The sequence below is a fragment of the Salmo trutta genome, chromosome 36 (assembly GCF_901001165.1).
Source record: "Salmo trutta chromosome 36, fSalTru1.1, whole genome shotgun sequence".
Classification (NCBI taxonomy): domain Eukaryota; kingdom Metazoa; phylum Chordata; class Actinopteri; order Salmoniformes; family Salmonidae; genus Salmo; species Salmo trutta.
Window position 1 is genome coordinate 1,748,410 of NC_042992.1, and position 72,089 is coordinate 1,820,498.

The window sequence follows — 72,089 nt, forward strand, 5'->3', positions numbered from 1 at the left end:
ATGGAAGGAGAGAGAGAGAGAGAAGGATGGAGGGAGAGCGAGAGAAGAAGCCGTGGAGGGGTACTGATGATGAGTGTTAAAGCTAAATTGCCTGCCTGCATGCCAGCCAGCCAGCCAGCCATTTACCTCCACTGATGAACTTCAATTTGAACACATTTACACTGTTGTTTTGTTTCTGTCACATCTAGGTACAGTACATTACTGCATTGGTACATGACTGCATTGGTACATGACTGCATTGGTACATGCATGTATTGGTACATGCATGTATTGGTACATGACTGTATTGGTACATGACTGTATTGGTACATGGCTGTATTGGTACATGACTGTATTGGTACATGACTGTATTGGTACATGACTGTATTGGTACATGGCTGTATTGGTACATGACTGTATTGGTACATGACTATATTGGTACATGACTGTATTAATGTTGCATCGAACAAGACTTGTGCTTTGATCCCCTGTAACAGTGAAGTAACTGGTTTACATATAATGTCAATATGAGATCTCAGAGAGAACATTTATGTCTTCATTAAGGGTGTGTCCCAAATGGCATTCCCTATATAGTGCACTAAGCTCTGGTCAAAACTAGTGCACTATATAGGGAATAGGGTGCCATAGGGCTCTGGTCTAAAGTAGTGCACTATGTAAGGAATAGGGTTCCATAGGGCTCTGATCTAAAGTAGTGCACTATATATATAGGGAATAGGGTTCCATAGGACTCTGGTCTAAAGTAGTGCACTATATAGGGAATAGGGTGCTATAGGGCCCTGGTCTAAAGTAGTGCACTATATAGGGAATAGGGTGGCATAGGGCTCTGGTCTAAAGTAGTGCACTATATAGGGAATAGGGTTCCATAGGGCTCTGGTCTAAAGTAGTGCACTATATAGGGAATAGGGTGCCATAGGGCTCTGGTCTAAAGTAGTGCACTATATAGGGAATAGGGTGCCACAGGGCTCTGGTCTAAAGTAGTGCACTATATAGGGAATAGGGTGCCATAGGGCTCTGGTCTAAAGTAGTGAACTATATAGGGAATAGGGCGCCATTTGGAAAGTCATGTATTTTCACATTTACAAATACAGACCCGTGGGAAATATATAACTATATTAAATGACTCTGTGTGTATTTCAGTAAACGGTGGGGCCTTGTATCATATAACTGCTCATCAAGCAAATCCACTTAGTCCACTTCCAACTCCAAAAAGGGATGAGTTCAACTCAATATCAGGAAGGTGTCCTTAATGTTACAAAACATTAGGAACACCTTCCTAATATTGAGGACGCTTTTCTGCCCTCAGAACAGCCTCAGTTTTTTCGGGGCATTGACTCTACAAGGTGTCGATTGCGTTCCACAGGGATGCTGGCCCATGTTGACTCCAATGCTTCCCCACAGTTGTGTCAAGTTGGCTGGATGTCCTTTGGGTGATGGACCGTTCTTTATAAATACAGGAAACTGTTGAGCGTGAAAAACCCAGCAGCGTTGCAGTCCTTGATGTAACTGATGTGAAATGGCTAGTTAGTTAGCGGTGGTGCGCGCTAATAGCGTTTCAATCAGTGACGTCACTCGCTCTGAGACTTGAAGTAGGGTTGCCCCTTGCGTTGCAAGAGCCGCGGCTTTTGTGGCGCGATGGGTAACGATGCTTCGTGGGGTGTCAGTTGTTGATGTGTGCAGAGGGTCCCTGGTTCGAGCCCAGGTTGGAGCGAAGAGAGGGACGGAACCTACATTGACACAAACCGGTGCGCCTGGCACCTACTACCGTAACCCCGTTCTAAGGCAATTTAATATTTTATCTTTGTCCATTCACACTCTGAATGGCATACATACACAATCCATGTCTCAATTGTCTCAAGGCTTAAAAATCCTTCTTTAACCTGTCTCCTCCCTTTCATCTACACTGATTGAAGAGGATTTAAGTGGACATCAATAAGGATGTCATGGAAAGAGCACGTGTTCCTAATGTTTTGTACACTCAGTGTACATAAAAAATATATATACAGCAGGCCACCATTTAATAGCAGGTACATTTATGTAATTTTGATGTCACAGACACATCACTTGAAAAACCCTTTTAAACCCTTTTAAAACCCATTCAAATTACAGACCATATTTTTTTTATATTTTTTATCTGGCCTCCAGACCTTCTTTCACATACAGGAACAAGAACAAATTGGCCTCGCAGCATTGACAAATGTCACTTGGTTGTAACCTACAGTACTCCCATCTGAAGCGATGTCAAAGTGCTCCCTATTGATGTCAGGCACCACAGTAAGTAAAACATTACCCAGACACATTATACGGAGATCCATTAGTTACCGCTGTGCAGCATGGGTAATGGGCCACCCACTGGAGAGCAGGAAATCATTTGATTCTCCACCCCAAATGGCATCCTATTCTCTATATATAGTGCACTACTTATGACCGGGGCCCATATTGTATTTTATAGAATAGGGTGCCATTGGGACACAGTTTAGACTTCAATAAGTTCCAAGCAGTGGCAAACTCAGTCTCTGTAATCTACATGCAGCCCCCAGGCAGCAATAAGGACCAGATGCAATTCGAGGGTTATAACATTCAACACAGTAAACAAAGAGACATGTAAAAATGGCTGTTAAATCATGAAACAAAGAAGAACAGAAATATAGAGGGGATTTGTATTATCTGATGAGCACGTAGGCCTCCTGATATAACTCAGTAGCTCTATATGAATTACAATCATACCTGGATATTTTTATTTAATTCAGTAGTTAGTTATTGAGAAGATAGTTGTAATATTGTAATGACTAAGTAGGTTAATCCCCCCCAAAAACCGTGTAATATTCAAATATCTGAACCCTATTTTAAAACACTATTACCATATTTTAATGTATTTAACAGTTCATTTTATCTTTGAAAACCTAGTTAAATTGCACAGAATCAGATGTTATGTTGTCCTAATTAAACCACAGATAAAATCGGTCTCTTCCTTCAAGACAAGGTAAGGTAAGGAGAAGGAGGAGGAGGAGGAGGAGGAGGAGGAGAAGGAGAAGGAGGAGGAGGAGGAGGAGAAGGAGAAGGAGAAGGAGGGGTTGTTGGATGATCTATTGCCAGGAGACTGATCGTGCGACTGCAGTAGAAGAGTCTGGTAAGTGTGGAGAGGAGAGGCTCATATCAATACATTTATACAGAAACATGCACTACAGATAGCCTAAAACGAGTGATTCTGTGGTTAGTAATGTCCTGCTCACTATTTCTGAGTCTATAGCTTCTTACCGAGCCGTTCCCAGATCATTTAGTGATGAGTGGAAGCGCATGTCGATTGTTTTTTGTTTTTTTTGTCTGTAAGCCCCGCCTTCCAATCTACTATTGGTCAATTCCGCAAATACTCGTCTCTGATTAGAGGGCTAAATTGTCTATCATTAGTGGTGACGTGGAATACCAGGAAATGATAATTGGGGAAGTGGTGTGTTGGCATTTTAGGGAGAATTAGGTGCAAAATACAGCAAATCTGTCAATTATCTCTTACGTGTGTGTGTGGACTGCAGACAGGCAACCTGAGAATGCAGAAATTACTTGAATAAGCAACACTACTTACAGAGTAGGTAAGTGCACAAAATGTAGCATATGTATTTGGGTGTAGTCATTCGATATTGTGCACAGAAAGTGCAGCTAAATGATTGAGTTCAGCCTGTCTGTTGCAGTGGAGATGCATGTTGAAGAGTTGTACAACACAGTCACTGCATAGGGAAAATATACAACTATTACTACCAACATTTTGTCATAAATGGCTGCTGTGGATTTTGCGTTCCTCCTTGTCCAGGTTTACATTTATAGTGAATTAAAACAAGAGCATAGTGCTGTTTCCTAATCAACCAATCCCACCGTACTGGACATATGGTTTGTTTAAAAAATAATTTCCTCCTATTTCTTAGTATAGCTGGAGGTGCTAAGTGTTTTCTCTGTGACGCTCAAACCTTTTTGTTTACTCAGTCTTCAAAGCAAAGGGTTAGTCTACACACCTACAGGCTTCTTCAGACTAGGACCATATCTTTTATTTATTTCACCTTTATTTAACCAGGTAGGCTCGTTGAGAACAAGTTCTCATTTACATCTGCGACCTGGCCAAGATAAAGCAAAGCAGTGCAACACAAACAACAACACAGAGTTACACATGGAGTAAACAAAACATACAGTAGAAAAAGACTATATACAGTGTGTGCAAATGAGGTAGGATAAGGGAGTTAAGACAATAAATAGGCCATAGTGGCGAAGTAATTACAATTATAGCAATTAAACACTGGAATGGTAGATGTGCAGAAGATGAATGTGCAAGTAGAGATACTGGGGTGCAAAGGAGCAAGATTAATAAATAAATACAGTATGGGGATGAGGTAGTTGGATGGGCTGTTTACAGATGGGATATGTACAGGTGCAGTGATCTGTGAGCTGCTCTGACAGCTGGTGCTTTAAGCTAGTGAGGGAGATATGAGTCTCCAGCTTCAGTGATTTTTGCAGTTTGTTCCAGTCATTGGCAGCAGAGAACTGGAAGGAAAGGTGGCCAAAGGAGGAATTGGCTTTGGGGGTGACCAGTGAGATATACCTGCTGGAGCGCGTGCTACGAGTGGGTGCTACTATGGTGACCAGTGAGCAGAGATAAGGGGGGACTTTACCTAGCAGGGTCTTGTAGATGACCTGGAGCCAGTGGGTTTGGCGACGAGAGTGAAGCGAGGGCCAGCCAACGAGAGCGTACAGGTCGCAGTGGTGGGTAGTATATGGGGCTTTGGTGACAAAACGGATGGCACTGTGATAGACTGCATCCAGCTTGTTGGGGGAAATCTCAATTGCACACTCCTCGCATCCTCTCTTCTAATCTCCTTCTCAAATCCCATTGGATGAGAAAGTCGGAGGTCCTGCCCCTCTGACCTTTTACCCCAATGGGTTTTGAGAATGAGGAGAGAGGACACGAGGTTGTAATTGAGATCTTGTTGATATAAAAATCTAAATTGGCCAATTGTAACGTTGTGTCATTAGAATTGGGGTGGGGTCGGCAGACATTCTGGCAAAAAAGGTGACCCCAGAAAAAATAGGGTCCCTGCTGCAAAGGCCTTTAAACAGTAGTCCCATAGCTATGTCGTCTCTGCTTTGAGATGGGTTTAAACAGTAGTACCATAGCTATGTCTCTGCTTTGAGATGGGTTTAAACAGTAGTCCCATAGCTATGTCTCTGCTTTGAGATGGGTTTAAACAGTAGTCCCATAGCTATGTCTCTGCTTTGAGATGGGTTTAAACAGTAGTCCCATAGCTATGTCTCTGCTTTGAGATGGGTTTAAACAGTAGTCCCATAGCTATGTCTCTGCTTGAGATGGGTTTAAACAGTAGTCCCATAGCTATGTCTCTGCTTTGAGATGGGTTTAAACAGTAGTCCCATAGCTATGTCTCTGCTTTGAGATGGGTTTAAACAGTAGTACCATAGCTATGTCTCTGCTTTGAGATGGGTTTAAACCAGTAGTCCCATAGCTAGTCTCTGCTTTTGATAGATGGGTTTAAACAGTAGTCCCATGCTATGTCTCTGCTTTGAGATGGGTTTAAACAGTAGTCCCATAGCTATGTCTCTGCTTTGAGATGGGTTTAAACAGTAGTCCCATAGCTATGTCTCTGCTTTGAGATGGGTTTAAACAGTAGTACCATAGCTATGTCTCTGCTTTGAGATGGGTTTAAACAGTAGTACCATAGCTATGTCTCTGCTTTGAGATGGTTTTAAACAGTAGTCCCATAGCTATGTCTCTGCTTTGAGATGGGTTTAAACAGTAGTCCCATAGCTATGTCTCTGCTTTGAGATGGGTTTAAACAGTAGTACCATAGCTATGTCTCTGCTTTGAGATGGGTTTAAACAGTAGTCCCATAGCTATGTCTCTGCTTTGAGATGGGTTTAAACAGTAGTCCCATAGCTATGTCTCTGCTTTGAGATGGGTTTTAAACAGTAGTCCCATAGCTATGTCTCTGCTTTGAGATGGGTTTAAACAGTAGTCCCATAGCTATGTCTCTGCTTTGAGATGGTTTTAAACAGTAGTCCCATAGCTATGTCGTCTCTGCTTGAGATGGGTTTAAACAGTAGTCCCATAGCTATGTCTCTGCTTTGAGATGGGTTTTAAACAGTAGTCCCATAGCTATGTCTCTGCTTTGAGATGGGTTTAAACAGTAGTCCCATAGCTATGTCTCTGCTTTGAGATGGGTTTAAACAGTAGTCCCATAGCTATGTCTCTGCTTTGAGATGGGTTTAAACAGTAGTCCCTTAGCTATGCCTCTGCTTTGAGATGGGTTTAAACAGTAGTCCCATAGCTATGTCTCTGCTTTGAGATGGGTTTAAACAGTAGTCCCATAGCTATGTCTCTGCTTTGAGATGGGTTTAAACAGTAGTCCCATAGCTATGTCTCTGCTTTGAGATGGGTTTAAACGTAGTACCATAGCTATGTCTCTTGCTTTGAGATGGGTTGAAACAGTAGTACCATAGCTATGTCTCTGCTTTGAGATGGGTTTAAACAGTAAGTCCCATAGCTATGTCTCTGCTTTGAGATGGGTTTAAACAGTAGTCCCATAGCTATGTCTCTGCTTGAGATGGGTTTAAACAGTAGTACCATAGCTATGGTCCTCTGCTTTGGATGGTTTAAACAGTAGTACCATAGCTTGTCCTTCTGCTTTGAGATGGGTTTAAACAGTAGTAACCATAGCTATGTCTCCTGCTTGCGATGGGTTTAAACAGTAGTACCATAGCTATGTCGTCTCTGCTTTGAGATGGGTTTAAACAGTAGTCCCATAGCTATGTCTCTGCTTTGAGATGGATTTAAACAGTAGTCCCATAGCTATGTCGTCTCTGCTTTGAGATGGGTTTAAACAGTAGTACCATAGCTATGTCTCTGCTTGAGATGGGTTTAAACAGGTAGTTCCCATACTATGTCGTCTCTGATTTGAGATGGGTTTAAACAGTAGTACCATAGCTATGTCGTCTCTGCTTTGAGATGGGTTTAAACAGTAGTCCCATAGCTATGTCGTCTCTGATTTGAGATGGGTTTAAACAGTAGTCCCATAGCTATGTCGTCTCTGCTTTGAGATGGGTTTAAACAGTAGTACCATAGCTATGTCCTCTGCTTTGAGATGGTTGAACACCAAGTCCCATAGCTATGTCTCTGCTTTGAGATGGGTTTAAACAGTAGTCCCATAGCTATGTCTCTGCTTTGAGATGGGTTTAAACAGTAGTACCATAGCTATGTCTCTGCTTTGCGATGGGTTTAAACAGTAGTACCATAGCTATGTCTCTGCTTTGAGATGGGTTTAAACAGTAGTCCCATAGCTATGTCGTCTCTGCTTTGAGATGGGTTTAAACAGTAGTCCATAGCTATGTCGTCTCTGCTTTGAGATGGGTTTAAACAGTAGTCCATAGCTATGTCGTCTCTGCTTTGAGATGGGTTTAAACAGTAGTCCCATAGCTATGTCGTCTCTGCTTTGAGATGGGTTTTAAACAGTAGTCCCATAGCTATGTCGTCTCTGCTTTGAGATGGGTTTTAAACAGTAGTCCCATAGCTATGTCGTCTCTGCTTTGAGATGGGTTTTAAACAGTAGTCCCATAGCTATGTCTCTGCTTTGAGATGGGTTTAAACAGTAGTCCCATAGCTATGTCGTCTCTGCTTTGAGATGGGTTTAAACAGTAGTCCCATAGCTATGTCGTCTCTGCTTTGAGATGGGTTTAAACAGTAGTCCCAAAGCTATGTCTCTGCTTTGAGATGGGTTTAAACAGTAGTCCCATAGCTATGTCATCTCTGCTTTGAGATGGGTTTAAACAGTAGTCCCATAGCTATGTCTCTGCTTTGAGATGGGTTTAAACAGTAGTCCCATAGCTATGTCGTCTCTGCTTTGAGATGGGTTTAAACAGTAGTCCCATAGCTATGTCTCTGCTTTGAGATGGGTTTAAACAGTAGTCCCATAGCTCTGTCGTCTCTGCTTTGAGATGGGTTTTAAACAGTAGTCCCTATATAGTAGGTACTGAGTTTTAGGGTGCGTCCCAAAGTGCACTACAGAGGGGGTAGAGTGCCATAAGTAGGGAACAGGGTGCCATTTTGGATGCTCATTTAGACGCCTTTTTTCTCAGTGAGCACAGCAGCAGCTCTTCTTGAACACGCTAATTCAGCCTGAGGCCTATATGGCACCCTATTCCCTAGTGCATCATGGGGATCTGGATAGAAGTAGTGTACTATCTAAGGAGCCATTTGGGACACAAAGGGAGCCTCTTATTCCCTGAACACATCTATACTCTACCTCCACTCCTCCCAAAACAGAATAATTAAATAAAACTGTTTTAAATCATTTTTTTTGTCAGCATGTCACCTGTGCAGCTAGAGGAGACAACTCATAGATCACCTTTACTCAACACAGAAACCAATAGATCACCAACTCAAACAGGAAGTACCAGTGACTCGCTCAGTACGGAAGTGGTCAGATGAAGCAGATGCTAAACTACAGGACTGTTTCAGTAGCACAGACTGGAATATGTTCCGGGGATTCATCCAATGGCATTGAGGGGTTCACCACATCAGTCAGCAATGTTCCCTCTTAAACTGTGTTCGCCCTCAGTATCTCCGAGACTGCAGAGAGGAGGATGAGAATGAACTTCACTCAACTTTCTAGAGCAGTGGTCACCAACCGGTCGATCACGACTGGCATTCCTCGTCAAACACCAACCGGTCGATCACGACTGGCATTCCTCGTCAAACACCAACCGGTCGATCACGACTGGCATTCCTCGTCAAACATTTCTGTAAAAAAAACAACGATAAAGCGTGGTGTTGCTAATTTTTTTTGGTATTATTTTCGGGCTGTTGGCAGTAGGTGTACCCGATTCCCTGTGCGCCGGGTAGGCGAACTGTTGCCATTTTGAACACTCACGTGTTTGAAGGTACAAACTCTGCCTTCCCGGCGGGCCCAGAGAGCAAATCAAGTACACTATAGACCTACCGCTGGCCAATCGGATGTCTCAGATGACCGTGTCTGCAGTAACGTAGCAGGCATTAAAGAAAGCTACAGAGAAGTAGATACTGTGAGATTTTAAAACGTTTAAAACCATGACTAGATGGAGACTGGCAACAAATACAGCAAAGATATGTTGTTTTTGAGTAGGTTCATGTTTAAGTTCCTTCTCAGCACCGTCAACACTTTGTATTCAACACTTTTATAAGCCATAAAATGCACGTTCTTCCTATTTCCACTCAGCGCTACAACAAGCACTGCAGCAGTTATGAATGACTTTCTATAGACTTGCACTGTTAATATTAGAGGCTTGGGTCTTTTTTTAATATCGAGGAATATTTCACTTTCCCTGTTCATAGGAATAACAACATGAATTTGTGCATGAGGCAGAAATAATGTGGTGCGACTTGAGTTTCGCCATTAGCTGGAAGACTGTGTCTATGGCCAGTGTCAGTGGAGGAAAGGGAGGGATGTTGAGAGACTTACCCTCAGTCTGCTGCTCTCTCCCTCCTCTGAGACTGACCCCCTCAGTCTGCTGCTCTCTCCCTCCGTGGAGACTGACCCTCAGTCTGCTGCTCTCTCCTCCGCTGAGACTGACCCTCAGCCTCTGGCTCTCCTCCCTCCGCTGAGACTGACCCCCTCAGTCTGCTGCTCTCTCCCTCCGCTGAGACTGACCCCCTCAGTCTGCTGCTCTCTCCCTCTGCTGAGACTGACCCTCAGTCTGCTGCTCTCTCCCTCCGCTGAGACTGACCCCAGTCTGCTGCTCTCTCCCTCCGCTGAGACTGACCCTCAGTCTGCTGCTCTCTCCCCTCCGCTGAGACTGACCCTCAGTCTGCTGCTCTCTCCCTCAGCTGAGACGGACCCTCAGCCTGCTGCTACTCTCCCCTCAGCTGAGACAGACCCTCAGCCTGCTGCTCTCTCCCCTCAGCTGAGACGGACCCTCAGCCGCTGCTCTCTCCCTCCGCTGAGACGGACCCTCAGTCTGCTGCTCTCTCCCTCCGCTGAGGCTGCCCTCAGTCTGCTGCTCTCTCCCTCCGCTGAGGCTGACCCTCAGTCTGCTGCTCTCTCCCTCCGCTGAGACTGACCCTCAGCCTGCTGCTCTCTCCCTCAGCTGAGACTGACCCTCAGTCTGCTGCTCTCTCCCTCCGCTGAGACTGACCCTCAGCCTGCTGCTCTCTCCCTCAGCTGAGACTGACCCTCAGCCTGCTGCTCTCTCCCTCCGCTGAGACTGACCCTCAGCCTGCTGCTCTCTCCCTCCGCTGAGACTGACCCTCAGTCTGCTGCTCTCTCCCTCCACGGAGACTGACCCTCAGATGCAAGCAACATCAGCCCAGTAAAATTTTAAAAAGTATTTCCATGTTCAGATCCTTCGGAAAGTATTCAGACCCCTTGACTTTTTCCACATTTTGTCACGTTACAGCCTTATTCTAAAATTGATTAAATCACATTTTCCTCAGCAATCTACACACAATACCCTATAATGACAAAGCGAAAAGTTTTTTTTTTTAAGAATATTTTTGCAAATGTATTGAAAATAAAAACACCTTTTACATAAGTATTCAGACCCTTTGGTATGAGACTAGAAATTGAGCTCAGGTGCATCCTGTTTCCATGGATCATCCTTGAGATGTTTCTACAACTTGATTGGAGTTCAATTGATTGGACACATTTGGAAAGGCACACCTGTCTACACAGTGACTTGCGAAAGTATTCACCCCCCTATTTTGTTACCTTACAACCTGGAATTAAAATAGATGTTTTTTTGGGGGGGGGGTTGTATTTGATTTACACAACATGACTACCACTTTGAAGATACAATTTCTTTTTTTATTATTATTGTGAAACAAACAAGAAATAAGACAAAAAAAGCGGAACTTGAGCGTGCATAACTATTCACCCCTCCAAAGTGAATACTTTGTTGAGCCACCTTTTGCAGCAGTTACAGCTGCAAGTCTCTTGGGATATGTCTCTATAAGCTTGGCACATCTAGCCACAGGGATTTTTTTGCCTATTCTTCAAGGCAAAACTGCTCCAGCTCCTTCAAGTTGGATGGGTTCTGCTGGTGTACAGCAATCTATAAGTCATACCACAGATTCTCAATTGGATTGAGGTCTGTGCTTTGACTTGGCCATTCCAAGTCATTTAAATGTTAGCCCCTTAAACCACTAAACTACTTGAGTGTTGCTTTAGCAGTATGCTTAGGGTCATTGTCCTGCTGGAAGGTGAATCTCCGTCCCAGTCTCAAATCTCTGGAAGACTGAAACAGGTTTCCCTCAAGAACTTCCCTGTATTTAGCGCCATCCATCATTCCTTTGATTCTGACCAGTTTCCCAGTCCCTGCCAATGAAAAACATCCCCACAGCATGATTGATGCTGCCACCACCATGCTTCACTTTGGGGATATGGTTCTCGGGGTGATGGGAAGTGTTGGGTTTGGCCCAGACATAGCGCTTTCCTTGATGGCCAAAAAGCTCAATTTTAGTCTCATCTGACCAGAGTACCTTCTTCCATATGTTTGGGCAGTCTCCCACATGCCTTTTGGACACACAATGTGTTTGCTTATTTTTTTTCTTTAAGCAAGGCTTTTTTTTCTGGCCACTCTTCCGTAAAGCCCAGCTCTGTGGAGTGTACGGCTTAAAGTGGTCCTATGGACAGATACTCCAATCTCCACTGTGGAGCTTTGCAGCTCCTTCAGGGTTATCTTTGGTCTCTTTGTTGCCTCTCTGATTAATGCCCTCCTTGCCTGGTCTGTGAGTTTTTCTTGGTGGGCGGCCCTCTCTTGGTAGGTTTGTTGTGATGCCATATTCTTTCCATTTTTTTTATAACGGATTTAATGGTGCTCCATGGGATGTTCAAAGTGTCTGATTTTTTTTTTTATAACCCAACCCTGATCTGTACTTCACCACATCTTTGTCCCTGACCTGTTTGGAGAGCTCCTTGGTCTTTATGGTGCCGCTTGCTTGGTGGTGCCCCTTGCTTAGTGGTGTTGCAGACTCTGGGGCCTTTCAGAATGTGTGTGTTAGTTATTTTTATATATATATATATATATATATATAAAATTACATTACAGGTTTATATACACTTAGGTTGGAGTCATTAAAACTCGTTTTTCAACCACTCCACAAATTTCTTGTTAACAAACTATAGTTTTGGCATGTTGGTTAGGACATCTACTTTGTGCATGACACAAGTCATTTTTCCACCAATTGTTTACAGACAGATTATTTCACTTATAATTCACTGTATCACAATTCTAGTGGGTCAGAAGTTTACATACACTAAGTTGACTGTGCCTTTAAACAGGTTGGAAAATTCCAGAAAATAATGTCATGGCTTTAGAAACTTCTGATAGGCTAATTGACGTCAATTGGGGGTGTACCTGTGGATGTATTTCAAGGCCTACCTTCAAACTCAGTGCCTCTTTGATTGACATCATAGGAAAATCTAAAGAAATCAGGCAAGACCTCAGAAAAAAATTGTAGACCTTGATGAAACAAAAATAGAACTGTTTGGCCATAATGACCATCGTTATGTTTGGAGGAAAAAGGGGGATGCTTGCAAGCCGAAGAACACCATCCCAACCGTGAAGCACGGGGGTGGCAGCATCATTTTGTGGGGGTGCTTTGCTGCAGGAGGGACTTGCTTCGTGAGGTAGGAAAATTGTGGATGTATTGAAGCAACATCTCAAGACATCAGTCAGGAAGTTAAAGCTTGGTTGCAAATGGGTCTTCCAAATGGACAATGACCCCAAGCATACTTCCAAAGTTGTGGCAAATGGCTTAAGGACAACAAAGTCAAGGTATTGGAGTGGCCATCACAAAGCCCTGACCTCAATCCTATAGAAAATTTGTGGGCAAAACTGAAAAAGCGTGTGCGAGCAAGGAGGCCTACAAACCTGACTCAGTTACACCAGCTCTGTCAGGAGGAATGGGCCAAAATTCACCCAACTTATTGCGGGAAGCTTGTGGAAGGCTACCCGCAATAAGTTAAACAATTTTAAAGGCAACGCTACCAAATACTAATTGAGTATGTAAACTTCTGACCTGCTGTTTTTCTCCTAACTGTTTTTGCTTTATCATTATGGGGTATTGTGTGTAGATAGATTTGTTTTGCTTATCAATTTTAGAAAAGGCTAACATAACAAAATGTGGAAAACGTCAAGGGGTCGGAATACTTTCCCAATGCACTGTATCTACCTCAATTACCTCGTACCCCTGCACATTGATTCTGTACTGGTACTCCCTGTATATAGCCATGTTATTACCTGGTACTCCCTGTATATAGCCATGTTATTACCTGGTACTCCCTGTATATAGCCATGTTATTACCTGGTACCCCTGCACATTGACTCTGTACTGGTACCCCTTGTATATAGCCAAGTTATCCTTATTCATTGTGTATATATTTTTTTGATAGGCATTATTGGGAAGTAAATGGTAAATTTCACTATGTCTACACCTGTTGCTTACAAAGCATTAGTCAATGAACATTTTGTTTTAAAAAACATACTTTTTATTTAAATAAATTGTAATCATTCTTTTCTCTCTTCGCTGAGGATGTCTTCTGCTGCAGAACACTGAATGTTTGTCAAAGCGGTGGAGGATTTTTAAAGGTCCAATAGTTGGATTGTTTTCAGAGAGAATAGGTCAGAGGGGTTTTAGATGCCATCAGAAACACTCCTGCCCTTTGACTCGCACTGTCCCCCCCCCCCCCCCCCCCCCCAAATCTTAAACGGAGTAGGGCTGGGCGACATGGCCAAAATCTCATGTCCTGATTTATAGATCATTTCATATAATGATACATATCACAATATACACATTTTCTGTCAATTCAATTAATACATACTTTATTTAAAATGGCCACATGTAAAGGCCTATTTCTTATTTAATATTGAATTATACTCCACAATTTTTTTTCTTTTCGTTTGGTATCTTGGGTCGAGTGTCAGCACCAACTCACGAAACCCCCGTTTCTCGACCATATAAATTGGGGCCATGTGTTTGCAGATGTAAGTTGTAATGGCAGCTGTTATCTCCTTCCATCTTCGTGATTCTTTGCCATATGGTGTGCCGCTGGCAAAAGCCTCTTGCAACGTCTGAGTCTGGGGTTTGTTTTGAGCACTCGACTGTACTTTTTTGTGTCTCATCCGTAGTACTGTTTCACATGATTCTTGCATGGGTGGTAAAGGAGGTTAGTGGTGTTTGAGCCTTTTGTCGGGACCGGCCTGCAGCATATTTTGCAGAGGACGGTTTTCTGGTCCATGTCAGTCTTTTCATACCCAAACCACGTCCATGCGACCAAAGTAGCCCCTCTTTTAGGTACGGTCTCTGTGTCAAGTTCACTGTCCATGTTTGTTTGTTTGTTTTGCAAATTTCGTTCCACAAGACACGTGTGGAAGAACGCAAAGCGACGTCCAATTGACAAAAAAATATTGCCCGAAAGAGTGTGATTTGCAACACAATGAAATAAACGGTAGAGCATTATATGAAACGATAAAAAAACGTCTATCGTCACACTATATATCCCTAAAACAGTATTGTGTATAGGCCTAAGAGCTTTGATACAATACCACAGTTGATTTATTAAAGATTTTGTATTTAAGGAACATGTAATATTTAGCCGTAGGCCTATTTTCTGTCCTCAGAATGTTAACTCTTCTATTCTTCCTCCCAGGTGAGGATGGGGAGGAAGGATGCATGCTCTGCAATGGCCCCGGTCGATCAGTACCGCAAACAGATCGGTGAGTTTCTTCCCCCTGCACCGCCAATACACAACCAACACCTTCCAGGAGCCCTGCGTCCCAAATGACACTACACTGTCTGAGACGTACACTGTGTTTTACTATATACAGGTATTGATGTTATAGACCGGTTTGTGTTTTTACTTAATTATTTATTTTTTATTATACGGTATTTGACTGTTTGTTTGGTTTGTTTTAAATGTGATACGCTGTGTGTAACGTACATTTTTTTTTATAGTTTACTTCGCTACTTGAGTCATCTCCGATCTCTCTTGCCGCTTTCCACACAGACCTAGCCACGCCCACTGTCACTCAAGGAGCGCGTTTGTTGTTCCTCGACCAACTTCCTGGTCTCTGGTCAATGCAGCACATGGAACAATGTTGATGACAACGATGCTGTTTTCACTTTGCTTCTTAATATAAATCCACTAGTGTTCTATAATTACACTATTAGTTTGTTTCTTACATCTGCAAACAGCTAGTTTGTCTTTTATTAGCAAGTTGGGCCTAAATCTTGTTAGCTGCTAATGCTAATCGCTTACTAATACATGTATTGAGTCAGAGCAAATGTAACTAGCTATACAGCCTGATAATACCAGTGATGGTGTACACCTACGTTTGCATGTTTTTTTTTGTGTGCAACAGTATCTTCTAAATCGGAGGAATACACGAAGCAAGAATGTTGGCTACTTGAAGTAGCTAAGACAACGTTACATGTAGCCACAGATTATATAGGAAACACTTATCAACACTTTGGTTTCTACCTTGTCACAATGGCTCCTCCCTGGCATTTTCATTTATCTCAAGACACTGTATTCAAAGTGCCCACTATGATATTCTATAGACTTTAAAAAGTAATTCTATTTCAACAGTTCACTAAAGTGTTTTGCTCTAAATCACAAGTCAAATTGCAATTACAAAAATGTTGTTAACAATAAGGCCCATATTGTGCAGACCTACGTGACAGTGTGGAAATTAGTGCAGGAAATTGCAGAAACATATTTTGGGTTGAATTGAACAATATAAAACAAATCAGAATGGAGAAAGACCCATTTGAAATCACTTAATGTGTCACTACTATGGTTGCAAAGGGTCGGAAACTTTCCGGTAAATTTCCAGAATGTTTCCTGAAGTTTTCCATGGGAAGTTAAGCCTGGGAATTTTGCTTAAATTCATCAAAAAAGTTAACTTATAACAGTGAACCTTTTTTGTGGGATACACATAAGGCAATTCTAGGTGTTGTGGCATATTTTGGTTAAACTATCCCCAATTCAATGGAATTGCAACCCTCTGCATGCACAGTGCATTCTTCCATCACATGTACAGCTGATTCTCAAGATCTTGCACACTAATGAGATGCTATTGAGCCCACACTACTACACAGTCTGAGCCAAGGACTACATTCTTTCTGGTAAGTTTTGATTACAATACTGGGTGGGTTGAATATATTTTATATGGCATATACATTTTTTGTTAAATAGTATCCTACAGCGAAGTGTGTTTAAATAATTTCCAACTTGTTGACAATTTCTGCTTGTTTTTTGCTACAATGTGGGCTTTAGCTTGCTTGAGCCTGCTAACTGAGGAGTGTTAATTCACCAGTTTCCATACATGTTTAATTTTTAAAACATTTATCTTACAAAGAAGCAGTTAGATTAAACAACTCAACTATTTATCTGTAATTGTATTTTATTTGACTCTTTCTAATCTTTACAGGAAAATGCCACGGGCACTATCTGATGTGTGGAGACATTTCACTGCAGCTAATGTAGAAGGAAAAGCTGTGTACATTTGAAAATTCTGTGCCAAATCATATGTGAAGAATGCAACAAAGATGCAGAATCATCTGGCCAAGTGCATAAAGTTCCCTCAGCGCTCACAACAAGCAACCTCTGACAAAAGTCCCTCTACTTCTATTTGAGGTGAAAATGATGAATCAGACACCTTATCAATAGTAACAGCTCATGGTCCAAATGGAATCAGAAGTGTTTTTGACTCAATGGAGGAACGTAGTCAGAGAAATGCTGATGAATGTCTTGCTCGAGCTGTGTATGCAACTGGTTCACCTCTGATGCTCACAGGCAATGTGTACTGGAAGAGATTTCTGAATGTTCTTCGCCCAGCAGACACCCCTCCAACCAGACATGCTTTATCTACTCATTTGCTGGATGCAGAGTTCTAGGGAAGCTCTAGCAAGTCATAGAGAAAGCAGACTCTATTACAAACATCTGTGATGGGTGGTTGAACGTTTGTGGGCCAGGAATAATTAACTACATCATCTCCACCCCTCAACCAGTATTCTACAAGAGCACAGACACAAGGGACAACAGACACACCGGTCTCTATATTGCAGATGAGCTGAAGGCAGTCATCATTGACCTTGGACCACAGAAGGTATTTGCACTGGTGACAGACAATGCTGCGAACATGAAGGCTGCTTGGTCTAAAGTGGAGGAGTCCTACCCTCACATCACACCCATTGGCTGTGCTGCTCATGCATTGAATCTGCTCCTCAAGGACATCATGGCACTGAAAACAATGGATACACTCTACAAGAGAGCCAAGGAAATGGTTAGGTATGTGAAGGGTCATCAAGTTATAGCAGCAATCTACCTCATCAAGCAAAATGAGAAGAATAAGAGCACCACATTGAAGCTGCCCAGCAACACCCGTTGGGGTGGTGTTGTCATCATGTTTGACAGTCTCCTGGAGGGGAAGGAGTCTCTCCAAGAAATGGCCATATCACAGTCTGCCAATATGGACAGCCCCATCAAGAGGATCCTCCTGGATTATGTATTTTGGGAGAGAGTGGTAAGCAGCCTGAAACTCCTGAAACCTATAGCAGTAGCCATTGCATGGATTGAGGGCGACAATGCCATCCTGTCTGATGTTCAGACTCTGCTTGCAGATGTAAGAGAAGAAATCCGTACTGCCCTGCTCATTTCACTGTTGCTCCAAGCAGAGGAAACTTCAGTTCTGAAATACATAAAAAAGCGTGAAGACTTCTGCCTGAAGCCCATACACGCCGCAGCATACATGTTGGACCCCAAGTATGCTGGCAAGAGCATCCCGTCTGCTGCAGAGATCAACAAGGCCTATGGTGTCATCACTACCGTGTCTCGCCACCTCGGCCTGGATGAGGGCAAGGTTCTTCACAGTCTGGTGAAGTGCTCTTCCAAGCAAGGGCTTTGGGATGGAGATGAGATATGGCAGTCATGCCAACATATCTCATCAGCCACCTGGTGGAAGGGACTTTGTGGATCTGAGGCTCTTTCCCCTGTTGCCTCCATCATCCTCCAAATCCCACCAACATCAGCTGCCTCAGAGCGCAACTGGTCCTTGTTTGGGAACACACATACCAAAGCTCGCAACAGACTGACCAATACAAGGGTTGAAAAATTGGTGGCCATCTGGGCAAATTTGAGGCTTTTTGAGCCTGATAACGAGCCATCCTCAACAAGGTTGGAAAGTGACATTGAAGATGAGGCCTCAGAGTCTGATGTTCAGGAGGTGGACATTGAGGAGGTCCAGGGAGAAGACGTGGAAGCCTGAGAGGAAGACAACCAAAGCTTAAGTCTAGAAGCTATCATTTTACTGTCATTTTATCATCATGTTGAAAAAGTTTTTGGGAGATGTGATGGATCATTGGGGATCAAAATTCCCTTTTGTTGTTCAGTGAAATCATCCCTTCTGAAGAGTCAAATCATGTAATTTAAAGTTAAATTCGTAACTATATAATTTATTTTATTTATATTGGAAGTTTTTAATAATTTGCAATTGCCTACTGATAAGGTAAAATGTTTGTTCTTTTCTTATATGGTAAATGTATACAAATCAGAAAACATTTACATTTAAATGGTATTAATATTAATTTGCATATATTTTCGTTAATTCCCATATATTCCCACGGAAAATTCCCCAAGTGTGCAACCCTATTCACTACTCATAAAAAAAAAAACATGTTTTACTTAACAAAAAAACATAAAATACTGTCCAATATTTTAATTTAACTACAGTAGTATGATATTTTGACATATTACCCAGCCCTATGGCACTCCCATCTAGTGCTTTTCACCAAGGTCCACATTTTCCCACCAGAGACGTTTCCATCAAATGGACTTGTTGAGGGTAAAACACTGTCCGTGATGTAGTGCACATACAAATAACTAACTTTTGCAGTTAAATTCCCATGTACCGAATAAAATACTAGTAAAATGGGTTTCCATCCATTTTCAACTCTACTGATGGTTTTCTCCCAAAAAACTGTGTTTCTCTAGGGAGTGTTCCCTCTCTGGTACATGTTGTGGTATATAGGGAGTGTTCCCTCTCTGGTACATGTTGTGGTATATAGGGAGTGTTCCCTCTCTGGTACATGTTGTGGTATATAGGGAGTGTTCCCCCTCTGGTACATGTTGTGGTATATAGGGAGTGTTCCCTCTCTGGTACATGTTGTGGTATATAGGGAGTGTTCCCTCTCTGGTACATGTTGTGGTATATAGGGAGTGTTCCCTCTCTGGTACATGTTGTGGTATATAGGGAGTGTTCCCCCTCTGGTACATGTTGTGGTATATAGGGAGTGTCCCCTCTCTGGTACATGTTGTGGTATATAGGGAGTGTTCCTCTCTGGTACATGTTGTGGTATATAGGGAGTGTTCCCCCTCTGGTACATGTTGTGGTATATAGGGAGTGTTTCCCCCTCTGGTACATGTTGTGGTATATAGGGAGTGTTCCCCCTCTGGTACATGTTGTGGTATATAGGGAGTGTTCCCCCTCTGGTACATGTTGTGGTATATAGGGAGTGTTCCCTCTCTGGTACATGTTGTGGTATATAGGGAGTGTTCCCCCTCTGGTACATGTTGTGGTATATAGGGAGTGTTCCCTCTCTGGTACATGTTGTGGTATATAGGGAGTGTTCCCTCTCTGGTACATGTTGTGGTATATAGGGAGTGTTCCCTCTCTGGTACATGTTGTGGTATATAGGGAGTGTTCCCTCTCTGGTACATGTTGTGGTATATAGGGAGTGTTCCCCTCTGGTACATGTTGTGGTATATAGGGAGTGTTCCCTCTCTGGTACATGTTGTGGTATATAGGGAGTGTTCCCTCTCTGGTACATGTTGTGGTATATAGGGAGTGTCCCTCTCTGGTACATGTTGTGGTATATAGGGAGTGTTCCCCCTCTGGTACATGTTGTGGTATATAGGGAGTGTTCCCTCTCTGGACATGTTGTGGTATATAGGGGAGTGTTCCCTCTCTGGTACATGTTTTGGTATATAGGGGAGTGTTCCCTCTCTGGTACATGTTGTGGTATATAGGGAGTGTTCCCTCTCTGGTACATGTTGTGGTATATAGGGAGTGTTCCCCCTCTGGTACTTGTGGTATATAGGGAGTGTTCCCTCTCTGGTACATGTTGTGGTATATAGGGAGTGTCCCCTCTCTGGTACATGTTGTGGTATATAGGGAGTGTTCCCCCTCTGGTACATGTGGTATATAGGGAGTGTTCCCTCTCTGGTACATGTTGTGGTATATAGGGAGTGTCCCCTCTCTGGTACATGTTGTGGTATATAGGGAGTGTTCCCTCTCTGGTACATGTTGTGGTATATAGGGAGTGTTCCCTCTCTGGTCATGTTGTGGTATATAGGGAGTGTTCCCTCTCTGGTACATGTTGTGGTATATAGGGAGTGTTCCCTCTCTGGTACATGTTGTGGTATATAGGGAGTGTTCCCTCTCTGGTACATGTTGGTATATAGGGAGTGTTCCCCTCTCTGGTACATGTTGTGGTATATAGGGAGTGTTTCCCCTCTCTGGTCATGTTGTGGTATATAGGGAGTGTTCCCCCTCTCGTACATGTGTGGTATATCGGATTGTCCTCTTGGTACAGTTGGGTATATAGGGAGTGTTCCCTCTCTGGTACATGTTGTGGTGTATAGGGAGTGTTCCCTCTCTGGTACATGTTGGTATATAGGGAGTGTTCCCTCTCTGGTGCATGTTGTGGTATATAGGGAGTGTTCCCCCCTCTGGTACATGTTGTGGTATATAGGGAGTGTTCCCTCTCTGGTACATGTTGTGGTATATAGGGAGTGTTCCCTCTCTGGTACATGTTGTGGTATATAGGGAGTGTTCCCTCTCTGGTACATGTTGTGGTATATAGGGAGTGTTCCCTCTCTGGTACATGTTGTGGTATATAGGGAGTGTTCCCTCTCTGGTACATGTTGTGGTATATAGGGAGTGTTCCCTCTCTGGTACATGTTGTGGTATATAGGGAGTGTTCCCTCTCTGGTACATGTTGTGGTATATAGGGAGTGTTCCCCTCTGGTACATGTTGTGGTATATAGGGAGTGTTCCCCCTCTGGTACATGTGGTATATAGGGAGTGTTCCCTCTCTGGTACATGTTGTGGTATATAGGGAGTGTCCCCTCTCTGGTACATGTTGTGGTATATAGGGAGTGTTCCCCCTCTGGTACATGTTGTGGTATATAGGGAGTGTTCCCTCTCTGGTACATGTTGTGGTATATAGGGAGTGTTCCCCCTCTGGTACATGTGGTATATAGGGAGTGTTCCCTCTCTGGTACATGTTGTGGTATATAGGGAGTGTTCCCTCTCTGGTACATGTTGTGGTATATAGGGAGTGTTCCCTCTCTGGTACATGTTGTGGTATATAGGGAGTGTTCCCTCTCTGGTACATGTTGTGGTATATAGGGAGTGTTCCCCCTCTGGTACATGTGGTATATAGGGAGTGTTCCCTCTCTGGTACATGTTGTGGTATATAGGGAGTGTCCCCTCTCTGGTACATGTTGTGGTATATAGGGAGTGTTCCCCCTCTGGTACATGTTGTGGTATATAGGGAGTGTTCCCTCTCTGGTACATGTTGTGGTATATAGGGAGTGTTCCCCCTCTGGTACATGTGGTATATAGGGAGTGTTCCCTCTCTGGTACATGTTGTGGTATATAGGGAGTGTTCCCTCTCTGGTACATGTTGTGGTATATAGGGAGTGTTCCCTCTCTGGTACATGTTGTGGTATATAGGGAGTGTTCCCTCTCTGGTACATGTTGTGGTATATAGGGAGTGTTCCCTCTCTGGTACATGTTGTGGTATATAGGGAGTGTTCCCCCTCTGGTACATGTTGTGGTATATAGGGAGTGTTCCCCCTCTGGTACATGTTGTGGTATATAGGGGAGTGTTCCCCTCTGGTACATGTGGGTATTAGGGAGTGTTCCCTCTCTGGTACATGTTGTGGTATATAGGGAGTGTTCCCTCTCTGGTACATGTTGTGGTATATAGGGAGTGTCCCTCTCTGGTACATGTTGTGGTATATAGGGAGTGTTCCCTCTCTGGTACATGTTGTGGTATATAGGGAGTGTTCCCTCTCTGGTACATGTTGTGGTATATAGGGAGTGTTCCCTCTCTGGTACATGTTGTGGTATATAGGGAGTGTTCCCTCTCTGGTACATGTTGTGGTATATAGGAGTGTTCCCTCTCTGGTACATGTTGTGGTATATAGGGAGTGTTCCCCCCTCGGGTACATGTTGTGGTATATAGGGAGTGTTCCCCTCTGGGTACATGTTGTGGTATATAGGGAGTGTTCCCCCTCTGGTACATGTTGTGGTATATAGGGAGTGTTCCCCCCTCTGGTACATGTTGTGGTATATAGGGAGTGTTCCCCCTCTGGTACATGTTGTGGTATATAGGGAGTGTTCCCTCTCTGGTACATGTTGTGGTATATAGGGAGTGTCCCTCTCTGGTACATGTTGTGGTATATAGGAGTGTTCCCTCTCTGGTACATGTTGTGGTATATAGGGAGTGTTCCCCTCTCTGGTACATGTTGTGGTATATAGGGAGTGTTCCCTCTCTGGTACATGTTGTGGTATATAGGGAGTGTTCCCTCTCTGGTACATGTTGTGGTATATAGGGAGTGTTCCCCCTCTGGTACATGTTGTGGTATATAGGGAGTGTTCCCCCTCTGGTACATGTTGTGGTATATAGGGAGTGTTCCCCCTCTGGTACATGTTGTGGTATATAGGGAGTGTTCCCTCTCTGGTACATGTTGTGGTATATAGGGAGTGTTCCCTCTCTGGTACATGTTGTGGTATATAGGGAGTGTCCCCCCTCTGGTACATGTTGTGGTATATAGGGAGTGTTCCCTCTCTGGTACATGTTGTGGTATATAGGGAGTGTTCCCTCTCTGGTACATGTTGTGGTATATAGGGAGTCTTCCCTCTCTGGTACATGTTGTGGTATATAGGGAGTGTTCCCTCTCTGGTACATGTTGTGGTATATAGGGAGTGTTCCCTCTCTGGTACATGTTGTGGTATATAGGGAGTGTTCCCTCTCTGGTACATGTTGTGGTATATAGGGAGTGTTTCCCCCTCTGGTACATGTTGGGTATATAGGGAGTGTTCCCCTCTGGTACATGTGTGGTATATAGGGAGTGTTCCCTCTCTGGACATGTTGTGGTATATAGGGAGTGTTCCCCTCTGGTCAAATGTTGTGGTATATAGGGAGTGTTCCCCCTCTGGTACATGTTGTGGTATATAGGGAGTGTTCCCCCTCTGGTACATGTTGTGGTATATAGGGAAGTGTTCCCCCTCTGGTACATGTTTGTGGTATATAGGGAGTGTTTCCCCCTCTGGTACATGTTTGTGGTATATAGGGAGTGTTCCCCCTCTGGTACTGTTGTGGTATATAGGGAGTGTTCTCCGCCTCTGGTACATGTTGTGGTATATAGGGAGTGTTCCCCTCTTGTACATGTTGTGGTACTATAGGAGTGTTCCCCCTCTGGTACATGTTGTGGTATATAGGGAGTGTTCCCCCTCTGGTACATGTTGTGGTATATAGGGAGTGTTCCCCCTCTGGTACATGTTGTGGTTATATAGGGCGTGTTCCTCTTTGTACATGTGTCGGTGGTATATAGGGAGTGTTCCCCTCTCTGGTACATGTCTGTGGTATTATAGGTGTGTTCCCCCTTCGGTCAACCATGTTGTGGATATAGTGAGTGTTTCCCCTCTCTGGTACATGTGTGTTGCTCGTATATAGGGAGTGTTTCCCCCTTCTGGTTCAACATGTTGTGGTCGATATAGGAGGTGTTCCCCTCTTCTGGTACATGTTGTGGGTCTATAAGGAGTGTTCCCCTCTCTGGTACATGTTGTGCGTATATAGGGAGGTTTCCCCCTCTGGTTACATGTTGTGGTATTATATGGGAGTGTTCCCCCTTCTGGTACATGTTGTGGGATATTAGGGAGTGTTCCCCCTCTGGTAACATGTTGTGGGTATATAAGGAGTGTTTCCCCTCTCTGGTACATGTGTGTGGTATATAGGGAGTGGTCTCCCCTCTCTGGTACATTGTGTACGGCTATATAGGGCAGTGTTCCCTCTCTGGTACATGTTTGTGGTATATAGGAGTGTTCCCCTCTGGTACATGTTGTGGTATATACGGGAGTGTTCCCCCTCTGGTACATGTTGTGGTATATAGGGAGTGTTCCCCCTCTGGTACATGTTGTGGTATATAGGGAGTGTTCCCCCTCTGGTACATGTTGTGGTATATAAGGGAGTGTTCCCTCTCTGGTACATGTTGTGGTATATAGGGAGTGTTCCCCCTCTGGTACATGTTGTGGTATATAGGGAGTGTTCCCTCTCTGGTACATGTTGTGGTATATAGGGAGTGTTCCCCCTCTGGTACATGTTGTGGTATATAGGGAGTGTCCCTCTCTGGTACATGTTGTGGTATATAGGGAGTGTCCCTCTCTGGTACATGTTGTGGTATATAGGGAGTGTCCCTCTCTGGTACATGTTGTGGTATATAGGGAGTGTCCCTCTCTGGTACATGTTGTGGTATATAGGGAGTGTTCCCTCTCTGGTACATGTTGTGGTATATAGGGAGTGTTCCCCCTCTGGTACATGTTGTGGTATATAGGAGTGTTCCCCCTCTGGTACATGTTGTGGTATATAGGGAGTGTTCCCTCTCTGGTACATGTTGTGGTATATAGGGAGTGTTCCCTCTCTGGTACATGTGTGGTATATAGGGAGTGTTCCCTCTCTGGTACATGTTGTGGTATATAGGGAGTGTTCCCCCTCTGGTACATGTTGTGGTATATAGGGAGTGTTCCCCCTCTGGTACATGTTGTGGTATATAGGGAGTGTTCCCCCTCTGGTACATGTTGTGGTATATAGGGAGTGTTCCTCTCTGGTACATGTTGTGGTATATAGGGAGTGTTCCCTCTCTGGTACATGTTGTGGTATATAGGGAGTGTTCCCCCTCTGGTACATGTTGTGGTATATAGGGAGTGTTCCCCCTCTGGTACATGTTGTGGTATATAGGGAGTGTTCCCCCTCTGGTACATGTTGTGGTATATAGGGAGTGTTCCCCCTCTGGTACATGTTGTGATATATAGGGAGTGTTCCCCCTCTGGTACATGTTGTGGTATATAGGGAGTGTTCCCCCTCTGGTACATGTTGTGGTATATAGGGAGTGTTCCCCCTCTGGTACATGTTGTGGTATATAGGGAGTGTTCCCCCTCTGGTACATGTTGTGGTATATAGGGAGTGTTCCCTCTCTGGTACATGTTGTGGTATATAGGGAGTGTTCCCCCTCTGGTCAACATGTTGTGGTATATAGGGAGTGTTCCCCCTCTGGTACATGTTGTGGTATATAGGGAGTGTTCCCCCTCTGGTACATGTTGTGGTATATAGGGAGTGTTCCCCCTCTGGTACATGTTGTGGTATATAGGGAGTGTTCCCCCTCTGGTACATGTTGTGGTATATAGGGAGTGTCCCTCTCTGGTACATGTTGTGGTATATAGGGAGTGTTCCCTCTCTGGTACATGTTGTGGTATATAGGGAGTGTTCCCTCTCTGGTACATGTTGTGGTATATAGGGAGTGTCCCCTCTCTGGTACATGTTGTGGTATATAGGGAGTGTCCCCTCTCTGGTACATGTTGTGGTATATAGGGAGTGTTCCCTCTCTGGTACATGTTGTGGTATATAGGGAGTGTTCCCCCTCTGGTACATGTTGTGGTATATAGGGAGTGTTCCCCTCTGGTACATGTTGTGGTATATAGGGAGTGTCCCTCTCTGGTACATGTTGTGGTATATAGGGAGTGTCCCTCTCTGGTACATGTTGTGGTATATAGGGAGTGTCCCCCCTCTGGTACATGTTGTGGTATATAGGGAGTGTTCCCTCTCTGGTACATTTTGTGGTATATAGGGAGTGTTCCCCCTCTGGTACATGTTGTGGTATATAGGGAGTGTTCCCCCTCTGGTACATGTTGTGGTATATAGGGAGTGTTCCCCCTCTGGTACATGTTGTGGTATATAGGGAGTGTTCCCCCTCTGGTACATGTTGTGGTATATAGGGAGTGTTCCCCTCTGGTACATGTTGTGGTATATAGGGAGTGTTCCCCCTCTGGTATTGGTACATGTTGCCTTTCCACCGCCGTTTCTCACATAATGAATTTTACCGACACAAAACGATCCCACCGTGTCTAGCGTGTTTTGTCGACATTTTAGAAATTTCACCAACAAATGTTCTGTTTCCATCAGTTTCGTATCGTCTTCTGACTAGGGCTGGTCCAATTTCAACGGCTTCTATCTCAGTCTTTGATATCAACCTCCATCCCAAATGGCAGGGCCCAAAGGACTCTGGTCAAAGGTAGTGCACTCTGTAGGGAATAGTGTTCCATAGGGCTCTGGTCTAAAGTAGTGCACTATATAGGGAATAGTGTTCCATTGGGCTCTGGTCTAAAGTAGTGCACTATATAGGGAATAGGGTGCCATAGGGCTCTGGTCTAAAGTAGTGCACTATGTAGGGAATAGGGTTCCATAGGGCTCTGGTCTAAAGTAGTGCACTATATAGGGAATAGGGTTCCATAGGGCTTTGGGCTAAAGTAGTGTACTATATATATATATATATATATATATAGGGAATAGTGTTCCATAGGTCTCTGGTCTAAAGTAGTGTACTATATAGGGAATAGGGTGCCATAGGGCCCTGGTCTAAAGTAGTGTACTATATAGGGAATAGGGTGCCATAGGGCTCTGGTCTAAAGTAGTGCACTAAATAGGGAATAGCGTGCCATAGGGCTCTGGTCTAAAGTAGTGCACTATATAGGGAATAGGGTTCCATAGGGCTCTGGTCTAAAGTAGTGCACTAAATAGGGAATATGGTTTCATTTGGGACTAGCCATCTTGTCAGAAGTTGTTTTTGTCAAACTTTAATACTATTAAAGGTTGGTATTTTATTATTTCTTCCCCTAACATGTCAATGTCCTACCAAGACAACATGCTCCGTATCAATCATGAGTTCAGGCCTTCAGTATGCCAGCTGTCTTCCCTAACATGTCAATGTCCTACCAAGACAACATGCTCCGTATCAATCATGAGTTCAGGCCTTCAGTATGCCAGCTGTCTTCCCTAGCTGGAGCACCAATGAGAGAGAGTTTTATTCCCTGGAGCACCAATGAGAGAGGCTTTTGTTCCCTGGAGCACCAATGAGAGAGGCTTTTGTTCCCTGGAGCACCAATGAGAGAGAGTTTTATTCCCTGGAGCACCAATGAGAGAGAGTTTTATTCCCTGGAGCACCAATGAGAGAGAGTTTTATTCCCTGGAGCACCAATGAGAGAGAGTTTTATTCCCTGGAGCACCAATGAGAGAGAGTTTTATTCCCTGGAGCACCAATGAGAGAGAGTTTTATTCCCTGGAGCACCAATGAGAGAGAGTTTTGTTCCCTGGAGCACCAATGAGAGAGTGGTTTTGTTCCCTGGAGCACCAATGAGAGAGTGTTTTGTTCCCTGGAGCACCAATGAGAGAGGGTTTTATTCCCTTTGTTTCTGAGGAAATGACAGCGTTGGAAAATTGCACTGTTGTGTAGTACACATAAACCAAGGTTGTCCATGTACTGGCCTTCCATCTTGTGTAACCCAGTTTATTGGTACATATATGGTCTATCCTCTTCAAACTCAACTCTGGACCTCCAAGCCAGTTCCACTGTATTATTTATTTATTTTTATATATTTTTATATATATATCTCATTGTTCCCCTCTAATCAGGGAGTGATTTTAGACCTGGGTCACCAGATGGTGCAGTTGATTATCAGGTAGAACAGTGAACCAGCAGGCTCCAGACCTCATAGTGTAAGAGTTGAATATCTCTGGTCTTGCCTATACTCCCCAAAGAATGTTACATTCCAGATAAAATGTTATTTGTTACATGTTACATTTGTTACATGTTACACACTCCGACTATATATACAAACCATATATACACACTCACTCACTGACAGTCAGTGCAGATAGAGTGGATACCATTTTAATTGACTATTTAGTAGTCTTATGGCTTGGGGGTTTAGCTGCCTCGGAGCCTGTACGCTCCGGTAATGTTTGCTGGATGGCATCAGTGAACAGTCTATGGCTTGGATGGCTGGAGGTCTTTGGTCCTTCCTCTTAGATCATTCACAACTAACGTTACTAAATATCTCTAAATCTAGCATATAGGACCTGTTTCAAATGATCACTTTTTTTTACGCTCCGCCACTTCAGATCATCACACAAGGATCCTTTCTATTTTATTTAGCTAAGTTCAAGTATTTTCTTTTTACTATCAATTAATGGCACTGGACTTATCAGCATATCTAGTCTGATAAATGAACAAGTCTACAGTCTATATCATAGCCAGATAACATACAGTGTCTAGTCTGATAAATGAACAAGTCTATATCATAGCCAGATAACATACAGTATCTAGTCTGATAAATGAACAAGTCTACAGTCTATATCATAGCCAGATAACATACAGTATCTAGTCTGATAAATGAACAAGTCTACAGTCTATATCATAGCCAGATAACATACAGTAGGCCAACTCATATTCTGTTCTTCTGAAATACATTTTCTTCATATAATGTTTCTTTGGACCTGACTAAAATAACTTAATGGATTTATTGGGATGCTGAATATTAAAATGATTTATCACTGTTTTTTTGTTTTATGTAGATGTTACAGGAAAACATCAGTGGCTCGTATGCTTGCAGGCCTGGAGATGCTAAACGTGTTTCTGTTTATTGAGGGTAAATAACTGTTTAGACCGGCAGGTTTTTGCATGACAATAACCAGCTGACACCATTTGATGACCGCCACAGTCTTTCATAACACGAGACATAACTGCTGTAATCTCTAGGTTATGATAGTGCTGTATGAACACACAGGACAGTACATAACAAACCCGCTGTATCCCCTTTTTCAATGGAGCTGAAGCCCAAACCATACCCTGTTCCCTATACGGTGGTCCATAGAGCTCCGGTTAAAGGGAGCAGGGTGCCGTTTGGGACGTAGGGTTGTCTTCGGCGACGTTTGCTCGCCGTTCTCCTACTCATCAATTCAAAGATGTAACCGCAGGTCACAGACAGTTAAATCCTCCCTTTTTATTTCCCTATGAAAAGAACAGCTATCAAGTAGTTTTAGAGAACTGCTGGTTAACAACAAAAAGAGTATTAAAAAAAAAAAAAGAGAATCTTTTTCAGAATAGTACGAGGCAATTTTAGTTTATTTTGAGAGACCTGAAAGGGAACGCCACATGGTCTTTGGTAATGACGCTAAGGTAATTCATAGGCTGCCACTAATCTGGCGCTTTTATGAAGAGCGAGGCTTCTGTGATGTCAGCCACTGTCAAAAAGAACACTGCTGACTCTGGGTTTAAATACTATTATTATGGGATGGTAATTGACTAGTCAGCTGTCATCCACCCGCCTGCCTGGCAGAGAGTATGGGAGATGAGGAGAGGATTGGACAGGAGAGGAGAGTACAGTACAGGAGAGGAGATGAGAGTACAGGAGGGGAGAGGACAGGAGGGGAGAGGACAGGAGGGGAGAGGACAGGAGGAGAGAGGACAGGAGGGGAGAAGAGGATGGGACGGGAGGGGAGGGGAGGGGAGAGGAGATGAGAGGACAGGAGTAGGGGTCTGAGGGAACACAGTGTGTTATAGATATGTGGTAGTGGTGGAGTAGGGGCCTGAGGGAACACAGTGTGTTGTAGTGGTGGAGTAGGGGCCTGAGGGAACACAGTGTGTTATAGATATGTGGTAGTAGAGTAGGGGCCTGAGGGAACACTGTGTATTGTAGATATGTGGTAGGGGCCTGAGGGAACACAGTGTATTGTAGATATGTGGTAGTAGAGTAGGGGCCTGAGGGAACACAGTGTATTGTAGATATGTGGTAGTAGAGTAGGGGCCTGAGGGAACACAGTGTATTGTAGATATGTGGTAGTAGAGTAGGGGGTCTGAGGGAACACAGTGTATTGTAGATATGTGGTAGTAGAGTAGGGGCCTGAGGGAACACAGTGTATTGTAGATATGTGGTAGTAGAGTAGGGGCCTGAGGGAACACAGTGTATTGTAGATATGTGGTAGGGGCCTGAGGGAACACAGTGAATGTGTTATGAAATGTAATGTATGTAACTGTATTAATGTTGCTGGACCCCAGGAATAGTAATGGGGATCATTTTATCTAAATGACCAAAGCATTCCAGGTGCAGGTTGGTAATGCTTTAACAAGCTAATAAAGCTAGCTAACCTAGGCCCAGTCATATGGTGTTTACACTATAACAGGTGAAATTTAGAAGCCACTCAAGCTAGTATTACATTGGTTATTAAGTGGAACTGTTTTGTGCTCTTGAGTATCATGTACCATTTTCTTCAATTCTTAATGAAATAGTTGTGAATCGCAAAGGTTTACCACCAGACTTTCTGTTTGACGTTCTGTCTGCTAATGGAGTTCCCCCCCCTAGTCTGTTCCACCCTGATTGACCATATATATGCACGCACAGTGCTGGAGTAGTGTCAGAGAGAGAGAGAGAGAGAGAGGCAGACTCTGCCTCATCCATCTCTATGTGGGAGGCCAAGGCCTATTTGTTCCAGAGTGATTGTCTAGGAGTGTGTCTGTAAACTGGCCCTGTGTGTTGACAGCACTCAGCCAGACCTCACCCTGGGCATTTTGCTATAGTCACCAAGGACACTTCTCTCTACCTCTCTCCTCTACACCGTTCCTTTCCTCCCCTCCACCCTCCTCCCCTCCACCCTACCTGGTGGCCAGTTTGTCCGCTGGCTTCACCTGAAAGAACAGCTGTTTAGAAGCCAAACTGAACCACACACACAAATATATCACTTTGTGTGTGTGCAGTTAATTAAATCAAATTACCACAGTCCTCATTCTCATTCATTGTATTTTTTTTTTGTCATATATTTCTTTCAATTCAGGTAAACAAGACTACAAGAAGACCAAGTCAGCTCTGAAGATGACGAGGTTGAAGGCTGAGGCGAAGAAGAGTGGTCCTGGAATAAGGGTCTGTATGTCTCCCTCCTTCATTACCAACCTCTCCTCTCTCTCACTAGGCTACCTGCCCCCCCACCCTAACCACTAGGCTACCTGCCCCCCCCACCCTAACCACTAGGCTACCTGCCCCCCCACCCTAACCACTAGGCTACCTGCCCCCCCACCCTAACCACTAGGCTACCTGCCCCCCCCACCCTAACCACTAGGCTACCTGCTCCCCCACCCTAACCACTAGGCTACCTGCTCCCCCACCCTAACCACTAGGCTACCTGCTCCCCACCCTAACCACTAGGCTACCTGCCCCCCCCCCCCTAACCACTAGGCTACCTGCCCCCCCCACCCTAACCACTAGGCTACCTGCCCCCCCACCCTAACCACTAGGCTACTGCCCCCCACCCTAACCACTAGGCTACCTGCCCCCCCACCCTAACCACTAGGCTACCTGCCCCCCCACCCTAACACACTAGGCTACCTGCCCCCCCACCCTAACCACTAGGCTACCTGCCCCCCCACCCTAACCACTAGGCTACCTGCCCCCCCACCCTAACACTAGGCTACCTGCCCCCCCCCCCCTAACCACTAGGCTACCTGCCCCCCCACCCTAACCACTAGGCTACCTGCCCCCCCCCCTAACCACTAGGCTACTGCTCCCCCACCCTAACACTAGGCTACCTGCCCCCCCACCCTAACCACTAGGCTACCTGCTCCCCCACCCTAACCACTAGGCTACCTGCCCCCCCACCCTAACCACTAGGCTACCTGCTCCCCCACCCTAACCACTAGGCTACCTGCCCCCCCACCCTAACCACTAGGCTACCTGCCCCCCCACCCTAACCACTAGGCTACCTGCCCCCCCACCCTAACCACTAGGCTACCTGCCCCCCCACCCTAACCACTAGGCTACCTGCCCCCCCACCCTAACCACTAGGCTACCTGCCCCCCCACCCTAACCACTAGGCTACCTGCCCCCCCCACCCTAACCACTAGGCTACCTGCCCCCCCACCCTAACCACTAGGCTACCTGCCCCCCCACCCTAACCACTAGGCTACCTGCCCCCCCACCCTAACCACTAGGCTACCTGCCCCCCCCACCCTAACCACTAGGCTACCTGCCCCCCCCACCCTAACCACTAGGCTACCTGCCCCCCCACCCTAACCACTAGGCTACCTGCCCCCTCACCCTAACCACTAGGCTACCTGCCCCCCCACCCTAACCACTAGGCTACCTGCCCCCTCACCCTAACCACTAGGCTACCTGCCCCCCACCCTAACCACTAGGCTACCTGCTCCCCCACCCTAACCACTAGGCTACCTGCCCCCCCACCCTAACCACTAGGCTACCTGCCCCCCCCACCCTAACCACTAGGCTACCTGTCTGTATGTCTCACCCTCCTTCATTACCAACCTCTCCTCTCTGTGATGAAGTGGTTTTATGCCCACTGGTCACCAACGCACACACACACTGTCTAATCTGCTATTTTATATTAAGAGCGTGTTGTATTTCCCTTATGCATTTAGTCCATTTCTTTCTAGAAGCATTATTTATTAACTTCTATTTAACCGTTGGAAACAGCTTGAGACCTAGGTCTCATTTGCCCTGGGACCAATACACAAAATGTAATTGTACACAATTTAAAACACAAAATGTAATAAATAGCAAATATTATGTAAACATGACTAATATTATTTACAGTAAGCTGTAGTTTATAGTTTAATCTGTTCAGGGTTTCTGTTACCTGGCAATTACCGGCTTTTGGACCCCCAAAGGTAAATGAAAGAGTTTATTTATTTTATATGACTGCGTTGTCTGACTATCATTAAATGTGAAGACTGTTATTTTATCAAATTAATTCTCTGTGTAATAATTATTATTACGTGATTAAACTAATCATGTCAACTTTAACTAGGAAGTCGGCACCACGGGAAAATGTTTAGTCTGTTTTCCCAAATCTAATTTTTTTTCTCGAGTACAGTCTTCTATTATTATCATTATTATTATTATTACATAATCAGTTCTCATTACTGAACGTCGCAAACCCTTGGATATCTGCACGAAATTATGAATCAGCAAAATACAAATTGGCTTAATTATAAATTTACTAACTTACTAATCAAATCACGGAAATACATGAAACACACCCACAATTAGTATTACATAATACAAAGAAAGTCCCTAGTGGATGAAACGGATATGACGGCTTGGTAGACAAAGGGAAGGGGGTATGGACACCTCGAGCGGGAAACTCATAGCTGATAACTTCACTCATAGAAACTGCTAATACCTTACATGAACGACCGCTCATTCGAAAAAATAAATTGCAATTTACATATTTACGAGTGTATGTCTTGTCTCTCTCTGTGGTCGCGGTCCATCTGCTGGAGAGAGTTGATAGAAAAGTCTCTGGTTACGTTCCCCAGGAGTCTATCGTAGTTGTTATAATGGATACTTCAGAGTACCATTCGGAACTGTTCTTAGAGCGGATGCTTTTACCAGACTAAAGTATTTGAACAGCTGCGGTCTGAATAATTGTTATTTTTAGTTTTATTTTCCATTTCAACGTGGGAATGATCTCCCACGTTCTCTGGTCTTGTCCTTTTTGGTAGAGTTGTAGTGCCAACCATTTCAACATGTAGCTACCGCCTCATATCTTCTGGTCTTAGAAATTCAACTATTTTGTAACCTTAGCTTACACCGTGGTTTGCGTGGTCTGGTGTGAATTGTTTTTTAAATTTTTTATACTTGAATAGAAAAGGGCCGGGTCACATTTTTTATTTATTTATTTATTTTACCTTTATTTAACTAGGCAAGTCAGTTCAGAACAAATTCTTATTTTCAATGACGGCCTAGGAACAGTGGGTTAACTGCCTTGTTCAGGGGCAGAACGACAGATTTGTCCTTGTCAGCTCAGAGATTCGATCTTGCAACCATTCGGTTACCAGTCCAACGCTCTAACCACTAGGCTACCTGCCCCCCCCCCCCCCAACCACTCGGCTACCTGCCCCCCCCCCCCCCCTTCCTCTAACCACTAGGCTACCCTGCTGCCCCACGCCTCATGTTTATGCCTACCTGGGCGTGGCTACTGACTGTGAATAAATTATCATAAAACAACCAATTGTCATTTAGAAGACTAAATCAAATTGTTTTCTTTTCAAAAGTATTCTTATACTTATTCATCCATGTTATACAACATTCAGAAGTAAACCTGACAGCTGGGAAATGTACACTTTTAAGAGATATAGTTGTGTGTTTCCTGTCCTTAACCAAATGAAACGCACTCGACATGACTGTCTTTAGTGTCCCACATTCTCAAAAATAATTTAATTTTGGGGGTTAGGAGCTTTCTAAAGAGCTGTTTGTTCTCCGTGCTCTCTCTCCCCCTCCGTGCTCTCTCTCTCCCCCTCCGTGCTCTCTCTCTCCCCCTCCGTGCTCTCTCTCTCCCCCTCCGTGCTCTCTCTCTCCCCCTCCGTGCTCTCTCTCTCCCCCTCCGTGCTCTCTCTCTCTCCCCCTCCGTGCTCTCTCTCTCTCCCCCTCCGTGCTCTCTCTCTCCCCCTCCGTGCTCTCTCTCTCCCCCTCCGTGCTCTCTCTCTCCCCCTCCGTGCTCTCTCTCTCCCCCTCCGTGCTCTCTCTCTCCCCCTCCGTGCTCTCGCTCTCCCCCTCCGTGCTCTCGCTCTCCCCCTCCGTGCTCTCGCTCTCTCCCTCCGTGCTCTCTCGCTCTCTCCCTCCGTGCTCTCTCGCTCTCTCCCTCCGTGCTCTCTCTCTCTCTCTCCCTCCGTGCTCTCTCTCTCTCTCTCCCTCCGTGCTCCATGGCAGCGAAGAGAGAGTTTCTAAGCAGGAATTCATGTTGTAAAACCTGATGTGGGGGAGCGAGGGGGGCGATCCACAATATACACCCCAAAAGGGACCAAACTGTTGCTGGCCAAAATGACCGATAGAAAACCTGAAAAGTTTTTTATTTCATATTATCAGGCTATATACCAAATCCATGGAAATGTGGAGGCAATTATTTTTATAAAGTCTTCATAGGCGGCGTGTGAGTTTTAACGGGAAAACATACAATTTATTCTACTGTTCTGCATAGCAGTTATGATTTTCACCTGTGCGTTTTTTTTGGTGGAACACTTTTCATGTCAACAATGTTCATTTCTTGTCACGTTGGTTAATCGTAAACATCTGAAATTAAAATAATAAAAAGTGAATTCAACTGATGTGAGCTCACCAACCTCCGTGTGGAAGCATTGATCCATTGGTGACTAAAGAAAGGAGCTCATTTCTCAAAATGCTTTTTATTTTATTTTTATCAATCCATATATTTGAGTTTAACCATAATATTTGTTGTACTAGTTGTTCTGTCTTTTTCTGGGGGATGAAATTAATTGTTTAAGAAAGGGTGATACGTTAAACAAAGTTTCATTTTTTATTAATTGGCAAATGAGAAGTTTCAGTCTGTGTAAAGGCTAAGCCTTTCCTAATAATCCACTGGCAAACCAATTAATGTATGAGTGAAGCTTTTAATGAGATGTTAAATGCTTTAATATTGTATAATTTCAGCCTCCCAAACTCATTCATTATATAATGTTTAATCCTGTCTGGTTTAGCATTCCAAATAAAATGAAATATATTTTTTGCTCATATGATTTAAAAAAACAAAGTGTCTGGAGTAGGCAGTAAACTGTGATGGGACCAATGAGTTAATGTCTAGTTTACTTTGATATGATAGTTATTATATCGATATTTGTGCATAAAGGCCGCCATTTCCCGTATAATTAATTTTACAGAAACAAAAAGATCCCACCATGTCGAACAAACAAATTGTCTGTCTGCATTTATAAAAATCGTATTTCATGTTTCCATCAGCCCTGCTATTACTTTTCCATGTAATTCATCCACGTGACATGGTTGGATGGAAACCTGGTTATTAACAAATAAAGTTAAAAAAATATGTTATTATTATACCAGTCCACAAGGTGGCACAGCGCCTCTCTTACATTCTTTGGGGAGAACCCTGAGAAACCTTGGCAGAATTCAGTCACCTACATTCATGAGAGCGGGGTTGAGTTGCTGGGTTAGGTAAGTGTTGTCTGTGCGCTCTCCTTTTTTCGGTCTCCTCTCCTGGGTGTATACTAATGTTACCCTTACATTTTACATTTACATTTTAGTCATTTAGCAGACGCTCTTATCCAGAGCGACTTACAGTAGTGAATGCATACATTTCATACATTTTTTAAAAAAAAATTCCATACTGGCCCCCCGTGGGAATCGAACCCACAACCCTGGCGTTGCAAACACCATGCTCTACCAACTGAGCTACATGGGACCACTCTTGCGCGATCAGGAGTTTTGAGGATGTTTTGTCTTTGTTCCTTGTGTGGTTGGATTTGCTAATAACTAAAGCTTCCATGTCTCCATTAAAACTCCCCGACTGGCGTGGTGGTATGGTGACTCTTCCATCATTTTATTTTCTTCAATATATTGACAGCAAGGCACAGAGATCGTTGATGAAAACGTGCTCAGACTGGGGCAAAGGTTAACCTTCCAACTGGACAACGACTCTAAGCTCACAGCAGTGGCTCAGAACTCCTTGAGTTGCCCAGACTTTTGCTTTGTCATTATGGGGTATTGTGTGTGTGTGTGTGTGTGTGTGTGTGTGTAGAATTTTTTTTTTTTAATCCATTTTAGAATAAGGCTGTAACGTAACAAAATGTGGGGAAAAAAATCAAGGTTTTTAAATACTTTCCGAGTGCAGTATGTTTGTGTGGGGACACCCCTTCAAATTAGTAGCTTCGGCTATTTCAGCCGTACCCGTTGCTGACAGGTGTATAAAATTGAGCACACAGCCATGCAATCTCCATAGACAAACAGTTGCATTAGAATGGCCTCACTGAAGAGCTCAGTGACTTTGAACGTGGCAGCATCATCACCTTTCCAACAAGTCAGTTCGTCAAATTTCTGTCCTGCTAGTGCTGCCCCGATCAACTAAGTGCTGTTATTGTGAAGTGGAACAGTCTTAAGAGCAACAACGGCTCAACTGCAAAGTGGTAGACCACACAAGCTCACAAAACGGAACCGCCGAGTGATGAAGCACGTAGCTCATAAAAATCGTCTTTCCTCGGTTGCAACACTCACTACCGAGTTCCAGACTGCTAGAAATGTTCATCAGGAGCTTCATGAAATGGGTTTCCATGGCCGAGCAGCCGCACACAAGCCTAAGATCACCATGCGCAATGCCAAGCGTTGGCTGGAGTGGTGTAAAGATCACCGCCATTGGACTCTGGAGCAGTGGAAACGTGTTCTCTGGAGTGATGAATCACGCTTCACCATATGGCAGTCCGTCGAACGAATCTGGGTTTGGTGGATGCCAGGGGAACACTACCTGCCCCAATGCATAGTGCCAACTGTAAAGTTTGGTGGAGGAGGAATAATGGTCTGGGGCTGTTTTTTCATGATTCGGGCCCCTTAGTTTCAGTGAAGGGAAATCTTAATGCTACAGCATACAATGACATTCTAGATGATTCTGTGCTTCCAACATTGTGGCAACAGTTTGGGGAAGGCCCTTTTCTGTTTCAGCATGACAATGCCCCCGTGCACAAAGAGAGGTCCATACAGAAATGGTTTGTCAAGATCGGTGTGGAAGAACTTGACTGGCCTGCACAAGGCCCTGACCTCAACTCAGTGCCCGACCTCACTAATGGTCTTGTGGCTGAATGGAAGCAAGTCCCCGCAGCAATGTCCCACCATCTAGTGGAAAGTCTTCCCAGAAGAGTGGAGGCTGTTATAGCAGCAAAGGGGGGACCAACTCCATATTAATGCCTTCCCAGAAGAGTGGAGGCTGTTATAGCAGCAAAGAGGGGACCAACTCCATATTAATGACTTCCCAGAAGAGTGGAGGCTGTTATAGCAGCAAAGAGGGGACCAACTCCATATTAATGTCTATGATTTTGGAATGAGAAGGTCGATGAGCAGATGTCCACATACTTTATACACTACGGGTCAAAAGTTTGCTTGCACCTACTCATTCAAGGGTTTTTCTTTATTTTTACTATTTTCTACATAGTTTTTATATCTTCACTATTATAATACAATGACACAACACATGAAATGTAGTGACCAAAAAAGTATTATGACAGCTTTTCACACTCTTGGCGTTCTCTCAACCAGCTTCATGACGTAGTCACCTGGAATGCATTTCAATTAACAGGTGTGCCTTGTTCAAGGTTAATTTGTGGACTTTTGTGCCTTAATGCGTTTGAGCCAATAGGTTGTGTTGTGACAAGGTAGGGGTGGTATACAGAAGACAGCCCTATTTGGTAAAAGACCAAGTCCATATTATGGCAAGAACGGCTCAAATAAGCAAAGAGAAATGACAGTTCATCATTACTTTAAGACATGAAGGTCAGTCAATATGGAAAATTACAAGAACTTTGAAAGTATCTTCAAGTGCAGGTGCAAAAACCATCAAGCGCTATGATGAAACTGGCTCTCATGAGGACCGCCACAGGAAAGGAAGATCCAGAGTTACCTCTGCTGCAGAGGATAAGTTCATTAGAGTTACCAGCCTCAGAAATTGCAGCACAAATAAATTATTCACAGAGTTCAAGCAACAGACACATCTCAACATCAACTGTTTGGAGGAGACTGCAGAAATTTGACCATGAAGGCCTGATTCACACAAAAAAAACTCTACTAACCACTACCACTACCGGGACGGAATGCAGGGGAGGCACCACCACCCGACCGGGACGGAATGCAGGGGAGGCACCACCACCCGACCGGGACGGAATGCAGGGGAGGCACCACCACCCGACCGGGACGGAATGCAGGGGAGGCACCACCATCCGACCGGGACGGAATGCAGGGGAGGCACCACCATCCGACCGGGACGGAATGCAGGGGAGGCACCACCATCCGACCGGGACGGAATGCAGAGGCACCACCACCCGACCGGAACGGAATGCAGGGGAGGTACCACCCGACCGGAACGGAATGCAGGGGAGGTACCACCCGACCGGGACGGAATGCAGGGGAGGTACCACCCGACCGGGACGGAATGCAGGGGAGGCACCACCCGGCCGGGACGGAATGCAGGGGAGGCACCACCCGGCCGGGACGGAATGCAGGCGAGGCACCACCCGGCCGGGACGGAATGCAGGCGAGGCACCACCCGGCCGGGACGGAATGCAGGCGAGGCACCACCCGGCCGGGACGGAATGCAGGCGAGGCACCACCACCCGGCCGGGACGGAATGCAGGCGAGGCACCACCACCCGGCCGGGACGGAATGCAGGCGAGGCACCACCACCCGGCCGGGACGGAATGCAGGCGAGGCACCACCACCCGGCCGGGACGGAATGCAGGGGAGGCACCACCACCCGGCCGGGACGGAATGCAGGGGAGGCACCACCACCCGACCGGGACGGAATGCAGGGGAGGCACCACCACCCGACCGGGACGGAATGCAGGGGAGGCACCACCGGGACGGAATGCAGGGGAGGCACCACCACCCGGCCGGGACGGAATGCAGAGGCACCACCACCCGAACCGGGACGGAATGCAGGCGAGGCACCACCCGGCCGGGACGGAATGCAGGCGAGGCACCACCCGGCCGGGACGGAATGCAGGCGAGGCACCACCCGGCCGGGACGGAATGCAGGCGAGGCACCACCCGGCCGGGACGGAATGCAGGCGAGGCACCACCCGGCCGGGACGGAATGCAGGCGAGGCACCACCCGGCCGGGACGGAATGCAGGCGAGGCACCACACGGCCGGGACGGAATGCAGGCGAGGCACCACCCGGCCGGGACGGAATGCAGGCGAGGCACCACCACCCGGCCGGGACGGAATGCAGGGGAGGCACCACCACCCGGCCGGGACGGAATGCAGGGGAGGCACCACCGGGACGGAATGCAGGGGAGGCACCACCACCCGGCCGGGACGGAATGCAGAGGCACCACCACCCGACCGGGACGGAATGCAGGGGAACCCTTCTACTTCCTGAACTGTAACATCCACAGGAGTGTAGGGGAGGGTTCATGAAATGTAACATCCAATTAAATGTAATTAGTTCTATGTGTCATGGGTATGGGTCATGTTAAAGTTTATTTATTCTGGTTTGAGAGATACTGGTCTTCATCAAGCATTCCCTTAATCCCATTAGATTAGTCCAGATTAGTCCATATCGTGAAATACTTATTAAATGATGCATCTGATCAACTGCAATGGGGAGATTATCAAAGGGAATAGGATTAAATATTCCTCTGGTTGGAAGATGGAAACCACTTAAAGCCATACCGAAATATTGGATTGAAATGTGGATAATGGAATGGCCTCCCCTTCAATATAGTATTTTAACACTGCAGAAGTCATGTTTTTATAGAAGGGTCATCTTCCTGTTTGTCTTTGATGCTATGGGCTTAATTTTTTTTATTGCACTGTTAGCCTGATTGTGGGGAACACCACTCTCTCTCGCTTGACGGTTGCTGCTTTGTTGGGCCTGTTATTGTGTGAGACGATTTGAGGACTCCTCTCCGTGTGTTCTGGTCTCTGCTGCAGCTGGTGTCTCCTAGGGCTCCAGCTGGCCGTGCAGCCAGGCGGGGAGACAGGCTGTCCTGGAGCTCAGAGCGTGTGTGTGTGTGTGGCAGGCAGGCAGGTAGGCCTGGGCCAGCTGCTCCATAGAGCTGGTGGATCTTGGCATACTGCGAGAGCTGCTGTGCAGTGACCAGGTGGTGTGATGTTGTTCGGGGAGCCAAGGAGCGGGAACCCACCTGCTGTGGTCTCTCTCTCTCTCTCTCTCAATTCAATTCAATTCAGTAAAGGCTTTATTGGAATTAATGGCTGTTGCCAGAGCAATGTATTGTGTGTGTGAGTGCTACAGGGCGATAGTCATTTAGACATGTTACATTGGTATTCTTATGCACAGGGACTATTGTTGTCTGCTTGAAACATGTAGGTATTACAGACTGGGTCAGGGAGAAGTTGAAAATGCTCTCGTATGGTTCAGTGTTAATTGCCTTGAAGTGAGCATAGAAGGCATTTAGCTCGTCTGGTAGGCTCGCATCACTGGCCAGCTCACGGCTGGGTTTCCCTTACTACACCATGCGACGAGTGTCAGAGCCGGTGTAGTAGGATTCAATCTTAGTGCTGTATTGACGCTTTGCCTGTTTTGATTGTTCGGCGGAGGGCATAGCAGGATGTCTTATAAGCGTGTCCCGCTCCTTGAAAGTGGCAGCTCTTGCTTTTAGCTCAGAGCGGATGTTGCCTGTAATCCATGGCTTCTGGTTGGGATATGTACGTACGGTCACTTTTGGGACGACGTTGTTGATTCACTTATTGATGAAGCCGGTGACTGAGCTGGTAAACTCCTCAATGCCATTGGATGAATCTTGGAACATACTTCATTCTGCTAGTGAAACAGTCCTGTAGCTTAGTATCCACTTGTAAGCAGGAATCGGGAGGATAGATTTTTATGGTGAGATTTGCCAAATGCGGGAAGAGGTGAGGGCTTTGTATGCGTCGCTGTTCGTGGAGTAAAGGTTTATTAGATGTTTTTTGCCTCTAAGTTGCATAGGTGACATGCTGGTAGAAATGATATATGTCAGTTTTATTGCATTATAAGAAATGTAATATTTTTGTTCAGTATAGTTGAGAGAAAAGAAACACTGCTCTTTTTTTTTAAAGTTTTACATATCAGCCTCAGAGCTTTTTGGAGTTTAATTTGCACCCATATGTAGACATCGCTCCACCCACATCCGTTCAATGCGTTTTCATAAATAAGTACAGATCCGGTCAAACGTTTGGACACCTACTCATTCAAGGGTTTTTCTTTATTTTTACTATTTTCTACAATATAGTATTTTGAGCTGTTTTGAAGCTGGTGTACAAAATCTAAAGTAAAAGATGCAAAAACAGTAATAGCGCACAGAGTAGATCTACCACTTCTTAGACTGGCTTTCAATAAGAATGATAGATCTATAATGCACATTTCTATGTGAATATGGTCGGGTCGCCCAAAAAAGTAACATTGACAAAAAAAATATGTAATATTGGAGCCCGCGCCCCCCTTGAGTTTACCCGACGCAGCCGTTCTGTCGATGTAAAACGTGGGATACGAACCCGGGCTTTGCACCGGAGAAACCGACGTCTTAGACCATTAAACCAAGAGGAAACTCCCTGTTGTCTGAAAATACAGACACTGGTTTTAAAGTACGCAGGAAGGGCTACCACATCATGTGACCACGAGTAACCATGCCCGACTCATGTCTGCTGGATTCACCCCCCCCCCCCTTACCTCTTCACCCACGAGAGACTGCTCGATGATGGGCGCCAATGTAACACGCGGGTTATGAAACGGGGTATCCACTGGTTCTGAAGCTACCTCATCACCATGAGCAACCATGCTACATATAGAAAAAAAAACATCTTTGTTCAGCCACGACTCTGAGAAACACAGGATATTACAGTTATTCAGATCCCGTTGATAGGATGGTCTCCACAGAGCTCGTCCAGTTTATTCTCCAGTGATTGCACGTTGGCCAATAGAACGGAGGGCATGGGTGGTTTATCAACTTGCTAACGTGGTCTCATCAGGCGTTCCGTATGCCGGCCTCTATCACGCTGCCTTTTCCTTTTTCGAATGTCGGGGATTTGGGCCTGGCCGCCCAGGATGAGGGTCGGGGATTTGGGCCTAGTCCAGGATACGGGTCGGGGATTTGGGCTTGGCCGCCCAGGATGGGGGTCGGGGATTTGGGCCTGGTTCAGGATGGGGGTCGGGGATTTGGGCCTGGTTCAGGATGGGGGTCGGGGATTTGGGCTTGGCCGCCCAGGATGGGGGTCGGGGATTTGGGCTTGGCCGCCCAGGATGGGGGTCGGGGATTTGGGCTTGGCCGCCCAGGATGGGGTTCGGGGATTTGGGCCTGGTTCAGGATGGGGGTCGGGGATTTGAGCTTGGCCGCCCAGGATGGGGGTCGGGGATTTGGGCCTGGTTCAGGATGAGAGGTCGGGGATTTGGGCCTGGTCGCCCAGGATGAGGGTCGGGGATTTGGGCCTGGTCGCCCAGGATGAGGGTCGGGGATTTGGGCCTGGTCGCCCAGGATGAGGGTCGGGGATTTGGGCCTGGTCGCCCAGGATGAGGGTCGGGGATTTGGGCCTGGTCGCCCAGGATGAGGGTCGGGGATTTGGGCCTGGTCGCCCAGGATGAGGGTCGGGGATTTGGGCCTGGTTCAGGATGAGGGTCGGGTATTTGGGCCTGGTCGCCCAGGATGAGGGTCGGGGATTTGGGCCTAGTGCAGGATGAGGGTCGGGGATTTGGGCCTGGCCGCCCAGGATGAGGGTCGGGGATTTGGGCCTGGTTCAGGATGAAGGTCGGGGATTTGGGCCTGGCCGTCCAGGATGAGGGTCGGGGATTTGGGCCTAGTCCAGGATGAGGGTCGGGGATTTGGGCCTAGTCCAGGATGAGGGTCGGGGATTTGGGCCTGGTCACCCATGATGGGGGTCGGGGATTTGGGCCTGGTTCAGGATGAGGGTCGGGGATTTGGGCCTGGCCGTCCAGGATGAGGGTCGGGGATTTGGGCCTGGCCGTCCAGGATGAGGGTCGGGGATTTGGGCCTAGTCCAGGATGAGGGTCGGGGATTTGGGCCTGGTCGCCCATGATGGGGGTCGGGGATTTGGGCCTGGTTCAGGATGAGGGTCGGGGATTTGGGCCTGGTTCAGGATGAGGGTCGGGGATTTGGGCCTGGTTCAGGATGAGGGTCGGGGATTTGGGCCTAGTCCAGGATGGGGGTCGGGGATTTGGGCCTGGTTCAGGATGAGGGTCGGGGATTTGGGCCTGGTTCAGGATGAGGGTCGGGGATTTGGGCCTGGCCGTCCAGGATGAGGGTCGGGGATTTGGGCCTAGTCCAGGATGGGTCGGGGATTTGGGCCTAGTCCAGGATGGGTCGGGGATTTGGGCCTGGTCACCCATGATGGGGGTCGGGGATTTGGGCCTGGTTCAGGATGAGGGTCGGGGATTTGGGCCTGGCCGTCCAGGATGAGGGTCGGGGATTTGGGCCTAGTCCAGGATGAGGGTCGGGGATTTGGGCCTGGCCGTCCAGGATGGGGGTCGGGGATTTGGGCCTGGCCGTCCAGGATGGGGGTCGGGGATTTGGGCCTGGCCGTCCAGGATGAGGGTCGGGGATTTGGGCCTGGCCGTTCAGGATGAGGGTCGGGGATTTGGGCCTAGTCCAGGATGAGGGTCGGGGATTTGGGCCTGGTCGCCCAGGATGGGGGTCGGGGATTTGGGCCTGGTTCAGGATGAGGGTCGGGGATTTGGGCCTGGCCGTCCAGGATGAGGGTCGGGGATTTGGGCCTAGTCCAGGATGAGGGTCGGGGATTTGGGCCTGGTCGCCCAGGATGAGGGTCGGGGATTTGGGCCTGGCCGTCCAGGATGAGGGTCGGGGATTTGGGCCTGGCCGCCCAGGATGAGGGTCGGGGATTTGGGCCTGGCCGTCCAGGATGAGGGTCGGGGATTTGGGCCTGGCCGTCCAGGATGAGGGTCGGGGATTTGGGCCTAGTCCAGGATGAGGGTCGGGGATTTGGGCCTAGTCCAGGATGAGTAGTATGTCCTTCGCCGTCGACTCATTGAAGTAGAAATCCTCATCCAAATGGAGGGGAGTGATTGCTGTTCTGATGTCCAGAAGCTTTTTTTTCGGTCGTAGGAAACGATGGCGGAAACATTACGTACAAGAAAAGTTAAGATCAGCGCCAAAAAAGCAAAATAGAACAAGATGGCTGCTATTTCCCCATAGTGTTTAGTTCAGCTTCCACCGTGTTATTAAGTGTTTGTGTTCAAGATAAGTCAAGGATTAACGTAATGATGTACATCCAAAGAATAGTTAGTGTGACCATTTAGATAAACAATCTATCACATGATGAAACATATTTAACAAATGGTCACCATGTTGGATTTGCCCCAAAAATAATACTTTGTATTCAGGACATAAAGTACATTTCTTTGACACATTGTTTGCAGTATTACTTTAGTTCCTTATTGTAAACAGGATTCATGTTTTGGAATATTTGTATTCTGTGCAGGCTTTCTTCTTTTCACTCTGCCATTTAGGTTAGTATTGTGGAGTAACTGCAATGTTGTTCATCCATCCTCAGTTTTCTCCTATCACAGCCATTAAACTCTCTAACTGTTTTAAAGTCACCGTTGGCCTCATGGTGAAATCCCTGAGCGGGTTCCTTCCTCACCGGCAACTGAGTTAGGAAGGACACCTGTATCTTTGTAGTGACTGGGTGTATTGATACACCATCCAAAGTGTAATTTAATAACTTCACCATGCTCAAAGGGATATTCAATGTCTGTGTTTATTTATTTTTACCAATAGGTTCCCTTCTTTGTTAGTCATGGAAAACCTCCCTGGTCTTTGGCTGTGTTTTGAAATTCACTGCCTTACAGAGAATTGTATGTGTGGGGTACAGAGATGAGGTAGTCATTGAAATTGGTACTCCTGAATTTATTTAGGCTTGCCATAACAAGGGGTTGAATACTTAAAATAAAATAATAATAAACATTTATAAAAACATAATCCCGCTTTGACACTATGGGGTTTTGTGTGTGTGTGTGTGTGTGTAGGCCAGTGACACAAAATACTGTGGTATGATATTATGGACTAAATTCAAGACTATATTTCAGATGCATCAAGATATTTAGTGCTCTTTTTTTTTTTGGAGTGGACGTCTGTCAACGCGTAATTCGGCCCTACATGCATTTGTTGGTGTTTTTAAAATATTTCTACAATATCTCTGTTGGATGCTTGTCCCATTTAGTGTAGCTATGATACCTCACATCCATACAGCGCAATGAACTAGAGGATACTATCTAATACTCTCTTCTCTGAGTGTACAACTAGAATTTGAACTCAGCACTTGTTTTCCAAATACATTTGATTTTATTAAATCAAACTTCCCCCCTATACCTCTCTGAATAAGTCTATAAAAGAGTCCTTTATTATTATTTTTATTGTTATTATTATTGTTATTGTTTTTATCAATAAAACAAGCAAATATTTTCCCATTTTTAGTTTGTTACATCATCTATCAATTATTGTGTGTGGGGTGTAAATGTAGTCAATAGTGTTTTGGAAGAACACTGGGGTTTTGTATATATGTGTGTGTGTGTGTGTGTGTGTGTGTGTGTGTGTGTGTGTGGGGTGTAAATGTGTATATATAGTAGTGTTTTGGAAGAAAGCCCATTAGATTTTTTTTTATTCAGAACATTCAACATACGAAGTTGAATAACATGAGCACCTTGCTGTTTTTTTCAGCATCTCATTTTTGATGCTGTCAAAACCAACATTTTCTTTTTGTTTTTAGTGATTTCACCTTTTATCAAATCAAAGTTTATTTGTCACGGGCGCTGAATACAACAGGTGTAGTAGACCTTACAGTGAAATGCTTACTTACAGGCTCTAACCAATAGTGCAAAAAAGGTATTAGGTGAACAATAGGTCAGTAAAGAAATAAAACAACAGTAAAAAGACAAGTTATATACAGTAGAGAGGCTATATACAGTAGAGAGGCTATATACAGTAGAGAGGCTATATACAGTAGAGGCTATATACAGTAGAGGCTATATACAGTAGAGGCTATATACAGTAGAGGGGCTACATACAGTAGAGGGGCTACATACAGTAGAGGGGCTACATACAGTAGAGGGCTACATACAGTAGAGGGGCTATATACAGTAGAGGGGCTATATACAGTAGAGGCTATATACAGTAGAGGGGCTATATACAGTAGAGAGGCTATATACAGTAGAGAGGCTATATACAGTAGAGAGGCTATATACAGGAGAGAGGCTATATACAGTAGAGGCTATATACAGTAGAGGCTATATACAGGAGAGGCTATATACAGGAGAGGCTATATACAGGAGAGAGGCTATATACAGTAGAGAGGCTATATACAGTAGAGAGGCTACATACAGACACCGGTTAGTCAGGCTGATTGAGGTAGTATGTACATGTAGATATGGTTAAAGTGACTATGCAGGTATGATGAACAGAGAGTAGCAGTAGCATAAAAGAGGGGTTAGTTCTGAAATTGGAAAATAAAGTGGTTTTTGATTGTTGATTCTAATATTTACAAGTTTTTCTTTGATCAGATTGTGGTTTTGAGTTTATTTCTCCTGATGTAATTTCGAAATGTTCTTTCCAAATTTGACAATTTTGAATAGGTAGTGCTTGTTGTTCAAGTTATTCCACACAGATCTGATCTAGAGCTATAGAATCCACTGTTTCCTTCTAATGTTTGATATACAAGTCAAAAGTTTGGACACACCTACTCATTCAAGGGTTTTTCTTTATTTCTACTAATTTCTACATTGTAGAATAATAGTGAAGACGTCAAAACTATGAAATAACACATGGAATCATGTAGTAACCAAAAAAAGTGTTTTTATATTTTGGATTTTTCAAAATAGCCAGTCTTTGCCTTGATGACAGCTTTGCACACTCTTGGCATTCTCTCAACCAGCTTCATGAGGAATGCATTTCCAACAGTCTTGAAGGAGTTCCCACATATGCTGAGCACTTGTTGGCTGCATTTCCTTCACTCTGCGGTCCAACTCATCCCAAACCATCTCAATTGGGTTGAGGTTGGGTGATTGTGGAGGCCAGGTCATCTGATGCAGCACTACATCACTCTCCTTCTTGGTCAAATAGCCTTTACACAGCCTGGAGGTGTGTTGGTCATTGTCCCGTTGAAAAACAAATGATAGTCCCACTAAGCGCAAACCAGATGTGATGGCGTATCTCTGCAGAATGCTGGGGTAGCCATGCTGGTTAAGTGTGCCTTGAATTCTAAATAAATCACAGACAGTGTCACCGGCAAAGCACATGCACACCACCTCCTCCATGCTTCACGGTGGGAACCACACATGCAGAGATCATTCGTTCAACTACTCTGCGTCTCACAAAGACACAGTGGTTGGAACCAAACATCTCAGCACAGATTTCCACCGGTCTAATGTCCCTTGTGCGTGTTTCTTGGTCCAAGCAGTAGTAGTGGTTTCTTTGCAGCAATTCGACCATGAAGGCCTGATTCACACAGTCTCCTGAACAGTTGATGTTGAGATGTGTCTGTTACATGAACTCTGAAGCATTTATTTGGGCTGCAATTTCTGAGGCTGGTAACTGTAATGAACTTATCCTCCCTGTCTCTGACCTACTCATCAGCCTTGGCCTGTCATTCTACCCTGTCTCTGACCTACTCATCAGCCTTGGCCTGTCATTCTACCCTGTCTCTGACCTACTCATCAGCCTTGGCCTGTCATTCTACCCTGTCTCTGACCTACTCATCGTCAGCCTTGGCCTGTCATTCTACCCTGTCTCTGACCTACTCATCGTCAGCCTTGGCCTGTCATTCTACCCTGTCTCTGACCTACTCATCAGCCTTGTCCTGTCATTCTACCCTGTCTCTGAAAGATGGCAGTGCTGCTACAGCATATTGAGGACTATATAGATTTAGCTAGAGATGAGATCAATATCAGCATTACACTTTTGAAGGGAAGTGTGTGTGGTGTGTGTGTGTGGTGTGTGTGTGTGGTGTGTGTGTGTGTGTGTGTGTGTGTGTGTGTGTGTGTGTGTTGAAAATAACTTTATAATTACCGATAAGTGAATATGTTTAGAATAAATTCACATCCTCTAATAGGACCTTGGTTTCCATTGGTTACGTCTAAATAGACCCATACTGTAGGTGCTGGTATGTTTATGCATATTGAAATTATCTCACCATTTTAATTTAGTAAATTTTTATGAATAACCTACTTAAATTAAATTCTTACTTGAAAGAAAGGCCTTCTGCAAACAACTAGCCCAGAGCAACACCTTTTCAGCTATCTCGACACAGTATAGCAATGCCCTTGAATGAACCATTTGAATGGACAAAACACTTGAATCACTTCAGTTTTGATTAGAAAGTTTGGTAATGACTTCTTAAGACAAAGGTTGAGAGGAGAGTGGACTCTGGTGGACCCACGGCTGGTGAGAGGGGACTCTGGTGGACCCACGGCTGGTGAGAGGGGACTCTGGTGGACCCACGGCTGGTGAGAGGGGACTCTGGTGGACCCACGGCTGGTGAGAGGGGACTCTGGTGGACCCACGGCTGGTGAGAGGGGACTCTGGTGGACCCACGGCTGGTGAGAGGGGACTCTGGTGGACCCACGGCTGGTGAGAGGGGACTCTGGTGGACCCACGGCTGGTGAGAGTTGTAATGAGGTGTGAGACGTATTGAAGGAGCACGTAGAAACTCATTTGAAGTAGGAAAAAAAACACTCAGCTCCAGCAACCATCCAATTAACAGCACAATTACACACTTCAACATCAAATTTTAAATTAGGAAAATTGATTTGTGAATATTGAAAAAGTTCATTTCAATCAGTGTGGGACACAAATAATATATTATTATTGACCACTATATAGGCCATGTTGGCTTCTGTTTGAATCAGTATTAATATTGACCACTATATTAGTTGTGATTCGGGATTAACGGCCTCAGATCAATATGGGGTTGAATAACTGTGTGATACAGTATTAATATTGACCTCTATATTAGTTGTGATTCGGGATTAACGGCCTCAGATCAATATGGGGTTGAATAACTGTGTGATACAGTATTAATATTGACCTCTATATTAGTTGTGATTCGGGATTAACGGCCTCAGATCAATATGGGGTTGAATAACTGTGTGATACAGTGTTAATATTGACCTCTATATTAGTTGTGATTCGGGATTAACGGCCTCAGATCAATATGGGGTTGAATAACTGTGTGATACAGTATTAATATTGACCTCTATATTAGTTGTGATTCGGGATTAACGGCCTCAGATCAATATGGGGTTGAATAACTGTGTGATACAGTGTTAATATTGACCTCTAGATTAGTTGTGATTCGGGGTTAACGGTCTCAGATCAATATGGGGTTGAATAACTGGAGCACAGCACTTTGCAGCTCAGAGCTGTTGTTCACCATCTCATTTTTGATGCTGTTAAAACCACAATATTTTAGTGATTTGATCTTAAGTGCTAAGTCCTCATGTGGAATTGGGAAAATGTTTGGTTTTTGATTTGATTCTAATATTTTAGAAGTTTTTCCTTAAATCAGATTTTGATTTTGTGTTTATTTCGGTGTCGTTTTTCAAAATGTTCTTTCCAGATGTTTGTCACCCCTCTCTTTTATAAATCCATGTGGTCTTTGTACCTTAACTTTAGGTACGACAGTTTAACTCATGAGGGATCTATGGGTTGTATTTTTCAACAATCAATGGATATACACTGAGTATACTATACATTAGGAGCACCTTCCTAATATTGAGTTGCACCCCCCCCCTTTAACCCTCAAAAGCCTCAATTAGTCAGGACATGGACTCTACAAGGTGTGAAAGCGTTCCACAGCGATGCTGGTCCATGTTGACTCCAATGCTTCCCACAGTTGTGTCGAGATGACTGGATGTCCTTTGGGTGGTGGACCATTCTTGATTCAACAGTTTCCCCATGTGTATGTGGAAAAACCCAGCAGCGTTGCAGTTCTTGACACACTCAAACCGGTGCCCCTGGGCACCTACTACCATACCCTGTTCAAAGACACTTCAATCTTTTTGTCTTGCCCATTCACCCTCTGAATGGCGCAAACACACAATCTATGTCTCAAGGCTTAAAAAGTCCTTCTTTAACCTGTCTCCTCCTCCTTCATCTATACTGATTTGAAGGGATCGTAGCTTTCACCTGGTCATTCTGTGTCATGGAAAGTATACTTGCTGTATAACATTATTTAAACATTGCAGATTGCCTCTTTTAAACTATATACATGTCCCTCCCCTTTCTGTGATTGCAGGATGCTTTCCTGGTCATCTTAGCCGTCCTGGTGTTCATGCTCTGTGTGTACGCGTTCTTCTACCTCAACCTGAGCACTGAATTGGACATGGACCTGGATGTGGACTAAAGCAGGAGAGGACAACTTAACCTCGGGGTCTTGCTGGGCTGGTCTATTCTCAGGCTCTGTCAACATGGCATGGCTCATTGTCTATTCTCAGGCTCTGTCAACATGGCATGGCTCATTGTCTATTCTCAGGCTCTGTCAACATGGCATGGCTCATTGTCAATTCTCAGGCTCTGTCAACATGGCATGGCTCATTGTCAATTCTCAGGCTCTGTCAACGTGGCTCATTGACTCATCTGGATGCAAATTTGACCCAAGATTTTTATTTTTTGTTTTTGTCTGATTCCGTTTAGTTATTTTCCCCATATCTGTTTTCTCCATTTAGTTTTTCCCATTTTTTGGGGGGGGCTTTTGTTCTCAAAATCACACTTTTTTTTTTAAATAAAACATTCAATTTTAGTTTTGGTTCTAAGTCCAGAACGATGCTTAAACTACGTCAGGAGACCACTTGAGGTCTGGGGAAAAATAAACGAATATATAATTTTCGATGCAAGTGTACACCAGCAATAGACTGTTTGATAAGCGATTATACTCTAGCGTTCATATGATGGCAGAGTTTGCGAAACAATTGGCCACTGGATTGTTGCAAATAAACATATCATTCTGCCAATTAGGAATAGTCTACTGTTTGTAGTTAACATTTAATTGAGAAGGGTTTTTTTGGGGGGAGGGGGGGAAAGCTTTACCATCTACCAAGAAGACGGTTGACATTGCATTAGCATCATCGCTAACAGCTACATAAAGTGGTAGACAAATGCGTGAACACTCAGACGGGCAGTCCTGTTGCCTCTTCATAAATATGAATCACTGATGCATTTTATTCATGTCTTTTTATATAGTAATGTTGAGAATATTAATGAATGTTCAATAAATGTTGGAATATTGTTGAATTCTGTTTTTTTATATCTGGATTCTCTGCAACACAGATTTTATATATACATCCTGTCCGTCCAGGACAGGATGTAACCTCTACTCCTCTGGATCGCCATCTGAAGAGTCTTCCTGATTTACAGAGGAGACTTTCCAACCTCGACCCGGCACTAACAGAAGGAGAAACACGGATATTGTCTTCTACGTGACGCTAAAGACCGTCTGCCTTTGTGGGAGATTATTATTATTACTATTATGCATCGATCAACTGAAGTTTTAAACCGCCTTGGAGATTGTTACCTGATTGTTGGAATACCACTCTTCTTCTCTTATCCCATTATTATACATATATTTTTATACAGATTTCTTGGTTTCATTGCTCCCTTTTTTTGTTTGACTGTAATACCATCTGAATAGTAACGTTGTCCTTCAGAAACTATTAACACATCTTCACTTTTCCTGCATTTTGTTGTGTTACGAAGTGTCCTTAAGAGTCTATTGACACACCCGTGCATCAATCGAAAGGACAACAAAATCCCCAATTTTTTTGCGTGATCTTTCTCTCAATCCACAGAATCCACCTGTGTTTACCTTCCGCATCAGCGGTGGAAGGTGGCCGAGGCACAGCGGTGGAAGGTGGCCGAGGCACAGCGGTGGAAGGTGGCCGAGGCACAGCGGTGTTTGTCAGACGAGACGTCCCGAAAATCTTCTCGCGAAAACGTCTGTGGAGTCCGACCGGGTCATAAAGTATTATGACCCCACTATGGAAAGGAGAGACTTTCACGAACACAATGTTTTGCTCTACACAAGTGTCACGGGTCTAAATGAAACCCATACAAACATATGGAAATATGGAGGTATTTTTTTGCCAACAAAAATAAGGGGTTAGATTTCTCCAGCTTTCATATGTCCTAGATATAGGACAGACGCTTTAAAACCTTGTTCCTGATGATTAAAAAATATATATTTTTGAACTGTTTTTCAATGTGCTGTAGTAGTAAAAGGGGTCCTAAAATTCCAAACCATGGCATGACCTTAAAACAATTTCTATGTTAGCCCCCCTCCCCACACACACACACACACATTTAAGTATAAACACTAATATCGTTTTATTAGATACGTATTCTACCACCTGAAGCACCTTTGGCAGTGTTGTTTCTGTGTCTCTAAGAGCGTTGCACATGTAGTGCACTACTTTAGACCAGAGTCCTATGGCACCCTATTCCCTATGTAGTGCACTACTTTAGACCAGAGCCCTATGGAACCCTATTCCCTATATAGTGCACTACTTTAGACCAGAGACCTATGGCACCCTATTCCCTATATTTTTCATTTATTTTTTTATTTCCCCTTTTATTTAACCAGGTAGGCCAGTTGAGAACAAGTTCTTGTTTACATCTGCGACCTGGTCAAGATAAAGCAAAGCAGTGTGACACAAACAACAACACAGAGTTACACATGGAGTAAAACAAACACAGTCAATAATACAATAGAAAAAGTCTATATACAGCGTGTGCAAATTAGGTAAAATAAGGGAGGTAGGCAATAAATTGGCCTTAGTGGCGAAATAATTACAATTTAGCAATTAAACATATAGTGCACTACTTTAGACCAGAGCCCTATGGCACCATATTCCCTATATAGTGCACTACTTTAGACCAGAGCCCTATGGAACCCTATTCCCTATATAGTGCACTACTTTTGACCAGAGCCCTATGGGGAATAGGGAGCCATTGCGAAGCATCAAGAATCATGGATGAATGTGGACTGACTGCTACCTAATCATATTCACGTCACTTCTCCTCTCTGCCCAAAGACGTCAGGATTTGCTCTGTCCTTAAGACTGCGGAGTCATGTTGCTACCTAATGTCGTGACTTAACTTTAACATTTCATCTGAAGACTTATCTATTTACCTAAACTGTTTAATTGTTACCCGATTTTGAATTAATCATGTATGGGGCACCACGAGAGCGGTTCTATAAGAGTTACCATCTCCTGAATTAAACTTTAAAAGGTCTTTACCTATCACATCTATAAACACTCAACTTATTAAAACCTCGTATCATATCATTCTGAACAGTCGTAATCTCCTTGCATCTGGAAAAAAAACAAGCCTTATGATTCAGTACTACACAAATTGGTTTATTTATTTACTAGCTAATTCAATGGAAACACAGGATAAACATACACACTTTGCATCGGTTATTGACTAGAGACTTAATATTCTGAAAACAGGTACCTAGCGGAATTATAACAATATGGCTGCTTGTTAAAGAAGAGCTGGAGAGAGACCGAGACACTTAACATTGGTACATTCAGAAACTACTCTCACCTGCAGTAATCATATACTTTGCACATGAACCGCCACCCGCTTTGAGTAAGAAATCATGAATATATTTATGTGAAATGCCTGGGATCTCTCTCAGTGAACAGGGCAGCCTTGGAAAGGGAGTTGGGCCTTTTCACTGCATGTAAGGCTCTGATTGTCCGAAATGGTTCCGACAAGTATTTTTACTGTTCTTCTCTGTAGTTGTCCGGTATATTGTGACTTGTGTAGACCTGAACAGAACTACACAATTGACTTTCCTTCCATTCGCTCTTGAAGATAGCCAGCCTTGTCGATGGTTTTCCCAGTGGGGTGATGAGAGTAGCGTAATACGATAATATTGTCCGAGAGGTGAGTTTTATCGTCTCCACCTCGTGTTGAGATTCAGAGTTCAAACCACTTTAAATATGCAGCTAAAGCTCTAAATCTTTCTAGTCTGGTATGTTAATTTCATTCATTTATACAGTTTGCAGGAAAGGTGTGGTTCCGGCAGGTTGACACGCCTCACTCGGGTAACTACTTATTGTGCACAGTTATAAAAACAATTTATCACATCCCTCTCTTTAATTAACAAAAAACACTTTCATAATTGTTCATATTACCAGCACAATGCATAGTATGGACACTTCATACCCGTAGTGGGTATACTTTCCGGTATTTTCTTGATAACATTTTGAATTACATCACAAAATAACAAACAAAATGACATTGTTCAATAGATCGCCTCCAACCATTTCCCACATTCTATGTTAGAAATATTGTTCCAGTATTTGCTTTTGAAGAAGTTAGTTTCAGTGGAAAAAGTCTGTTTAAACAAAGAAGATTACTTTGAATCTTGACAGACCTGAATCTTGTCCTTTGATTTAGTTATTTCCTTCTTCCTCTAGGGTGAGATGGGGCCTGATTGAAGTTTATTCATTGTAAAACCTGATCTGACCTATTTGGATTCTCGTGGAAAGTCATGACACTAATCATATTCCAATCACCTCTCCTCACGGCCCAAGGACGTCGTTAGGTTTTGCTATGTCCTTAAAACTCTGTAGTCATGCTGCTACGTTTTCTCAACTCAGATTCCTGAGCACAAACGTCTGCTTACAGACACACACACACACACAGCTACCTCTACTTTATAGATCCCAGAGATTAGCGTATGGGATTAGATAGAAAGCCTTCCGCTGATTGACTGAATGTTTGTGCTGAATATCAAAACACACATCAGGGCTTTCCAAAAAGGCACCCTATTTCCTATATAGTGCACCACTTCCCATAGGGCTCAGGTCAAACGTAGTGCACCACTTCCCATAGGGCTCAAGTCAAACGTAGTGCACCACATCCCATAGGGCTCTGGTCAAACGTAGTGCACCACTTCCCATAGGACTCTGGTCAAACGTAGTGCACCACTTCCCATAGGGCTCTGGTCAAACGTAGTGCACCACTTCCCATAGGACTCTGGTCAAACGTAGTGCACCACATCCCATAGGGCTCAAGTCAAACGTAGTGCACCACTTCCCATAGGGCTCTGGTCAAACGTAGTGCACCACTTCCCATAGGACTCTGGTCAAACGTAGTGCACCGCTTCCCATAGGACTCTGGTCAAACGTAGTGCACCACATCCCATAGGGCTCTGGTCAAACGTAGTGCACCACTTCCCATAGGACTCTGGTCAAACGTAGTGCACCACTTCACATAGGACTCTGGTCAAACGTAGTGCACCACTTCCCATAGGGCTCTGGTCAAACGTAGTGCACCACTTCCCATAGGGCTCTGGTCAAACGTAGTGCACCACTTCCCATAGGGCTCTGGTCAAACGTAGTGCACCACTTCCCATAGGACTCTGGTCAAACGTAGTGCACCACTTCCCATAGGGCTCTAAACGTAGTGCACCGCTTCCCATAGGGCTCTGGTCAAACGTAGTGCACCACTTCCCATAGGACTCTGGTCAAACGTAGTGCACCACTTCCCATAGGGCTCTGGTCAAACGTAGTGCACCACTTCCCATAGGACTCTGGTCAAACGTAGTGCACCACTTCCCATAGGACTCTAAACGTAGTGCACCACTTCCCATAGGACTTTAAACAGTGCACCACTTCCCATAGGGCTCTGGTCAAACGTAGCATACTATAAATGGAATAGGGTGCCATTTGAGACGCAGACCACATCTCATCCTCACCGGCTTTCATTACAGAAACTATTAGCGTTCCAATTAGGTAATGAAAGTCAATGCATGAAAGATGTAGAGACCTAGGTCTTATGACTACAGGATCCACATAGAGACCTAGGTCTTATGACTACAGGATCCATGTAGAGACCTAGGTCTGTGACTACAGGATCCATGTAGAGACCTAGGTCTTATGACTACAGGATCCATGTAGAGACCTAGGTCTTATCACTACAGGATCCAAGTAGAGACCTAGGTCTTATGACTACAGGATCCATGTGGAGACCTAGGTCTTATGACTACAGGATCCATGTGGAGACCAAGGTCTTATGACTACAGGATCCATGTGGAGACCTAGGTCTTATGACTACAGGATCCATGTAGAGACCTAGGTCTTATCACTACAGGATCCATGTGGAGACCTAGGTCTTATGACTACAGGATCCATGTGGAGACCTAGGTCTTATGACTACAGGATCCATGTGGAGACCTAGGTCTTATGACTACAGGATCCATGTGGAGACCTAGGTCTTATGACTACAGGATCCATGTGGAGACCTAGGTCTTATGACTACAGGATCCATGTGGAGACCTAGGTCTTATCACTACAGGATCCATGTGGAGACCTAGGTCTTATGACTACAGGATCCATGTGGAGACCTAGGTATTATCACTACAGGATCCATGTGGAGACCTAGGTCTTATGACTACAGGATCCACGTAGAGACCTAGGTCTTATGACTACAGGATCCATGTAGAGACCTAGGTCTTATCACTACAGGATCCATGTGGAGACCTAGGTCTTATGACTACAGGATCCATGTGGAGACCTAGGTCTTATGACTACAGGATCCATGTGGAGACCTAGGTCTTATGACTACAGGATCCATGTGGAGACCTAGGTCTTATGACTACAGGATCCATGTGGAGACCTAGGTCTTATGACTACAGGATCCATGTGGAGACCTAGGTCTTATGACTACAGGATCCATGTGGAGACCTAGGTCTTATGACTACAGGATCCATGTGGAGACCTAGGTCTTATGACTACAGGATCCATGTGGAGACCTAGGTCTTATGACTACAGGATCCATGTGGAGACCTAGGTCTTATGACTACAGGATCCATGTGGAGACCTAGGTCTTATCACTACAGGATCCATGTGGAGACCTAGGTCTTATCATATCCTTATATTTTCCTCTAAAGACTGAAGATAATATTTTTTTAGTAGTAATCATTTATTACCTGAGGAGGTAAAAAAGTTATTTCCAAGAAAAAAGTTCTTGGTCCCGTGTGTCTCAGTTGGTAGAGCATGGTGTTTGCAATGCCAGGGTTGTGGGTTCGATTCCCATGGGGGACCAGTACGGGGGGAAAAAAGAAAGAAAAGAAATGTATGCATTCACTACTGGAAGTCGCTCTGGATAAGAGCATCTGCTAAATTACTAAAATGTAAAATTCTTGTAATTTTCCAGATTGTCTGACCTTCATGTCTTAAAAAAATGATGGACTGTCGTTTCTCTTTGTTTATTTGAGCTGTTCTCGCCTTATGGAGCTCTCGAGTGGCGCAACGGTCTAAAGCACTGCAGCTCTGTGCTAGAGGCGTCACTACAAACACCCTGGTTCAAATCCAGGGTGTATCACAACCAGCTGTGATTGGGAGTCCCGTAGGGCGGCGCACAATTGACCCAGCGTCGTCCGGGTTTGGCCTGTGTAGGCCATCATTGTAAATAAGAATTTGTTCATAACTGACTTGCCTAGTTAAATAAAGTTTAAAAAAAATATATATTATTATGGACTTGGACTGGCAGCTTCATTAAATAGTACCCACAAAACACCAGTCTCAATGTCAACAGGGAAGAGGTGACTCCAGGATGCTGGCCTTCTAGGAAGAGTTGCAAAGAAAAAGCCATATGTCAGACTGGCTAATAAAAAGAAAAGATTAAGATGGGCAGGAGAACACATCAGCATCCCGGAGTCGCCTTTTCACTGTTGTGCACCGGGGCCTCCCACTCTTTCTATTCTGTATCGAGCCAGTTTCCTCTGTTATGTGATGGGAGTATTACACAGCGTTGTACGAGATCTTAAGTTTATTGGTAGTTTCTTGCATGGAATAGCATTTTCTCAGAACAAGAATAGACTGAAGAGTTTCAGAAGAAACGTCTTTGTTTCTGGCCATTTTGAGCCTGTAATCGAACCCACAAATGCTGATGCTCCAGATACTCAACTAGTCTAAAGAAGGCCAGTTTTATTGCTTCTGTTTGTTCATCGGAACAAACAGTTTTCAGCTGTGCTAACGTAATTGAAAAAGGGTTTTCTAATGTTCAATAAGCCTTTTAAAATGATAAACTTGGATTAGCTAACACAACGTGCCATTGGAACACAGGAGTGATGGTTGCTGATAATGGGCCTCTGTACGTCTATGTAAATATTCCATAAAAAATCTGACGTTTCCAGCTACAATAGTCGTTTACAACATTAACAATGTCTACGCTGTATTTCTGATCAATTTGATGTTATTTCAATGGACAAAAAAATGTGTTTTTATTTCAAAAACAAGGACATTTCTAAGTGACCCCAAACTTTAGAACGGTAGTGTATATACAGTTGAAGTCGGAAGTTTACATACACCTTAGCCAAATACATTTAAACTCAGTTTTTCACAATTCCTGACATTTAATCCTAGTAAAAATTCCCTGTCTTAGGTCAGTTAGGATCACCACTTTATTTTAAGAATATGAAATAGTCAGAGTAATAGTAGAGAGAATGATTTATTTCAGCTTTTATTTCTTTCATCACATTCCCAGTGGGTCAGAAGTTTACATACACTCAATTAGGATTTGGTAGCATTGCCTTTACATTTTTTTTTTAACTTGGGTCAAATGTTTTGGGTAGCCTTCCACAAGCTTCCTACAATAAGTTGGGTGAATTTTGGCCCATTCGTCCTGACAGAGCTGGTGTAACTGAGTCAGGTTTGTAGGCCTCCTTGCTTGCACATGCTTTTTCAGTTCTACCCACACATTTTCTATGGGATTGAGGTAAGGGCTTTGTGATGGCCACTCCAATACCTTGACTTTGTTGTCCTTAAGCCATTTTGCCACAACTTTGCTTGCAAGTATGCTTGGGGTCATTGTCCTTTTGGAAGACCCATTTGCGACCAAGCTTTAACTTCCTGACTGATGTCTTGAGATGTTGCTTCAATATATCCACATAATTTTCCTACCTCATGATGCCATCTATTTTGTGAAGTGCACCAGTCCCTCCTACAGTAAAGCACCCCCACAACATGATGCTGCCACCCCCGTGCTTCACGGTTGGGATGGTGTTCTTCGGCTTGCAAGCCTCCCCCTTTTTCCTCCAAACATAACGATGGTCATTATAGCCAAACAGTTCTATTTTTGTTTCATCAGACCAGAGGACATTTCTCCAAAAAGTACGATCTTTGTCCCCGTGTGCAGTTGCAAACCGTAGTCTGGCTTTTTTATGGCGGTTTTGGAGCAGTGGCTTCTTCCTTGCTGAGCAGCTTATCAGGTTATGTCAGTATAGGACTCGTTTTACTGTGGATATAGATACTTTTGTACCTGTTTCCTCCAGCATCTTCACAAGGTCCTTTGCTGTTGTTCTGGGATTGATTTGCACTTTTCGCACCAAAGTACGTTCATCTCTAGGAGACAGAACGCGTGTCCATCCTGAGCGGTGTGACGGCTGCGTGGTTCCATGGTGTTTATACTTGCATACTATTGTTAATACAGATGAACGTGGCACCTTCAGGCGTTTGGAAATTGCTCCTAAGGATGAACCAGGCTTGTAGAGGTCTACAATTTTCTTTTCTGAGGTCTTGGCTGATTTCTTTAGATTTTCCCATGATTTCCCATGACATCCACAGGTACACCTCCAATTGATTCAAAGTAAGTCAATTAACCTATCAGAAGCTTCTACAGCCATGGCATAATTTTCTGGAATTTTCCAAGCTGTTTAAAGGCACAGTAAACTTAGTGTATGTAAACTTCTGACCCACTGGAATTGTGATACAGTGAATTATAAGTGAAATAATCTGTCTGTAAACAATTGTTGGAAAAATTACTTGTGTCATGGACAAAGTAGATGTCCTAACCGACTTGCCAAAACTATAGTTTGTTAACAAGAAATTTGTGGAGTGGTTGAAAAACTAGTTTTAATGACTCCAACCTAAGTGTAAGTAAACCTTCGGACTTCAACTGTGTATATATATATCACACACACATTACTATATAACACACATACACACACACACAACTGTAACACACACACTACTGTAACCCACACTACTGTAACCCACACACTACTGTAACCCACACTACTGTAACCCACACTACTGTAACCCACACTACTGTAACCCACACACTACTGTAACCCACACTACTGTAACACACACACTACTGTAACCCACACACACACTACTGTAACCCACACTACTGTAACCCACACTACTGTAACACACACACTACTGTAACCCACACACTACTGTAACCCACACTACTGTAACACACACACTACTGTAACCCACACACACTGTAACCCACACACTACTGTAACCCACACTACTGTAACATACACACACACTACTGTAACACACACTACTGTAACCCACACTACTGTAACACACACACTACTGTAACCCACACACTACTGCAACCCACACTACTGTAACACATATACTACTGTAACCCACACACTACTGTAACCCACACTACTGTAACACACACACTACTGTAACCCACACACACTGTAACCCACACACTACTGTAACCCACACTACTGTAACACACACACTACTGTAACCCACACTACTGTAACCCACACACTACTGTAACCCACACTACTGTAACCCACACTACTGTAACCCACACACTACTGTAACCCACACTACTGTAACACACACACTACTGTAACCCACACTACTGTAACACACACACTACTGTAACCCACACTACTGTAACACACACACTACTGTAACACACACACTACTGTAACCCACACTACTGTAACCCACACACTACTGTAACCCACACTACTGTAACCCACACTACTGTAACCCACACACTACTGTAACCCACACACTACTGTAACCCACACTACTGTAACCCACACTACTGTAACCCATTAGGCAGTTTCTAAAATCTAGATGATAACAACGTAGAATTAATATCTGGAACATAACTACAATGGATGGTGTTGGGGAGTCTTTCATTTCCAGGTACCACAAATATAATCCTGTATAACACACCAGTCACTTCCTGTCTCTAGGACTCCTACCTTCCAGATGACAACAGCTTGGAGGTGTTCACACGTCACCCCGCTCATTATCAGCCACAGCTGGCCAATAGTCTGTTAACAGTAGGAGGTGAGTAATTACCTTCCTAGTCGCACTCTCCCTGTACATTTATGTTCTTTTTCTAAGGAAGTGAGTCCCAAATGGCACCCTGTACCTTATATAGTGCACACATTTTGGTCAGAGCCCTATGGACGCCAGGTAAATTGTAGTGCACTAAAAAGGGGAAATGGTTCCATTTGGGAGACAGACTAAATGTATTATATTAAGGGTGTCCGTACCACTCAAGTCACTAAGGTTCACGCTTTATATATTATCGCCGCGGAGTTCTGCAGGTAAACAATGAAGCCTGTATTTAAACAAAGTACACGAGAGTAACTTTATGGTGCTAATTTGTATAAAAGCATAGGAGTATTATAAATGACTCACATTTACAGAAGAATTGATTATGAAGGTAAAATGGCTTATGTTTTTACAGCTTGCTAGGTTAGTTAGGATGGTGAACACTTTTTTAGTTTTTATGATGGTGAATCTTGAGGACTGCAGACACGGTGGGGACATACTTGCGAATATTAGGAAAAGTTTAACCTCTACGGGCCACGGGGGCAGTATTGAGAATTTTGAAAGAAATATGTGCCCATTTTTAACTGCCTCCTACACCAACTCAGAAGCTAGGATATGCATATTATTAACACATTCGGATAGAAAACACTCTGAATTTTCTAAAACAGTTTGAATGGTGTCTGTAAGTATAACAAAACTCATATTGCAGGCAAAAACCTGTGAAAAATAGATTTAAAAAAATGAGAATTTTGTGACTGTACTATTTAGTGTCATTGTTTTAAAGATACCACAGTGAGAAAGGATTCAGTTCGCAACTCCTACTGCTTCCACTAGATGTCAACGATCTTTAGAAAGTTGTTGGAAGCATCTGTCATGAATACAGACCGAATTAGAAAGCTTACAAGTTGACACGTCATCACTTCATTTTTTGCGCCTGCGCATGAATCTGAGAAGAGTGCCTTTGTCATTATCGTTTATTCTAGACACTTGATAGGTTGTGTGAAAATATTACTGATGTTTACTGATGTTTCACGTTAAAAATGGAACAAAAGATTAGTGCTAAACAACGTTTGACATGTTTAAACAAACGTAAATAGATTATTTACTAGGTTTTCTTTAGCTTTTCGACGTGACTTTACACTGCCCACCTCATTTTGTGGGAGCCTACTGAACGCTAACTATTTGGACATAAATTATGAACTTTGTCAAAAGAAACCACATTTGTTCTGGACCTGGGATCTCTGGCAGCGCCTTCTGAGGGAGATAATCAAAGGTAAGGGGATATTTAGAATGTTATTATCGATATTAGATGATGCTAATGCTAACGGTATAGCTTAGCTTAGCATATAGCTTATTGTTGTTAGCATAGTACCCAGTTTATGCAAAATGTGATTTCCCAGTAAAGTTATTTTGAGATCTGGCCATTCGGTAGCAATTACGAGATGATAATATATTATTCTTTGAATGACAATATTATAATTTACCAATGTTTTCGAATAGTAATTCCGTGATTTGTAATGCTGGATTCACTGGGTGCATTCGAGCCGAAAAAAATTCTGAATTTCACCGCGACTGTAAATGCTGTTTTTGGATATAAATATGAACTTGATGGAACTAAAAATGCATGTATTGTATAACATAATGTCCTATGAGTGTCATCTGATGCAGATTGTCAAAGGTAAGTGCATAATTCTAGCTAGTTTTCTGTCTGTTGATGCCCTTCTTTGAATTGGCTAAACATTACACGCAGCTATTGTCAATGTACTCTCCTCACATAACCTAACTTTATGCATTCTCCGTAATGCCTCTGAAAATCGGACAGCGTGGTTAGATTTAGGAGATATATCTTTCAAATGGAGGAAAATAGTTGATTATTTGATTTTTTGAAATGATTACTCTTGCAGTTTTGAATTCCCCGCCATGGTCACATGACAATGAATCCCAATACCGGGATAAGATCGGGATAAGATCCTCAACAGGTTTTAAGTTCAAGGTTAAGCTTAAGCATCAGCCAATTAAAATCGTTGACTGTGTGTCACGAGACACGTGAACGCTACATTGTAGCTGGTCCCATCAGATAACCTGGCACACGTTAGCCCTATGCTAACCTCAACAGGTGGCAGGGATTATTTGCTGTAGTAACTTCCTCATCCAAACGTATCTGTTTGCTAGTCTGTCCCCTGACCCTGACCCTGACCCTAACCCCTGACCCTAACCCTAACCCCTGACCCTAACCCCTAACCCCTGACCCCTAACCCCGAACCCCTGACCCTACCCCCTGTCCCTAACCCCTGACCCTAACCCCTGACCTTAACCCCTGACCCTAACCCCTGACCCTAACCCCTAACCTAACCCCTGACGCTAACCCCTGACGCTAACCCCTGACCCTAACCCCTAACCCCTGACCCTAACCCCAAACCCCTGACCCTAACCCCTGACCCTAACCCCGAACCCCTGACCCTAACCCCTGAACCTAACCCCCTGACCCTAACCCCTAACCCCTAACCCCTGACCCTAAGACTACAGTACCTTCTCCTGGGGCATTACAGCTAATCTGATAATAAGAAGAATCTGACGACTGCTTGAGTGTATTGATCTGTGATAGTCTCTAACAGGTTGGTGCCTGTATTGATCTATGATAGTCTCTAACAGGTTGGTGCCTGTATTGATCTGTGATAGTCTCTAACAGGTTGGTGCCTGTATTGATCTATGATAGTCTCTAACAGGTTGGTGCCTGTATTGATCTGTGATAGTCTCTAACAGGTTGGTGCCTGTATTGATCTATGATAGTCTCTAGAACAGGTTGGTGCCTGTATTGATCTGTGATAGTCTCTAACAGGTTGGTGCCTGTATTGATCTATGATAGTCTCTAGAACAGGTTGGTGCCTGTATTGATCTGTGATAGTCTCTAACAGGTTGGTGCCTGTATTGATCTGTGGTAGTCTCTAACAGGTTGGTGCCTGTATTGATCTGTGATAGTCTCTAACAGGTTGGTGCCTGTATTGATCTATGATAGTCTCTAACAGGTTGGTGCCTGTATTGATCAATGATAGTCTCTAGAACAGGTTGGTGCCTGTATTGATCTGTGATAGTCTCTAACAGGTTGGTGCCTGTATTGATCTATGATAGTCTCTAGAACAGGTTGGTGCCTGTATTGATCTGTGATAGTCTCTAACAGGTTGGTGCCTGTATTGATCTGTGATAGTCTCTAACAGGTTGGTGCCTGTATTGATCTATGATAGTCTCTAACAGGTTGGTGCCTGTATTGATCTATGATAGTCTCTAACAGGTTGGTGCCTGTATTGATCTATGATTGTCTCTAGAACAGGTTGGTGCCTGTATTGATCTATGATAGTCTCTAACAGGTTGGTGCCTGTATTGATCTATGATAGTCTCTAACAGGTTGGTGCCTGTATTGATCTATGATAGTCTCTATTAGGTTGGTGCCTGTATTGATCTATGATAGTCTCTAACAGGTTGGTGCCTGTATTGATCTGTGATAGTCTCTAACAGGTTGGTGCCTGTATTGATCTATGATAGTCTCTAACAGGTTGGTGCCTGTATTGATCTATGATAGTCTCTAACAGGTTGGTGCCTGTATTGATCTATGATAGTCTCTATTAGGTTGGTGCCTGTATTGACCTGTGACAGTCTCTAACAGGTTGGTGCCTGTATTGATCTGTGATAGTCTCAAAAAAATTAGTGCCTGTATTGATCTGTGATAGTCTCTAGAACAGGTTGGTGCCTGTATTGATCTGTGATAGTCTCTAACAGGTTGGTGCCTGTATTGATCTATGATAGTCTCTAACAGGTTGGTGCCTGTATTGATCTGTGATAGTCTCTAATAGCTTGGTGCCTGTATTGATCTGTGATAGTCTCTATTAGCTTGGTGCCTGTATTGATCTGTAATAGTCTCTAACAGGTTGCTGCCTGTATTGATCTCATTCAGCCTGGTCTATATTAGAGTTCCAGTTCTCACCATCTATCAGAATAATGAACAGGTACACTCCATTCCTCTGTCCAGTGGTAATACTAACGACCTGTTATAATGTGTGTATTGGGTTGGTGCTCGTCATGTCTGTGTATTTTGTGGCTTGAATGTTGAGTTTGTGTTTCTGTGTGTGCCTGTGTGTGTGTTTTGTGAGTGTGTGTGTGTTCCCACCATACATCTGCATAGAAATGAATCATGTATCGCAGCTTCATAGCGTTTATAGCGACCTTAACTTGTGTTTCTTTTGGATTCATTAAAGCTGAAGTAGCCAACAGCCATAGTAACCTGACTGCCTGTTTATGTGCCAAATGAACTGTCTGTGGTGGACTGAGCTAGTCTCGTTAGTCACTATGTCACCAAGAGTAATTACACGGGTCCACCGCTCGCCTCATAGGCAGACACACACACACACACACACACACACACACACACCCCTCGCCTCATAGGCAGACACACACACACACAGACACACACACAGACACACACACAGACACACACACACACACACACACACAAACCCCTCGCCTCATAGGCAGACACACACACACACACACCCCTCGCCTCATAGGCACACACACACACACACACACACACACACCCCTCGCCTCATAGGCACACACACACACACACACACACACACACACCTCTTGCCTCATAGGCAGACACACACACACACACACTCCTCGCCTCGTGCTGTGAAACCACACAGATATCCAATATTAAAGTGCCAGAGAAACATTCTCCTACAGTAATACTGGAAACATCCATTATTGACCCATGAATCCTAACTACAGCGAACTCCAACAGTATTGGGACGGTGAAACATTTTGGCTCTGTACACCAGCACTTTGGATTTTAAATTATACAATGACTATGAGGTTACACTGCAGACTGTCAGCTTCAACTTGAGGGTATTTTCGTCTACAGTACCAGTCAACAGTTTGGACACTTCTACTCATTCCAGGGTTTTTCTTTATTTTTACTATTTTCTACATTGTAGAATAATAGTGAAGACATCAAAACTATGAAATAACACATATGTTAAATAAAGGTTAAATAAAAAATATGGAATCATGTAGTAACCAAAAAAATGTTAAATCAAAATATATTTTATTTTTGAGATTCTTCAAAGTAGTCACCCTTTGCCTTGATTCCTTTGCCAGCTTCATGAGGTAGTCACTCCTGGCATTCTCTCAACCAGCTTCATGAGGTAGTCACTCCTGGCAAGACTGTGGCAATAGAAAAGTAGAGCAAATATTGTAAATGATCATTGGTTTCTTGTCGGAGAGAGATGTGTTTATAATGATGTGTTAATCATAACGTATACTTGGGGAGATCCATTTGAGGTTAACGATGAAAAAGGATGCATTTACGAAAGGTAGAATCAGTCAGAATTTCCCGTTTTATTCTGATTTCATGTGTCTCAGAAGAGCAGAAGGAGAAAGCTTTGTGGCTCCATAAGTTGGCGACATCTGAAGTGGAAAGCTTTGATTTTCGAAGCAGGGCACCAATTTAAGGTGTGATATCAGGAGTATCGCTGGACATTGAGGTTATGTCTTTTAAAAAGAAGATTCCAGGAGTGGAGGCGCCTGAACATATAGTGGATGGAAAGAAGGTTTTGCTGATGTTTGTAAAGATGGAATAGATGAGATATTCTGTGAGAGCCTTAGGGGTCTTGGTGGCTCAGTTGGTTGAGCATGGTGCTTGCAACGCCAGGGTTTACATTCCGCAATGGACATGATATTTTATCTACAGTTCACTACCCTTTACAGTAGACGGAGGAACGCACATTAAATGTGTGTGAGCGCCGTTATACCAGAGAAAAACAAGAAGCACCATTAATACCTGGAGTGGTAGACACCCGTCGATTAAACCGAATGATTGACGGAAAGAAGAAGGAAAGCCTATCAGTTTTACTGTGGTTTGATGACGCGGTTCTCCTGACTCGTGTAAAAACCTGGGTATGTGAGATATGAGGTGAGACCAGGGCTTAATTCAAGGTGGATCCTGTTCCCTCTCAGATTTGAATGTGTTTCTTCTGGGAAATATCTGCCCGTATCTGGTACCTCTCGCGGCATGATTTATTAATTATTTCACTGTTCGCACTGTAGACATTCTAATAAAAGCAACCGGTGTTAAATCAAGTTGCCTCCTCGTTAGTTATCCCCCCCTCCAGAAAGACCATCATGTAAAAGCGTGGGGATCCTTTTATGTAATCATCCTATCCTGCCACACTGATTCCAGACTTGTTCTCGTATGTGTACATAGAGGTTAGTCGTCTCCTTACTGCATTTGAATGGTGGGAAAGCCACATAAACAGTGGATAAGAAAAGGCAATCGAGTTTGATGACATTTTTCAATCCTGTAGGGATCTGTACAGAATGAAGAGGTTCCCTCTCAGTATCCTGTAGGGATCTGTACAGAATGAAGAGGTTCCCTCCTCAGTATCCTGTAGGGATCTGTACAGAATGAAGAGGTTCCCTCTCAGTATCCTGTAGGGATCTGTACAGAATGAAGAGGTTCCCTCCTCAGTATCCTGTAGGGATCTGTACAGAATGAAGAGGTTCCCTCCTCAGTATCCTGTAGGGATCTGTACAGAATGAAGAGGTTCCCTCAGTATCCTGTAGGGATCTGTACAGAATGAAGAGGTTCCCTCTCAGTATCCTGTAGGGATCTGTACAGAATGAAGAGGTTCTCTCCTCTCAGTATCCTGTAGGGATCTGAGAAGACATTTGAATCTGATTGAAGGAGTAAAGGTTTTGTTTTCATTCACCTTCCCCCTAATATTTCTGCATTAAAGTTGATTAGTTCTCACACCATCCAGTAGGTGGCAGTATGCACCTCTAAAGTTTTTGCCTGACTGCCGTAATACCGTAAAAGAAGAAGTAACTTTAGTACATCGTGGTCAGATATTGGATTATTGTACCCATGTTGAATGTCCAAACTGAAAAAGTTAACTAGCTATTATCTTAAGGTAATAATTATTTAAGGTAAAAAGTTGTTGCTTTGTTTGTTGCTGGGCAGTGATATTAGCGGACACGTTAGCTAGCAAATTAGCTATCTAGCTAACGTTAGGTCACAGACAACTTGCTAGTTATCTAGCTAGCTAACGTTAGGTCACAGACAACTTGCTAGTTATCTAGCTAGCTAACGTTCGGTCACAGACAACTTGCTAGTTATCTAGCTAGCTAATGTTAGGTCACAGACAACTTGCTAGTTATCTAGCTAGCTGGGCCCGGTTTCCCAAAAGCATCTTAAGGCTACGTTCATTGTTTAAACCTTCGTGGGAGCATCGTGAACCAGCGTGGGAGCATCGTGAACCTGCGTGGGAGCATCGTGAACCTTCGTGGGAGCATCGTGAACCGTTGTTACTAAAACCGTTGTTAGTAAAGATGCTCTTGAAAAGACCACTCGTAGAACAGCTAAGTACGTTGTTAGATGCTTTTTTTTGCCCGTCCTCGTCACTTTATACACAGAAGATCTCCGCTAAACACAACATCAAGATGTTTTATCTGTCAAATAAAATAAAATATTACGTCTTTCGGTGACCGTTGATAGCTTAAGAACAAACGTGACTAAGTCGACTACATTTTAAAATACCCAAATGCGGGACAACATAATTATTTTGCGGGACAGTGTAGCCCACATGAATAAAAACATCCCCCCTCCCACACACATGTCCCCTTCCCACTCATGCTGTATTGCACATTTTTTAAGTGCCAGAGAGCAATAAAAATGTAAATTACATCATAATTTCTCAAAGTTTGTACCGACATCCTATTGAATATCATTATAGGATATGCATAAAATCCATCCTCCAATTGAAACGTCTGCCTATGCCCACAGATATTGTCTCAAAAATATGTTTTATTTTAGGTACCCTTGTTAAGCACCAAGTTAGGCATACCTCATTTCAAAATAGGCCATGGCATCATTACTGTCAATCAAGAATGATAATTCATCCACGTTTTACCGGTGTAATGTCCAAAAAACTACATCTGCATACCAATCATTTGATCTCAATCAGTTTCATGGGAATTTAGATCTTATTGACTTACTGTTTGATGAGTGAATTAGAACAGATGGTGTTATTAGCCTTTCTTTTATTTTGTTTCAATCAAAGTATATATCTAGTGTTGAGTTTAGGTGTCACGGTTGTCGTAGGAATGAGCGGACCAAAGTGCAGCGTGTGTGTCGTTCCACATATTATTTTCACTGTGAAACTACGCAATACATACAAAATAAACTGACTGAACAAAAACAACAAACCGTGACGAAGAGTTAACATACACGTACTCCAAATCAATGTCCCACAAACCCAGGTGAGGAAAAACACCTACTTAAGTATGATCTCCAATTAGAGACAACGAGGACCAGCTGCCTCTAATTGGAGATCATCCCAAACAAAACCCCAACATAGAAATACAAAACTAGAACATAACACAGAAAAACTAAACTAGAAAACCCCCCTGTCTCGCCCTGACCTACTCTACCATAGAAAATAACAGCTTTCTATGGTCAGGACGTGACATTAGACCGCATGATCATTTTTGGGAGACTATTAAGTTAACCATCCTAACATTGAATAAGAAATGATGTGTTGATTAATGTCATGTTATATTTGGTTTTTCATGAGAAGTGGCGGAACGACCCTCCGGTGTGCTCTGGCAAGCAGCACTACACCGCTGCAGTCTGCTGTAGCCAACGAGGAAGCGCACTGAAGAATACTTGTTTGCCTTGTGCAACATTTGGTGATGTAGAAACGAGAGAAACCGTGTGGCTGTTTATTTTATGGTATTTTATGGTATTTTATTGTATTTTTATTTATTTTACTTTTTTATTTTATTATGCTATTTGACCTCCTTTTTCTCCCCAATTACCATCCAATTACCATCCAATTACCATCCAATTACGATCTTGTCTCATCTCTGCAACTCCCCAACAGGCTCGGGAGAGGCGAAGGTTGAGTCATGCGTCCTCCGAAACATGACCCGCCTCACCGCTCTTAAAAACCACACACTTAACCCGGAAGCCAACCTCTCTCTCTCTCTCTCTCATATATATCAGTTCAGGCCCTTAGGGAAGATAGTGGCCACTCACCTCTACCCAGATATCTTATGTAAACCCCTCACCTCTACCCAAATGTTAACCCCTCACCTCTACCCAGAATGCAACCCCTCACCTCTACCCAGATGTAAACCCCTCACCTCTACCCAGAATGCAACCCCTCACCTCTACCCAGATGTAAACCTCTACCCAGATGTTAACCCCTCACCTCTACCCAGATGTTAATCCCTAACCTCTACCAGATGTTAACCCCTCACCTGTACCCAGATGTTAACCCCTCACCTCTACCCAGATATAAACCCCTCACCTTTACCCAGATGTAAACCCCTCACCTCTACCCAGATGTAAACCCCTCACCTCTACCCAGATGTAAATCCCTCACCTCTACCCAGATGTAAATCCCTACCCAGATGTAAACCCCCTCACCTCTACCCAGATGTTAACACCTCACCTCTACCCAGATATAAACCCCTCACCTCTACCCAGATGTAAACCCCTCACCTCTACCCAGATGTAAACCCCTCACCTCTACCCAGATGTTAACCCCTCACCTCTACCCAGAATGCAACCACTCACCTCTACCCAGATGTAAACCCCTCACCTCTACCCAGAATGCAACCACTCACCTCTACCCAGATGTAAACCCCTCACCTCTACCCAGATGTTAACCCCTCACCTCTACCCAGATGTAAACCCCTCACCTCTACCCAGATGTTAACCCCTCACCTCTACCCAGATGTAAACCCCTCACCACTTCCCAGATGTAAACCCCTCACCTCTTCCCAGATGTAAACCCTCACCTCTACCCAGATGTTAACCCCTCACCTCTACCCAGATGTAAACCCCTCACCTCTACCCAGATGTTAACCCCTCACCTCTACCCAGATGCCTTACGGAAAATGCTACAAGGTTCACTGAGCGGGTATTTGCACATGTAGGATGGCTACGCAAATGTAGTCGAGGCAAATGAAACAACTTTGGTACTATCTTTCCAGCCACTTTTGACTGTTTCACTTCTGATACTGGTTATTTCACAAAAACCTGTGTTTATCTTGTGAGAATGACATCACAGTGAAAACCATCAGAGAAAGAGCCAAACCTGTAAGTTCGTTGGCTGATGAATATATACGAACATCCATATGTTATGATCTATTTGCAGCTATACATTTCATTAAAGGTGCGCTATGCAGAAATTGCTCTACCATTTCCTGGTTACTAACATTTGAATAGTTTGCCTAATTTCAGTTTATGTGACGAAACAAGCAGTCGTTGTGTAGAG

The 72,089-nt window shown here is 44.2% G+C and overlaps 1 protein-coding gene across 3 annotated transcripts; it reads left to right on the forward strand.

The window, feature by feature from the left end:
• The first annotated feature begins 3,108 nt into the window (after nucleotides 1-3,108).
• On the forward strand, nucleotides 3,109-51,916 carry triqk (triple QxxK/R motif containing). 3 transcript variants are annotated; one of them, XM_029736194.1, is made up of 4 exons: nucleotides 3,109-3,127; nucleotides 14,673-14,739; nucleotides 30,977-31,062; nucleotides 50,922-51,916. In XM_029736194.1, exons 2-4 carry the CDS (start codon nucleotides 14,679-14,681, stop codon nucleotides 51,027-51,029), a joined length of 255 nt encoding a protein of 84 aa, XP_029592054.1. In that variant the 5' UTR covers nucleotides 3,109-3,127; nucleotides 14,673-14,678; the 3' UTR covers nucleotides 51,030-51,916. The 3 variants fall into 3 exon arrangements, with proteins under 3 accessions (XP_029592054.1, XP_029592052.1, XP_029592053.1); XM_029736192.1 differs by lacking the exon at nucleotides 3,109-3,127 and adding an exon at nucleotides 3,415-3,584; XM_029736193.1 differs by lacking the exon at nucleotides 3,109-3,127 and adding an exon at nucleotides 3,415-3,580.
• Nucleotides 51,917-72,089: the final 20,173 nt, after the last annotated feature.

Coding starts and splice junctions, on each gene's coding strand:
- triqk (XM_029736194.1), top strand. CDS start 14,679: ATGGGGAGGAAGGATGCATGCTCTGCAATGGCCCCGGTCGATCAGTAC. Junction 14,740..30,976: donor TCAGTACCGCAAACAGATCG/GTGAGTTTCTTC, acceptor CTTTCAATTCAG/GTAAACAAGACTACAAGAAG. Junction 31,063..50,921: donor AGAGTGGTCCTGGAATAAGG/GTCTGTATGTCT, acceptor CTGTGATTGCAG/GATGCTTTCCTGGTCATCTT.